Source organism: Miniopterus natalensis, chromosome 6, assembly GCF_054644295.1.
Source record: "Miniopterus natalensis isolate mMinNat1 chromosome 6, mMinNat1.hap1, whole genome shotgun sequence".
Classification (NCBI taxonomy): Eukaryota; Metazoa; Chordata; class Mammalia; order Chiroptera; family Miniopteridae; genus Miniopterus; species Miniopterus natalensis.
Window position 1 is genome coordinate 51,101,824 of NC_142086.1, and position 72,089 is coordinate 51,173,912.

Below are 72,089 nucleotides of genomic sequence, written 5' to 3' on the forward strand. Positions count from 1 at the left end.
TCAGGGGAACCTCTTTCTCAAGCCTATTCCATGACCAAAGATGTGGGATGTATAAATAGTAATATAGTCAATAACACAATCTCTACATATTTCAAAAGTACATCCTGGGGAAAGACAAATGAGATTTTAATTCAGTGACATTATTAGTCAATTACTTGTGAAAGAAGAGGGGCTCAGAGAAGAACACATCAAGATAGAAACTTGTGTTTGAAGAAATTTGAGGGTGACAATGCATAGGGAAATCTACCCAGTACTTTCAGAAGGATGATGCATTGACTATGTTTATCAGATTTTTAGGAGACTTGTGTAAAATGAAATAATTTAATCTGTGACATCTACAAATATATACCTTGAGAGTTAGAGAAAAGAAGTTTCTGCTCTTAGAATATTATAACTTGTATTTCTTTTTCTTTAAAATTTTCAGTGCATTCTGTAGTGAAAATAACTCTTAATAGGAGAATCAGTGGAGCTAGATTTAATGCTGGCTTATTAGGTAAACAACTTAACCTCATTAAAACTTTTATGTATTTCTTTATATTTCCAAAATAAGAACTTAAAATAGCACTCTCTAATATCCACTCCAACTTAATTTCCAGGGTTTTCTATCATCTAACCGACTTCCTTGTCAGGAAGAGGGAGCTCTCCTTTACTTTTGTCTTATATGGAAGAACCAAGATAGAATGTAATATTGTTTCTATGACTCTGGGTTGAGAAAAGTGGATCTAATTTCTTGCTTTTGGATCTAATTCAGCTTTACTAGACCATGTTGTCTCAAGTGTGGTTTTAAAAGTCAATGAAGATTAGAACAGTTCTTTTGGCAGCACAAGTAAAGTTGTATAAACCCTTGTTATTTATTTATAGGGATTTTCCCATTGAAAAACAAATTGTCTGGAAAACCTAAATACAAGGCTGGGAATCAATTATTTTAGATTTTACCGATGGCACTCATATTTTGTCTTGGACCAGTCAAAATCATTGCACTTGGTAAGCTTCCATTGTCCTTTCTGTAAAATAATGAGAATTTTTTTCAATGTTCTTAATACAATGTAAATATGTGAGGGAAAATGTGGACCTTCACTGAGGATTTTGCAAAATTGAGATGTCGGTTAATACTAACCTTAAATTCTGATTTCATGTGTATGGGAAATAAAGAAAAATCCAAATCTAAAGAATTTTGCTGGATTACAATGAACTAACACCTCTGACCCCAGAATGCCATACATCACTGGCAGCATATTGGAAAGGTTTCTGTCTGGGACCCTCTTTGATCTCAGTTTTATTATATGTAAATAAGCAAGATTGAATTATTAGTAAGGTTATTTTCTGATCTAAATTTTGCAAGACTAGGGTGAACCTCTTTCCATGTACACTTTATTATTTCAAAGCAACCAAATGTTTGACTTATTTTAGTCTTTTAACACATTTTAAAAAATATAAATTTGTCTATTGATACTAACACATGCAAGAAAAATGTGCAAACTGCCAGCTTTTATTTGGCTGGGACATAGAAACACATGCCTCAATGAATAACCTTGAAAATGGGCAAACTGCCTACCACAAAATGTGGAAGAGCAAATATCATGACTAACATTACTATGGAAATTTTGTTCTGTGGTATATTGTTGTTTGGGGGTTTCCAGGTTTCTTTCTTGCAAAATTTTTTATCTATATCCAGTAATAAGCTTCACATTTGAATGAAGCTTTACATCAGTATTTTTTGTGTATTTGCAAAAGAAGTCATTCTTTGCCATCCTTTGTTCTAAAGGTGCATCTAACTCAGGTATTTTTTATTAAAATATTTCCTTTATCTATATTAACTTTCAGTTCAAAGATAGAAACATATTAAAAGTACATGTGGTCTTTGCTTTCAAAGCTGTATCTGTTTTAAAACTATCTCAGAGGGGAGGAATGTGGGGGTGACATGAAGAGATTAACTAAAGAACATATATGTACATATGCGTAGCCCATGGATACAAACAATAGAGTGGAGAAGGCCTGGGGTGGGGCGGGGGCTGGTGGAGAGGGCCAAAGAGGGGAAAGATGGGGACATCTGTAATACTGTCAACAATTAAAAAACTGAAAATGTAAACAAGAATTTTAAAAAAATATTTTTTATTATTTTTCTTAGCCAACATCTTACTTTAGAAACATACTTAAGTTACAACCATATTTATATTGATTTATAATAAAAATCTCCAATATACTGTGAATGTTTTCATTTAAGTGAAATATACTATTTATAAATACTAAAACAGTTTGAAAAATTACTTTAAATTAATAAATCTAATGTTTGGTGAAAGGATCAACCAATAAACACTGACATTTTGAAATAAAAAAATCAAACATAAAAGTTTTTCTTTAAATCCCTTGAAAAATCTTTTCTCCAGAGATCCTAATAAAAAATGCTTGTCTTAAAAAGTAGTGACAAGAATTTTTGAGGACTGTGATGTAGGCATAACATCATTAGAAACAAAACTGTAAAGAAAGGCAAGTATATTCATTTGCTTTTATGAAAAATGTTCCACTTAAATATGCAGAGAAGTGAACTGTGAATTAAGTAAATAAAAGCTTCAAATCTATACTTTCTTAATTACCCTCTTTCTAGTCTTACAAATTAAATTTAGGGCAATAAATCTGTTTCTCTTATAGAGGTTCTCTTTCTAAAACAAATACTCATTGTCATCTGGCTAGAAAATGTATTTTTTCAATGAAAGTACTTTAAATATTATAATTTTACACTTTAATATACAACTGTAATAAAAGTACGCTATTGCATAGTCATATCTTTCTCTAAAATGAACTGAAAGTCTTTGTAGAATTGATTTTATGTAAAAGTTTCATTGATATTCTATTAACTTTATAATTACTCAACAGAGAAAAATACCCAGAATTTCACAGATAATTTCTATGTCTGTGAAATAATGGAAATTTAAGAACTGAGCAACAATTAGAAAAATCCTGTCACCTGCCCCAAGACACTCATTTTCTTCTTCAGCAATGCTTTTATTTTACTTTAATTAGCCAGTTAATTAAGTTCATTAACTGACATTTTGTAGACAAGGAGAAATGATTTAAAGGAAGACTCTAGGAAAGTTATGAACCATTTCTCTAGCTGTAACCACAATATTCTCATTCCGAAGTATCAGCTCATCTAGCTTCTGCCCCTACTCTACAGCTGGTACAGGGCGCAAGGAGGGTGAAGGATTATATAAAAGTATTTGATAAAGGTTTGATTCTTCTCAGCCCACCTCACAAAAGTTCATTTTGTTTGTAATAAACTAATTATTATTTCAATTGCATTATTTGTTAATAGATATCTTACTGAATCTTCATGTTTTCAAGCTTGAATAAAGTCTATTGCCCTGGTCTCCACTCCAGAATAAAAATGTTTAGGAAAATTTGGGTAATATTTCTGTTTTTAGAATACTGAGAGAGCTTGTTATCTGATGAATGAATGGGTTGTGAAGTAGACCAAGACGGAAAGATGTCAATATGAAAAAAGTAGACATGTCACCTCTTCCACAAGGTTTCCTTGCATGGTTTAAAAGCCATCCCCAGAACACAAAATGGCTCATATTTGGATGTGTATGTCAAATAAAATCTCAAAATCAAATGTCGTTTATACTTTTCTTTTAAAAATAATTTTCAGTTTATATTTTTGATGTTAAATATAATAGTAGAGAATTTCAAAAGCACAGATGAAAAAGAAGAAAGTAAAATTTACCTGCAATTTTACTATCCAGAAATGATCACAGGTAAACGTCTAGGTATAACCTTCCAGGCATCATATTCTCTAGCCCGCACCTCTCTCTCTTTCCCTGGCAGTCTCTTTTTGATTGTTTATGTACATTCAATGATCTTTAAAACAGCACATTTCTTTGTATTACACATCTCTCTCTCTACACCCCTTTTACTGGTGAGTATCCAGCTTGATAGTTACCTTAGAAACACTTTCAGTGACACAGATTAAAAATGGAAGTTTCATTACATGAAGTTGATCATTACAGGAAATGACTTATTTCTAGATAAATAAGATATGAATCACGGGGAACTATTGTTGACTCTACTGAATAAAATTTTTGATTTTTAAAGACTGTCCAGCATTGGCAAGCTAAGAATAAAGTACAGCATTTTTAAATTAAAAAATAATAGAATCTATTTTAGCTTCTGAGATACTCTTTTCTAAATGTTAACTTATATTAAGATAATAACCACTCCCTTTATGCTGTATTGAAAGCTTATATGTTTTTCTTGTTTTATATTCATGCTAAAAGAAATATACTATTAAAAATACTAATATCCTATTTTGTTCAGTTAGAAGGTCCTAATGGGATCAGTAACCATCAAATTACAAAATAGTTATCTTTACTCATTTTCTTCTCATATATAAAACTCCCCATTGAGTGCAGTTAATATCTATTAGTTTGTTTGTTTGTTTACTAAATGCTTCAAGAGTGTTACTAAATGCCTCAAATCTGTTCATAGATTTCCACTAAAAAGATCGCAAATATTAACTGCAGTTTTTTGACAGCTAAATTAGCACCCTTTTTAATCAATATTTTTCAGTTTGAGAAATGATTGGGTTAGAGACCATAGAAAAATGAAGGCTACGCCAACTGAGGTATTCTTTCTTTGAGGAACAGAATCCAATTATAATTATGCACCAGACTGCTCTCCAAGAACAGGCAGATAGTGTCAGAAACAGCAGGTTTAGTCTAAGAGAAAATGTGGGAATATGACAATGTGGTATCCTTTCAGGGAACATCTGAAGTATTCTGAAATAATGTCTATTCATGGGACAATGTACTGGTCAAAATAATACCTTAATAAACACTTTAAAAAATACAGGGCTTTAAAACTTAAAGTAAGATACCCCCATTGAAGAAAATGAATGAAACTATAAAAAAGAAAAATTCATACTCAAATTGTAAAATGCAAAGGAGTTCCTATTAATATTTTTGGAAATGTCCTTCTCAATTAAATTATATCAATAAGAGCTGTGGCCTGCTTTTTTCTTTTTTCAAATGAATTTATTGGGGTGACATTGGTTAATAAAATTATATAGGTTTCAGGACAATTCTATACTACATTATCTTTATGCTGCATTGTGTTCACCACTCCAAGCCAAGATTCCTTCCACCACCATTTATTTATTTTTTACCTTCTCCTACTTCTTCCCACCCCCCTTTCCCTTCCATGTAAGATCCTTACTGTGTGTTCTGAAGTGAATTAAATATTACTTGCAATTTACATTTTCACATGACAAATGTGTCTTGCAGATATAGAACTGGCTAACAAATTGGAAGAACTTGTCCAGGTGAGAATGTGAAATTCTTAAGTATTCAATTTTGGTAATAATTATAAGGCAATTGCTTTTACAATGTTGTTGTTTTTTAAAAAAAATTATTAATACTATTATGTAAAACTTATAGCAGAAGTGATCATGGGACAAAATGCCTAGAAATCTGGATTCTAGTCCTAGCTCTCATTTGTAAAGTAGGAGGCTAAAGCTAGATTGGTGGTTTTCAAATGTTATTATTTTAAAAATTGGAAATATTTTTTCCCCAAACAAAATTTTATGTGGTCCAGTAAATGAAACATTTAAAAGTGAAGCTGTTTTGCCAAGCCAGAGTGGCTCAGTGGCTGAGCATCGACCTATAATCCAGGAGATCATGGTTGGATTCCCCATCAGGGCACGTGCTCGGGTTTCGGGCTCAATCTCCTGTAGGGGCCGTGCACCAGGCAGCTGATCAATGACTCATCATTGATGTTTCTCTCTCTTTCTCTCTTTCCGTCCCTTCCTTTCTCTTAAATCAATAAAGACATATTTTTTAAAAAAAGTGAAGCTGTTTTGCTTGAAGCAGCTGGTTCTGGGGACTGAATTGCTGTCTTCTTGACCTGCATTTGGCATCCTGACAGGCATCCCCTTAACAACCCTGTTCCCTCACTCGATAATGCTAAGGAGAAAATTTGAAAATCATTGGATCAGGTTAGTTCTAAACTCTTTCAAATGCAACTGCATGCAAATCCATCAACCTAGAAAACTGTGTGGCTGTTTGGGAGAAAGAATTACAGCCCATCACTCTTCTGAGCAGCTAGAGCAAGGACACATACAGTAGCCCCGACTGAACTCACCTTTGGTGGTTCAGTCTTCAGGCCTTAGGCAATCAGAGAGCTTACCAAAAATTAACATGGATTGCATTCCGGGCAGAAACCCTAGGGCCTGAACATACGTCTCTCTTCCTGTTAGAAAGGACAAATATTTGATATCCAAGTGTTTGGTTTTTTAAAATATATCTTTATTGATTTCAGAGAGAGGAAGGGAGAGGGAGAGAGAGACAGAAACACCAATGATGAGAGTCATTGATCGCTGCCCCCTGCACACTCCCTACTGGGGATCGAGCCCCAAACCAGGGAATCGAACCTCGATCTCCTGGATCGTATAGGTCGATGCTCACCGGCTGAGCCATGCCCACTGGGTGAAATTCAAATATTCGCATAATTCTTTGGAGCTCCTTGAAAAGGACTGCTCATTATAGGGGACGTAAAATCAAGTCCAGCTACACGATCTGCGTTTACAGGCTCCCCACTAATTAACAGCCGGAGTGGACTCTTTCATCCTTGCCCTGTTTCTTCTGATTTCCTGTTGAGTCACATAACTTTCCCAGCCAGTCTCTCAATACGTTTCCTTTTCTTTCTAGTTAGATCTTTTTGCTTAGTTTCTTTTATTCTTTTTCTTTCCTTTTCCGTTCTTCTTTTTTCTCCTTCCTTTCATCTTTTCTTCTCTTTTTCCTTTCTTGCTTTATCTTTCCTTTCCTTGTATAGAAAACAGCATGGTTGCTATCAAAGACTAACAACGATCATATTTGATTTTTAACTGCTGGAAAAGCTAAAAGAGCAACTCATGGAGGCAAAGATGCTGAGATGGCCTGTGCTATATCGGGTCTCGCCTCTTCCCACCCTAACAAACAAGGTAAGTTTTCATTTCAAAGTTTCAACTTGACTTCTACAAGATGGCTTTTGCAATTATTTCTGAGAGGGAAGAAATTAAGTTGACATTTCTCAATCCTGATAAAGATCAAGGCCCCTATTTTTAAAAAAGATTCCAATAAAAGTGTCCCCCTATGAATGTATCTGAGCTTTGTCATGTTGACAACAGTGAGCAACAAGGTCACACATTTCAGGTTAGGGTGCAATAGGCCTTTATTGTTTAAAATTGTGGCCTACTCTTTCTAGTTTGGCTTAAACACTGAAACTGGGAAGATCACAAACAGAAATCATACAGTTTTAAGTCAACTCAAAATTGTAGAGCATTTTATATAAATAGGTAGGACCCTCATTGTTTAACACTTGGTCCAAGGTTTGATTCATAACATTTAATTTTAGAAAGGCTCATCTGTTGGATACCTCCAACTTTTCACAACATTTCCTGGGAAATTCTTTCTTCTTGCTGAATTAGTTCTTATATTTGAAAAAATTTATGATTGTTTCTCTACTCATGTAATGAAGTGAGATTCCCTAAGGCATGTTTTATTTTTACTTTTTCTCTCCTCCCAGGTTTCACTTCTGTAAAAACTTAGTTTTACAGGGCTACTAAGAGGAAAGAGGTCGAGCTAATATTATTTAAACACTTAGCATATACCAGCCATGTTCTATTTTAATATCTCAAGTTGTTATGGTAAAGCATGCAGGTTCCTGAGCTAGACTGCCTGGGTTCAAATCTTAATCACTTTGACATGTCCTATCTATGTGACCTTGGTCACATATTCCAATTATATACCTTCCTGTGCTTCTTCTTTTTTTTTTTTTCTCCCAAATTCAAATGATAGTAATGTTTATGAGAGTGCTGGGAGAATTTTATGAGTTAATACATGAAAGACATTTAGACTAATACCAGGCATATAGTAAGTAGTACGTAAGCTAAATCTTTTATCATTTTACTCATTATTACTATAATTATTATTTTATTCCCTCCTTAAACACCATAAGATAGCTCTTATTAGGCCTATTTTATAGGTGAGAAAATGACATCTTAGAGGGTTTAAATTACATACTGAAAATAACCCAACTGCTAAGTGACTTAGCTAGTGCCTGAAGGAGATTGGTAGAAGATGAACTGGAAGGTAGAAGGGAGGGAACCTTCAGGATTTTTAAGGCCTTTAACTTTTACTGAGTATCACAGGGGAATTCATTAGAAAGTTATGAGCAAGTGAATAGTACAAAATAAGTTTTAATAGACTTATTCTTGATGCTTTGTGTCGAATATACTGCAAAAGAGGGCCAAAGATGGAAGTAGAAAAATCTTTAATGAGGCTGCTATAGTAATCCAGATGGTAAATGGTGGCAGTATGGATGAGAGTGGCCGTAGTGAACTGGTAAGTAGGGGTCTGATTCTGGATATGTTTTTGAACAAAATGCTCTTTAGCATTACATAGAGTGTAAAAAAAATGTCAGATTTCAAAAATGACTCCAAGGTGTTTGTTCTGAGAAACTAGGAAAAAAGAACAATTTCTATTTATTGAGCCAGGTATAGCTGGAGGAGGAGGCAGTTTGGTGTTAGAGAGGGTTGGAATAAAGACTTGTTGGACCTTTCCATGGTCAGCTGAGCCAATCTCAGAGGCCTAACACAGGCAAGTCCAAACATAAAGTCCAATGCATGTAGCACAAGCCTCTTCTATTTTGGCTGTATCGTCTGGAATGTTGCTCTATCTTGCTTGCCTCCAAGATTTCCAGGACAGAGGAGAGGGATAGAGGACACACCCCAGTTCTCAGCTGCCTCAGTTCACAAGTGATAGGCATCACTTCTACTGAAGCCCATTGGCCGGAATTAGTCACTCAGGCTGCCACCAAAATAATGGCAAGACAGGCCGGATGTCTTAATGTTAGGAAATGCGTACAATACTTGGGGATCGCCCCCTCTACCACAGTCAATCCTTTAATCTCTTCTTATACTCATAGACTCTACTCAACCCTCTCCCATTAGAAACAAAGCTAAATCCCCTTTACCGACTTCACCCACAACAGAACAAGCTCTAAGCTCTCTAAGAGATCCTGACTAGTCTGTATCAGATACAGTGTGACTCCTCTTCATTCACAAATCTGTTAGTTTAAAGGACAAGTTATTCATCCTACACAAATCCAATAATTGGCAGAGGAACAGGGACAAACCACAAACAATAGTCCCATTCATAAATGAAAAGAACCAGAGGCACACAATTTCTAGAATGCTGACCTCCAGCAGCTCTGAAATCCCCCAGTGGGTAGATACCGTAAAGATTTCCCAGCCCGGGGATGGAGAAAGGTTTCCTGATTAGGGCTGCTAGTGTCTAGGAGGACTCCTCTGCCCATTGTATTGTTTCTGCTGGCTCCACTCTTTCCGAGTGTTTTGCTTTTTCATTACTATTCCTGGACTCAGCTTATGTCCAACTTGGGTGATATTTCCTTCTTGAGGATTGCACCGTTTTCTCAGGTTGCACCCGACTCTTGCAAAGTTGGAGACTTAAAGTTTATTTTGTCTCAGAGTGTCATAGGCATTTTTCATCTAGAGTTTCTTTGGCAGTGATGTAATTTCAAAAATTTAGAAAGCTTCTCAACTATTTGCCATACTCAAAGATTTAAAAAAAAAATTTTTTTAAGTATTTTGCATCCCCACCCCCAACTTAGTAGCAGTTGCCTTGACAGTATCTGGAAAATACCTTGAAGACTACACATTTAATCTGATTTTTGCTCTGTGTTCTCTATTCCAACTGATACTATGAGCCTCTGTCACTTAGTCATTTTAAATTTCATTTTATTCTGTTAGCTCTTTCCACAGTTAAAGGCCTTCTATTTCTAAACTCTATTCCCTTTTTATTTGTTTGCATAGATACCATTTCCTTCCTACACTCATCAATTTCTTGTAATGCTTTGCTACATGTACCCAACATCAACTAAAAATACTGCCAATGTTCTATTTTCCAGCCTTTTCTTCCACACGTTTAAGAGAAACACAATCTGCATCTGAACTGTGACAGATGCCAGTTGTACCACATATTTTGCTACTTTGTAAAATGTCTCTTCATTTTTCCAGGGGATGACATCAGTTTCCTTGTCTGCCGCTAACCAGATGCTGGGCCTGTGCCACAATTTAGGTTCTTCTTAGAGCAGCACACTATTTCAAGTTATCAAATTGTATTTTGGCAAAAATTAGGCAAACTGCATTAACAAAATCTTAGTGATATGACTTGCTTTAAGATTTATTTTGTTTACATGAAGCCTTATTTACATTAGCCATTTTCCTTCTCTTTGTGCCTGCACCGTGTGTCCCTGGAACAGAGTTAGAGAAATGGAGATAAGCACACTCCTAAATGCCAAAATTAGGCACATGATCTCAACCTAACTTAACAGTGTCAACGAAATACCTGGGATTACTTGGAGAAGCACAAGGATTACTTGGAGAGCCCTATTCCTACCACAGACATTTTGGGCTTGTTATGCCATGTGTAATAAAATCTTCCCAATAGTGAACTGAATAGACCATTAAATATACAAGTTTGGAGTTTAGGGAAACAGCACAGATTGGAAATATAAATTTGACAGTTATCAGCATATCAGTATTGCTTGGTCTTATGAGACCATTTAGGGGATGACTGTAGGTATAAAAGAGAAGACATCCAAGGCTGAAGCCCAGGTCAGTCCAAGGTTAGAGATTGGGCGGATAAGAATCAGCAAAGGAGACTGAGTAGGAACAGCTCCCAAGGAAGGAGGCAACGAAGAAAGGAATGCCCCAGAAGTCAAATAAAAAAACTTTCCAGGAAGAAAGAGTTCAACTGTATCTGAGCTATGGTTGGTCCAGTGAGAGGAGAACTGAGGCTTTCTGTCTGAACAGCAATGAAAAGGTTATTAATGGCTTTGACAAGGATTGTTTGATGAACTTTTGTTTAAAGAGAACATTGTAAAACAACAGGAACCACTGACAATAGTCAGCTATTTTGAGGAATTTTGTTCTAAAGGCTAAAAAAATATTGGGATATTAGCTAGAGGAGTTTGAAGGGCTAAAGGAAGCTTTTTGTTTGTTTTTAAGCAAGGAAATTTTAAAACATGTATGTGCGTAATAGGAACAAAGTAAATATTTGTGGTGATAAACATATGAATTCAACGCCAAGATAAGGTCATTAAAAGAGCCCATGTTATATATGAAGTGTGGCTCTATTGGCATAACTGGAAACTTTCTATCATAAATAACAATATATAAAGATTAAATGGATCCAGAGATTGAGTTTAAGGCAATAGTAACTTATACATACTGTGAGATACTGTAATTTGCTTTATTTAATATATAGTTGATAAACGCTTGTTAAATTCTTCCATTCATTAAAATATACCTAACACTGCCCTGGCTGGTTTACTCAGTGGTTGGAACCATCCCTGGCCCTGGTTGGAGGCAAAAAATGATGTGTCTCTCTCATATCAATGTTTCTCTCTTTCTCTTTCTCTTTCTCTTTCTGTCCCTCCCCTCCACTCTCTAAAAAAATCAATGGAAAAAATATTCTCTGGTGAGAATTAAAAATATATGTATATATATACCTAACACTTAGTGTTATGCTAAAAACAGGGAATAGAAGTGAACCAGACAGACATGAAGTGACACCAGAATGCTGGCCAGGCTTTTCTTCACATGAGTGAAAGTGATAGGTAGGCCCTGAGGAGCTGGCTCTAATAATGGTGACACCTTTCATGACAGCTCCCTTCAACCAGGTTTAAGATTTTTTCCAAACCTTGTTTTGTTGCATGCTTAATTGAGCTGCTTATGTCATCTAGGTCTTGGATGTGATGAGTAGATCTACATTTTTATGCTAGACTGAAATATTGAAAGATACTCAAAGGGACAGAAAGGGCGGTGCTAACTTTCCAAAGCGCCCAATAAAAAAGATTAGATTAGAGAGGCCAAGCTCCTCAGTTTAATGTTAAAAATAAACTTCTCCTTTTATAGAATTCAAATATGGTTTTGTTTAAAGGAAACTGCACCTCTTGTAGGAATGAAAAGTAGATTCTGAGTGCTGTCATAACACTGTGAGTGTAATGGTTGTGAGCACGAGGGTGACAGTCTGCAGGGGAGGTGGAGTTAGGAAGGGGACCCTGGGAGACGGATATTTTATCGTTTATTTCAGTGTCTTAACTGTACTATGAGCTTTTTTTCAACTCTTTTATTGTACATCCCATTAATCAATAGTGAATCAAAGACCCATCTCCCTGAGGTCTTAATTTCACAAACCATTTAAATTGAAGGAAATTTTAAAAATTTATAATTTGTTAAATCAAGCTACTTATGTCAGGCAACTGATTGGAAACAACCCACAGAAGATTTAAAATGACTTATTCAATGCATTTGAAGATTAAAACACAGAATTGGTTTGATTTTTCTGAAACATCATTTTATGATTGGAATGTGAAGACTCACTGTGACAGTCACATTACTTAAATATGGCCCTAGCCGGTGTGGCTCAGTTGGTTGGAGCGTTGTTCCATCAACCAAAAGGGGGCGGGTGTGATTCCAGATCAGGGCACGTACCCAGGTTGCAGGTTCCATCCCTGGTTGGGACATCTCCTGGAGGCAACAGATCAATGTTTCTCTCTCACATCGATGTTTCTCTCTTCCTTTCTCTAAATTTAATTTTAAAAAGTGCAAAATTTTAAAAAAAGTTACTTAAATATTATTTGGTCATTTGAAAGAGAACCTTAACTCTCTTCTTTCTTCTTTCCCTAGTAACTAGAAGCACATATATCACTGTTTACTTATGTGACTTCCCTTTGGGATTTCAGTTACCCCTCACTATAAAATAAAGGGATGCATATAATAGGGCAACCTATAGTATTCTCTGAACTGTATTACATGCATTAAATGCATACTACACAATTAGAATATAACAGCGCTGTCCAATAGAACTGCACGTGATAATAAGCCCATTCTTTCATTTGCATTGCCCCTGGTGGTAGTCACTAGCTACGAGTCACTAGTGAGCACCTGAAATGTGGCAAGTGTGATGGAGAAGCTGAATTTCCAAATTTTATTTAATTCTAATTAGTTGAAAGGCCCACATGAGGCTAATAAGTACCATATTGAACATTACTTTTTCATATTCAGGCACACATAAAACTATCTTATTCACGTCTGATGTTTTATCAAACACCCTCCTAAGAAAGAATGTGTTTTCTTTTGTAGCTTGCTTTTGGAAATACTGCGTCTAAACTTTTTTCTCTGAATGCAAAAACATTAAGAACACTAGAAAAAGACATATATCTCCTCACTCTAGTGCTTAAAGATTGTGCCTATTTCAAGTATAAAGAAACTGTGGCATTTATTTTGCATATTGTTTGCTTAAGACTTACTTTGTGACTGGTGACAAATCAGTTGTGCCTTGAATGGCATGGGACTATCAAAATGGCTTTGTAGAGCTGAAGTTGAGAGTGCTGTATCTACGGTATGTTTTCCGTAGATTCATTGTCCACATAGAATTTTATCTGGTGATGACTATACTGTTAAACTATATATTAAAATATTTTTAAAAGTGTCTTGGAAAATTAAAATAAATTATATTTTCTCAATTTATGTGTAAAATATACATTGGTGTCCTTTCTCTTTTCCATGATTGTGCTGGCTGTTATCTGTGGATTTGAATAGTTATCACTGAGACCACTACAGCTAAATGAATAACATTACTAAGGAACAGAAATATATCGTTTATTGGACTTTGAACAAGGTAGCGTTTGATGTCTCAGAGAGAGCTATTAAGAAAACTTTCTTACAGAACAATGCACGTTTTGGGTTCTTGTTTCTCATCTCTGCCTCCTCCACAACATCAGAAACTACTTGAGACTCTCGACATGTCTGTAAGAGACCAGACTTGTTGTGCTAAAAACCAACAAACAAAACAAAATCTCATCGGCTTTCCCATGACTGTTCTCCTCCCAACCTCAACATTTATACATTAAACTGCTCTTTCTTACGTCTGAACAAGCTAATTTCATCAGTACATGACTGGGAATTCAACTGTAATTTTGTCTGCTCCCTGTGCTGGCACAGAAACGTTGTCAAAGTGACTTTATGATTAAAGAATATTAATGCCTACACTAGCTGGCCAGATGAGCCTCCACACATTCCCTTTCTTCATAATGTGGAAGAAATGCTGTTTATTTTCATAATATTAAATGTGGTGCTTAAGGATCAAATTATCCCATTCATAAGACAAAATGAACATGTTGCTTAAAGTGAAAAAATTTAAAAAATGCATAAAGCAGACCAAGATGAGTAATATGCTTGTGGTGCTATAGATACACGTGCTAGGAGCCACTCAAGTGCACAGGAGTTGCTCAGTAATGCCCGAAATGTTCCCATTTGCTTACATCAGCTGTGAACACAGACGTATTACCATAAAGAAAGACAAAACCACCTGCTTTCATCACCTCATGTTTATTCACTTTGGAGCAGTTGGACAGTATTTAAGCATTTTGAACCTTTGGGGGTAACATCATTCAAAAAGCATCAGACACCTGTAATATTTTGAACAACAGCAACAACAACGAAAGCATTAGATGAGTCTTCCTTTTAGAGGAGTCCAAGTTATCTTTTAATAATTGACTTTAAGGAATTTAATTCCCTAAAGCTATCTGGAGATTGCAGATAGAATTTGCTAAACTTTTTGTAGTGTCAGTGAATGTTAAGACAATGTAGCCAGGAATCAACATCCTGTCATTAAAATATTGATCATGTAATTGATAACGGAACCCAGAAACCTATATTTACAATTTGCTCTATGAAGCTTCACATAGGAACAAAGAGAGTAAAAAAGGTAACATGTTTCTTTGAAACTAAATGAAAAGTTCCTTCTAGTGATGTCTCAGTGAAATATAGCTGGATTTAGTCATACACAATACATTGGACAAATAAATGAGATGACTCGTCATATTCTCAACAGAAATTGTCTTAATTTTCTGCTATGTTAAAAAAAAAAAAAGCCCTATTTTAAACTACTATACTGCTGACTTATTTTCTGCTCTGTATAAAATAGTGGTAAAAATTAAAATATGAAATAAAATAGATACAAGTGGAGAAAACATTTTTCTTTTTTCTTTGTGGAAGCCTTGTGCATATATTATATTATGAGACAAGTGTATTACACACTAGAATAGAGTGTAAATCAATATACTGTGACCTCTTACCTTAATTAAATTGGATGCCATAAGCATAATTTTGGATTAAAAAAATAAAAAGGTAGGAAATCAATTCAACTTAAATCTTCACCATGAGAAATGTTTAGGCTAAGTTAGGTTTGAATACCTTTTGTTAAAGGGGGAAGCAGGAGCACCCAGTTGGGTTAGAAGCTTACAAATACTCAAATGGGAGAAAAGGAAAGAAAGTGCTTCCAAGGAACAGGACACATTTCTATAATTCTTCAGAAGGTTAGGGAAAGGTGGCAGGAGAAATTATAACTTCTCAAACAATTCTTTCAGACAGTGATTCCTGCAGCGCACTTGCCAATGTAGCCCTGCTAACTTTCTAATGCAATTTTAAGAAAAAAAGAATTGGGGAGCTTTCTCAAAATTCACCTTCCTTTGTTACAGTCCTTCTATCACAATTAACAGAATCATTCATTTACTGTTTTTTCCCTAAACTTAAATTTAAAGATTCTCATCAGTTGGAAAGTTTTCTCCAAAACTAAGAAGGTATATACAAAACCATTCTGTATTCTAAGTGAATGTGTTCATTTCTATTTCTCTGAGTTTATTTTATTCCTTGGATTGTATTCATTTTTAGTTAAGATTAACAACTACCCATTTCTCTCCTCTTCTTTCAATATGAATATACCTTCTCATAACACTCCATTTTATGCTAAAAATAAAACTCTGTTCTCCTGGCCAGACTTTTTTCCTTCCCCATATCAGGTCTGTTTGGCGGTGATCACCAGGATTCAAAGAAGTGTTTTCCAGAGAATTTATAAACTTCTAACTTATGCTAAGTCTCTGGTCCATGAATAAGTTATCTTTGTGTTTTGAAAGCATATCCAATGCGCAATGCTTAAATTACAGTAACATCACAGCTATTGCTGAGAATCAGGCTTTCCAGAGTGTCAAACTTTATGCTTTGATAGATCGATTAGAAACAATTTGGACCACTTTAAAGAAATCACTCTCAAACACATCATACTCTTCAATGCCTTACTAAACACAGTATATGAAACGGATTAAACAGTTTGTTAGATGAGCCAGAGACATCAAAAATCACTATTGCCCAGCGAAGTGGCCCAGTGGTTGACCGTCAACCCAGGAACCAAAGGGCTACAGTTCGATTCCTGGTCAGGGCACATGCCTTGGTTGTGGGCTCGATCCCCAGCAGGGGGGAGGTGTGCAGGAGGCAGCCGATCAATGATGTTTCTCTCTCATTGATGTTTCTCTCTCTCTATTCCTCTCCTTTCCTCTCTCTCTAAAAATCAGTAAAAACATATTTTAAAAAACAGCGATCACTTACTGTGCTAAAATTCTGTGTATTTATCCAGCCCCAGACTGTTCCTGTAGTGTACTAAATATTCTTTGACTTTCCCATACTTACATCTGCTACTTCTGTGTGTAATTCTCCTTATAATCAGCCACTGCTGCTCTTAATTAACTATCAGTTGTAACTGAGAGAAATGGAAGTTATTAGGGGACACAAGATATCCAAGCTTGGCAAATGAGTAATCTCCTTTACTGCCTAACTCCAAGTCAATATGCTCTCACCTGCAGTACTTTGGGAGACTTAACTTTATGGGCTTATTTACTGCTATTTTTTCTTTGCTCAGAGAATTTTTTTTCACTTATTTCTAGAACTGGAGCTGAGTTTTATTTGATTGAAAATAACTAAAATTTGAATATAATATGAGAAGTCTAATTTCATAATTATTACCCAAGAGGCCCACAGACCAAAGATAAGAAAGAAGTGAAAGCATTTGAGAAAAAACACACAGCATTTTTATGTTCCCCAATAATGAACAGATTGCACCTAAACTTTACAGAAACAAATTAGTCTTCAGTTATTCTTTAACTGCATAAATGCAAATGGTAAATGTATATAGATAGTATTTCACTGTATTGTGTTTTTTGATGGTTTCTTAGATAAGTCAGGTTTGGGGCCAAGTAACCATTCCTGCAAAACTAAAATGCATATTTAAAAAATATCCATGCATTGAAATGATCTGCATAATTTACTTGAAGCTGTAACAATACTGCGATGTGATGGACCTAAGTTCAAGCTTTGGAAAGAGTTTGCAGAAGGCCAGTTCCTTAAAAGTTTAATCATTAAGGAGTGTGAAGAACTTCTGAAGCATCTTCTATGTTTCTGTGACATTTCACCCAAGGAAGTCACATCTGCAAAAATGAAAGTTGAAATGGTTAAAGTTCTGTAGATAAGGGGAAATCCACCAACTGCAGTTGAGAAAAGCTAAAACTCTAATTACTTGATGTTTCATTATGGTTTTTATGTGGCATATTTTTGTTGCAAAAACAACATGCAAAATGATAATTTCTGATTAAATGAATTCAAAAGAGCGTTTTTAATGTATATACTAGGTACTTGTGCTCAAGCCACACTTCCTTTGTTTGTGTAACTGCTCTAATCTATTCTGAGATTTTAATATTTGTTCAAAGGATGTTGCCAGGACACATAAAAGAAAAATAAGAAAATCTGACTACTACTTTCTGTTTGTTGTTATGAGAAGAACACTTTGATATTTGTTGTACATTTGCTCTGTTTAAAGGATCCAATCATATCGTAGCATTTAAATGTGATATTTCTGTTAGAGTTATGTTAATTTATTCAAATGATGTCATGTCAATATTGTTCTAAAATAAAAATTGCCAGTATAACACAGTACCATGTGCCTCCCATTATTAAAAGTCTTAATACATGTGGCAGCAAAGGGGAGCACCATTAATGGTCATATTTCTACTAGATTTCATCAAGTAGGCATCCTGATTTCAATGACAGAGACCTAGAACTTGCTACTTGCATCTACAGAATCTACAAAATCTAGACAAAATGTCTCTCTGAATTTGAGTTGCTTAGAACTGAGGCCTATTAAAAATTCAAATATTTCATCCAATAGATTAATGATTTGAGGAGAATATTGTGTAAATATCAGATTATTATTGCCCTTTCCAAAACACATATCAGGGAAGAGATTAGCATTTTTTCTTTCTGAAAACTAGATAACACACATCAGCTGTTTCTAGACTTGACCTTAAACCAAGCAAAACTTCCATGATTAGCACTAGTTTCACTTTCAGTGTGAATACTTATAGTGAAATGCAGGTGAAAACCCACAAATAAACCTGCTCTAAAAGGGTATACAACTTCTCCCACGGAAGTGAAGAGAATGTTTTTATAAAGTCTGAGATACTGTTTCTGTTTGTTTTAGAAACATATAATCAGTGATGTTAGCATAGCAATGACAATTTAGTATCTACAAGACCTTATCGGTCATAAGGAGATTGGCCTGGAAGACCAGAGACTGGTTCTGGATCTTGCTCTCTCAGGGAGTCTGTAAAATTTCAGACAAATCAATTTTGTCTCACAGTCCCTGTGTTCTTATTTGTTAAAAAAAAAAAAAAGAAAAGGAAAAGAAAAGAAAAGGAAAAAAAGATTGGATTAAATGAGACTTTATGTTCTTGAATTTCTAATGACTTAACTTCATGACTAAGTCATAGAAATAATTGTAATGACTCCTAAGTTATCTATTAATATTACATCTTCTATTTAATCCAAAGCACCATTATGACAAAAAAAAGTAATATACCAAAACATAATTTTGAAAAGTTGAATGGAAATTAGAAATATATATGTTATGTCTTTTATTATTCATGAACTATAAAGCACGAAACTTCACATGAGGAAGTCACTCTTGGTGAGAGTGGCAGGAAACAGAGAATAGAAACATAATGGTTGAGCAGGTGAACCCACAAGGATTCTGACAAAGGGGTAAGAGAAAATGTGTAATGTTCAACTCTTTTCTAAACTTATTTTTTCATGATATTATTATCTGAAGATTTTAATAATAAGGACAGTGGTTGTCAAGACACTCAACAAAGTCTGTTAAGTGAAGGACGTAATATACTAATTTGAATTTTACTCAACAGTGATTCTGTAAATATATTAATTCAAGTACCTTTTTATAGTGTGGTAGCTATCTGGAGTTTTTATGGTCTAAAACGTCATATGAAAATTTATGTAAAAAATTAGTTTTCCTGTATGACTTTTTCTTATCATAACTTGTTTTGGTTGAATTCAGAAATACTAAAATGGGTAATGGTCAAGGGAGGCTAAGGGGATAGGGTACCTGTGGAAATCCATCAAATTTAATTATTTTAATCTTAGTGTCATAACATTCTCAGTACACCAAGAAACTGAAGGATTATGACTCTGATTTCAAGGAGTTACTTGATTTTTAATAGCAGTTAGTTCCTACTCAAATATAATGTGATGATTTTTTAATAACCCTTTGTATCTAGCAAATTACCATGCTTGCTATATTGTTAGATACAAAATTCAATATGATCGTAGCTATTGAAAATTGTGCTATGAATGTAGGGGTGCATAAATTCTTTCTGATTGGTGTTTCAGGTTTCTTAGGATATATTCCTAGAAGTGGGATCGCTGGGTCAGATGGCAGTTCTATATTCAATATGAAATTTGAAGATGGTGCTGCCCCAAAGGCAGTGTTTCTGGCAGTATCCAGTTAGTCCTCTTGTATTTATAAAAACACACAATAACTTTATAATTTCATTGATCAATGACCCCACGGAGAAAAATAAATTTTTTAACTAAGTCATTCTGAAAATAAGAAAGTTGAGGTAAAATACTGACTTAATTGTGATTTAGAGCATTTGATAAGGACGGAAAATTGCATGATTTAAATTAGGAGAGTGCCAGCATTAATGTGATGCTTCTTGGGCCTCTGCATCATAGACCTGAGGATTATCTTAAGAAAAGCAAAAAGCAGAGTTTTCTCTTCTGTGTCTCGAAGCTATCAGAGTAGTTCTAGGTTGTCTTATCTGTTTGGGAGGAAAGATACACCCTCTCTAAGCTCTAGTGGGAGAAAATACATAGCCAAGATTTTATATTTAACAAACAGTTAGTATTTAAAATATATACTACGTATGATTAAATATATTAAGATAAAGCTCAGGATTTAAGCTTTCTGGATTTGAATCTACTTGCATCACTTACTAGCTGTGTTGCTTTCCACTTATTAGTATGATAATAATAACTAATGATTATTGAGTACTTAATACATGTCAAGCACTATTCTAAGTGGTTAATGTATATCAATTCGTTTAGTCATCAGGACAATGCAATGTAGAAGAAATTATTATAATTCTCATTTTATGGAGGAGGATTGCAGAATTTAAACAAGGTCTCACAGCTAACCAATGACCTGGGACTTAGGTGAGCTGGGATTTGACCTACAAAGCCTGACTTCCCTTGCAGGCACTTTTACCCCTTTTTCTCTACTACTTCTCAAGATCTTGGAGATAGTAATAGGTCCTACTTATGGAACAGGATGCTTAAATGAAGCAATGCATGTTTTACACTAAGTATAGGGCCCAGCAGAGTAAATTTTCAGAACTGTGTTCTAAGCTGTTATCACATGCATGTATTGTGTGTCCAATACCTTCTAACATCTCATTTAATTTTCATAGCACCACTGTGTTATTATCTAAATCTACAAGCTATAGAGAAATAAAGTATCTCAATGGAAATAAGTTAATAAATGATAGAACCAGGATTTGGATTATCTGCTCTGATTCCATGGCTAATACTCTTTCTGCTATACCATTCTCTTTCCTGGGTTCCATGTTATCATAATTCTTCTAATGCTATTTGCAATAAAATGGTCTATGTCACTGGAATGTGTCTTTTTCATAACAGAGGGCTTACTACATATTATGTATATTTGTGAAGGTAATTTATTATGCTAATTAGAACCTGAACCTTTGTTTGCATGTTAATATTCAGTAATTACACAGGAGCCTGTGACAACACCTAAACCATTTTTTAGGGTGAAGTAGATGTAGGACACACTTTGATCTTTAATGTCATTTAAATTATTTAGCATCAATATACTAATTGAGTACAGAAATGTTTGAAAATGTGAATTTATAAGCTAAGAAAGCAAAAGGGGGATTTATAATCTAAGATGGATCAATTAGCCTATTGTGAAATATTTATCAAAAGCTTACATGTATTGCTACGTATTCAAATTGTACTCACAAATGGAATCAATTAGCCTCTGGAATTTGAAAGCCGGTTTCCACCAATCCGATCCATAGGGATACCAAATCGCCTTTTTGGATGATCTACTACTTTCCTGAAAGAAACCAAGGAAAACATTTTAAGCTAAAGTCCAAGTTACCAATAGTTACTTTTGCTTTTTTATTTTATGCAGATCTGGGGACTTTCTTTGAGAACTGGAATAACGATGATAGTTACCAATCATCAACACCCACTCTGTGCCAGGCATTATCTCTTATCCTTTCTACATCTGTGGAAGATGGTATAACCCCCTCCTTTTTACATCGGAAGAAACTGAGGCTTAGAGAAATTAAATAAGTTATTCAAAATCAAAAGGCCCAGATGAAAAGCTAGGTTTTATCAGCATACCGATTTGTTAAGTGTTTAATTTGGGTAGACACTTTCCCTTTCCAGATTTTGGTGTATTTTCTGTTAATAGAGGAAGGTTGCACTAGGTCACTGGTTTTCCCCAACCTCTGCCTCAGAATGGTTCTTCTGGGAAAGGATGGTGGTAGGAGCAGAAAGGCTGTTGATGCCAAGACTGAATGAGGAATATGTGTGTCTCTCATGTCTTTACTCAGATTTTACCTAGAGAAGCTTTATATGTGATGGTCTGTGTTTGTCATATATTCTCTGTGTCAAACATTGTACAGGGAAAAACACTTTATCATTAAAAATGAAGTTTCAAAACTCCTACAGGAGGCCTTACAGTTTGTTCTATAAATTTTTTCATTAAAAAGAAGAAACATTTTAGGTTGATTTGTCATTGCCATCACTTAGTGCTATCGAATCAATTTTTACAGGAAAGGTCTTAGAACTTTGAGTGAATAATGTTCACTGGCTTGGAGTTCAGAGTTGTTTTGTATTTACTTAATGAAGATAGAGAGAGGTATAAGAAGCTAAGAAGCCTTTGTACATAAGTCTCACAGTTAAAGGTAATTGCCATAGATTTGTTAGATATTTTTATTGACATAATGGACATGTCAAAAAGATGACATGTTATAAGTGAACGATATTAGACATATGCAGATGAGTGCCCAGATCAAGAAACAGAACATTGCCAGCAGCCAAAAACTTTTGGAATGGGAAGGAGTCTTAAAATTGATTCTCCCACCAAATGTCAGAATTCTGCTTCAATTTTTTTGACCTATATCAAACTTGAAAAATATTGGTGATATGTGGCTAATTACCTCACAAGACAACTTAATCCATTTTCAATAGCTTAAAGAGTTAAACAAGATTTGTTTCAGAACATGTTCAACAGCTTCTTTAGTTCTAATTACTGGCATTATATTGTCAAGATACACCATGCAACTTAAACATTAAAATGAATGAAAACCACAATACCTGTGATATTTTCTCCATTATCATTTACTGTATACCTATGTAAAGGGCTCTTTGTGGTGGCTGTCTTAGGATCAATAAGTCAGAAATAAGTCTTTACTTTAAAAAACATATTAATGAAGTACTGTCAGACTGGTAATGATTTAATGCAAATAGTAGAGGAAAAAGTCATTTTTTTTTTTTTTATGCCAAGTGTTTACTAACTACCAAGTCTTATCAATGTTCCACATATCACTATTAGGTGAATAATTTATTTACAAAGCTCTGAAAATTATAGAGAACAATGAAAAAATGAGGGATTTTATGACTGTATTTTGCACATAGAAAATTCTATAAATATTGCTTACTTCCAATTAAAACAATTAATTTGAAGGTAATTGATATTTACTTAATACTTTCTATATGTTAGGCATTGTGCTTAGTGCTGTGTATACAACAGTGATAAAAATAGGCCTGAACACTATATGGACTTTACCTTCAAATGTATTATTACAGGAATAGGGCATTGTTATGTGGGGGATTTATCTGTTTGTTTTTAACTTCATTCAGCCTTCTTTTCTGCTGCTTCACATGCCTCTTCCGTTTTAAGTTGGACTTTAGCTTTGCTAGTCAATTCAGATAACATTGTATGTATGATCTTATATAACTGTCTGCTATAGTTTGATTGGCCTGGGGGTGGGGCAGTGAGGTGGGGGTTAGGGGAGAATCTAGGAAAAAAATTAGTGCTTAGCCATGCCTCTGCCTCCATTTTTCAGATTTCTGAAAGACACATCCTCTTAAATGGTGCCTATTTATTACACTTCTGTATTTCTTGACATTAAATTAACTATTTACTTTTCAATAAATGAAAATAGCATAGTTTAATGGGAAACATTTTATCTGTAAATTAGCATACAATTAATGGTCAAGAGTTACAAGAGGATATGCGTTTCAGTTGTACTTCAGGTATTCTGATGTAATTATAAATGATTACTAAGAAAAAGAAAAATGTCCTTATATTTTTCTTATTTTTACTTAAGTAAGTAAATTTATAGACTCTTAATCATTTACTTTCTTTGTGGCTGTCAGAATAATGCCCGCCTCAAGGGATGTTCACATCGTAATCTGAAGACTCTTTAAATATGTCAGTTTTCACAGCAAAAGGGACATTGTAGGTAGGATTAATAACGACCTCGAGATAAAAAGATTATCCTGGATTATGCGGGTGGGCCCAATCTATTCACGCGAGTCCTTAAAAGTGGAAAATTACTGAAAAAGAGTGGGAGAGAACTGTAATCCGAGGACTTAGCCCACCATTGCTGCGCTGGAAGATAGAGGACAGACCCAGGGATCTAGGAACGCTGTGGCCTCTACAAGTTCTTGCAAGAAAACAGGGACTTCAGGCCTGTAACTAAAATGCATTGAATTCTGCCCATGACCTGAATGATTAGGAAATAAATTCCTCTGCGTGTCCAAGAAGGAGCACAGCCTGCTGTGACCTCTGGGCGTCCTCTGCATGCTGCTGGCGGCCATGCAGACGGGGAAGCAGAGCTGCACGCAGGGACTCCAGGGGCCAAATCTCGGCGCTGCGCCTCATTGAAAAGAAGGCTCAAAACATTTTCCTAGAATGATATACAGTGACTGGTGAGGATATACTGGACTTCAGATCTACACAATTGTAAGATGATAAATTTGTGCCACTTTAAGTCCAGAGTTTTGTGGCAATTTAATACCACATCAATAAAAAACGAATACCTATGTCTGTATGATTTAGGGTTGGTGCTAAGTGTAATGTGATTAATATATAAAAATAAGTAAATAAATAAACTGATGTGATTTTTATTCCTTTAACCCTTAAATTTCTTCACCGACTATCACCATCATAACTCCAGGAGAGGCTAAGAGGGAAGCGGTCTCGTGATGGGGGGAGTGCTGAGCGGAAGCCCAGACAGAAAGAAGAAGTGAGAAACCAGCCCCTTGCAGATGGTCGCTGGTCTGCGGAGAAGGCGATGGCACCTGGAAGGAAGAGCCTCCCACACTCCTGTACAATGAGTGGTGCCATGAAAAATACTCTTTTTACTTTTTTAAAGAGAAATATGATGGTCTCCTGATCATAACTTTGAACATAACACTTATTGGTCCATACTACCAATGTGTTTTTTCAAAATGAAGGTAAAACAAATGAAAATAGCATTTTTCTTTCTTGACTACAGTTGATCTTTCCCTGCTTAAGTAAATGAGAGGCGGTTGTGGTATGGTGGAAAGAAAATGAACTCTTTTTTTCCTTCCTTCTTCCTTTGCTCCCTTTTCTTTCCTTCCCTTCTTTTCCCAGATTTGACCCAAAAAGTATTAGGAGCCAGGAGATGGTAGATTAGGATCCTATATGATTCTTCTACTTACTGAGGGTGTTTGTAAGTGTTTTATCATTCTGACCTTCTCTTTCCTTTTTGATAAAATTCCGATAATGCCTGCCTGCTCTGCCTGTCTTCTGGAGCTGTTTTATTCCTTTAACACATTTGTTTATTATTTTAATTGTTTTATGCAGAATCACACGTTATTTGCCCTCTGCCCTGGAGACACAGTGGTGAAGAAGCCAACTATTAGCTATTAGAGCTCACATTTTACTTGAGACAAGCTAATGAAGTAACACATCTGAAAACATTTTATACATTTCAATTGATTTTACAATTCTTTCCTGTCTAGTTTAGTGGTTTTCAAACTATTTGTAGCTTACTATTTCTATGAATAAAATCTTTACAAAAGAGAGCAATATCTAAAAAGTTAAGTGAAGAATTATCTCAGTAAAAGGGTACCCCACCTTCCCAAATATGTGGCCCCTGAAAGAGTTTCCAGGAACATTTAAGGATCCTTATAGCAGAGTTTGAAAACCCCTGGCCCAGTGGATAGAGACCTAGCTCAAGAATGCTTTTGTTTTAGCAACAGATCTATAATTACTTTGATTCATTTTATCAAATTTGGATTGGTTGCAAATGCTCACAGGTATCTTAAAATCAAATAAGAAAAATAAAACAAATAGATATGAAAAATCCATTCAGTACTTAAAGTGTTTAGCACTAATAGAAAAATGAAAATTATTATTACCATAAAGCAGATAAACCAAAATAAAATAAAATGACCATAGCTCAGTAAGTTAAATCCTGTATAGTCTCCTCTCCATTCAGAATTAAAAGGGCAAACTAGTATTTATCTTAAAATTTTGCTGATATAAAATATATATAGCAGCACTACACCTTATAACATATACACTGACAAAAATACACAGTGTGTAAAATGTAAATGTTAAGATAGAGGAATATTCTTGACCAAAAGAGAAAATTGTACTTTCTGACTATGTAGTCCCTCTTGTGACAAAATAATGGTATGACACGGCTTATATATATATCCATTTAACCTAATCCACCTTTTCCATTCTAAAATATTCTGAAAGTAGTTTAAGGATAAAGAATATCTACCAAACTAATAATAAAGAGAATGGACTGCTTATTTTAAACTTCACACTAAAATATAGACTTCCTATTCCAAATAGGATTTTTTAAACATTTATATTCTATGATAACTCAATTTCTGAAAATGTTTTACATCCTGAAACAAGTTAGGAAAATTGTATTTAAACTCTTTTGAGAATCACTTCACACATACTAAAGAGTCTATAAATTTATCTATGTTGTTTAAAGAAAAATAAAATGAACATTTCCATTGGCAGTACCAAATTAAGGAACAGAATATAACCAGTGCTTTAGAAGTCTTCAATGTTCCCTCTCCCAAACTGCATCCTTCTCATGGCTCAGACCCAGAGGTAATCTGCAGACTGAATTTTGGTCTAATATTTCCTTTGATTTTCCTTATAATCCATACATATTCTTCAAAACTCTCTAGTTGAGATGGTTCTAGAATTTTATTTAAAAGGAATGTACTAGAAATATTTTGGACTTCTTTCAGCAAATATATGTTTTGGGATTTGTCTGTGTTGACTTGCAGAATTGTCACTTTAATTGTATAATATTTTATTGTATGAATATGCAACAGCTTATTTATACATTTTATGGTGGATGAAAATTTAAGGTATTTTTTGTTATTGTTGTGTGCTGCTTAGCTAAAAGTGTTGCTATATAAACTTGTAGTACACACATAAGGATTTCTTTATAGTATATATATGTATATATATTTTTTAAAGTATGTTTTTATTGATTTTTAGATAGGAAGGAAGAGGGAAAAAGAGAGATAGAAACGTTGATGAGAGAGAAACATGGATCTGCTGCCTCCAGCACAGCCCCTACAAGGGGGATCAGATAGAGCCCGAAACCCAGGCATGTGCCCTGACCAGGAATCTAACCAGCGACCTCTTGGTGCATGGGGCAACACTCAACCACTGAACCACACAGGCCAGGTATAGTATATTTTTTTAGTAGAATTGCTAGCTATGGCTATATGTAATTTTATTATATAGCACTAGATTGTTTTCCAAAGTTATACCAATTTACAAATCCAATAGTTGCAGATGAGCTTTCCTATTGTTTCAAATTTATGCCGATTCTTGTACTGTGGATTTTTAATGTTGCCAGTCTCATGCTTTTGTATCTTATCTCATTGTGGTTTTAATTTGCCTTCCGTGAATACTAAAGAAGTTGATCACTTTTTCATCTTTTTATTGACCTCACACATGAATTTTTTCACTTGCAAGTGCCTGTTCAAGTCTGTTGCCTGTTTCTCTATTGGTTTGTTTTTCTTTTAAATATTGATTTGTAGGAGGGTTTCATATACTGTGAATATTAGATTGTAAGTTATATGCAAATATCCTTTCCCATTTGTGATTAGTCCTGATTGTATCTTTTATGAAAATCTTTAATCATTTTATTATTTTATTTTATTTTATTTTATTTTATTTTATTTTATTTTATTTTATTTTATTTTATTTTATATCTATTAATTTTACTGGATTTATTGTGGTGACATTGGTTAATAAAATTATATAGGTTTTAGTTGTACAATTTTATTATACATCATCTGTATATTGTATTGTGTGTTCACCATCCAAAGTCAAGTCTCCGTCAGTTGCCATTAATCCTGCCCTTTACCACTCCTCTACCTCTCACCACCACCCTTCCCCTCTGGTAATCACCATATTGTTGTCTGTGTCTATGAGTTTATTTTTTAGTTTTTTTGCTTAATCATTCACTTTTCACCCAGCCACCAAACTTTATCAATATTTCTACATTTTTAAAATTAAATCATCTCTACTTCAATGTTGTGCAAATATTCTCCTATGTTATCTTGAAGTCTTTTTGTAGGTTTGCCTTTCACATTTATATTTTTAATCTTTTTGAAATTATATTTTATTAATGGGATGATATAGGTATCATGCTCTCTTTTTTCTATATTTATACCTAATTATTTATACATTTTAGATTCACTATGTCAAGTTTTATGGGAAATCCTTTTGGCAGTTTTATCTGGAATTTTATTGAATCTAAGGTATAAGTCAATTTGGAGAGAGCTAAAACCTTTATGAAATTGAATCTTACCATCCAAGATCTTTTATTTAGGTTATCTTTTGCCTTCTTATTAATTTTTATAATTTTCTCCCAAAAGACCTTCCATAGTTTATTGTATTAGTTGTTGTGATATCATTTACTAGTATGTTGTAAGTTTTTAAATGTGCCCCTTACTAGGTTAAAAAGAGTTCCCGTCTACTATTAGTTTACTGGTGATTTCGATCATTAGTAGATGCTTAATCCTGTTGAATATTTTCCCTGCATCTATTCAAATGATATGGCTTTATTTCTTCAATTTGTTAACTCTATTTATTGACTTTCTAAAGCAAGTCACTCTTACACTCTATTTTTGTGATAACCCCAACATGATGATGGTGTATAATCTTTTAGATGCATTACTGAAACTATTGTCCAGATAATGCTATTCTCTAAAAATTAGTTGAGGATCTTACCTCCTTTTGTGGTTATCCTTTTATTTAATTCATTACATCATGATCTGCGAACATGTTCTATATGATAACCAAACCTTTAAAAATTTTAAGGCTTATTTGTGGTTAGGCACTTTATTAATTTTTAGAAGTGTTTCATGTGAACTTAAACACTTTCCCCCCCATTATTGGATACATCACAACTTTTATTGATCCTGCTTATGGTTTTGAGTTTCAAGGAAAGAAACCTAGAAATTAGGGTGTGGAGAGCATTCCCTAAAACAAATAGTCTGTTTTGTTATTGCATCAAAAAGGGGCAATAAAATGCTTGGCCCTTATAAGAAAGGCATACAGCTTCACCAGCACTGAGTAATATGCAAAAAGGGAGAATATGGTAATGATAATGAAAGGTGTTCTTTTAAATAGTTTAGTAATTTAGATTAGTAAAAGTTGAAATTAAGTTGTTATTCTATAAAGCTTAAATAAGTGTCGTGGTCAAGCTCCAATAATTCTACCATAATGCAGTCTCCTTTCACATTAAACAGGGCCTAGCTCTGTAACCAACAGTAAATTGTGGAAATGAGGATGTGTGACTTCCAAGCCTAAGCAATAAAAAATATTACAGCTTCTACGTTGCTTTGTTGGATCACTCACTCTAGGGGAAATCAGCTGCCATTTCCTAAAAACACTTTCACAGTCCTGTAGAGAGGTTTATGTGGCAGTGAATGAAGGCCTCCTGCCAACAGCTAGTGAGGAACTGAGACTTCCTGCTGTCAGCCCTGCAAGTGAGCCATTTTTTAAATGGATTGACTCAGCCCAGGTACAGCCTGCAGATGACTGCAGCCCTGGACAACTTTTTCCCTGTAACCTTGGGAGAGCCCCTGAGCGAGAAGCACCCAGCAAGTTTTTATGGATTTCTGGTGCACAGAAACTGTGTGAGGACATAGATGCTTATTATGGTCTTATGCTGTTAAATTCGGGGCAACCCATTTGCATAGCAATAGATATTTAATACAAGGAGACTCAAAGTGCTCAGGAGAAGAGATTTCACCCAATTTGGGGATTCCAGGAAAATCTTACAGAGCATGTGAAAACAATCCTGCAATCTTGGTTATCATAACTTAAAATTAAATTATACAATTAAGAAATGACTACAGGGGGTGGGGCTGATGTGGTATGGAGGGGATTGTGGGGGGGTAGGGGATATCTGTAATACTTTCAACAATAAAGATAAAAAAAGAAAAAAAAAGGAAAAAAATGACTATATAGACAGAATATATAAGCTTGAAAGGACTGATGTGTGAGGACAGACTGAAAAGGACTCTGCAAGGCCCTGTGAAGAATGAAAAAGGAAATCATCAAAGTCCAGAGGCTCATGTTTAAATTCAAATTCCAGAATGTTGGGATGAAGGACCGCGTTAAGTCTGAGTGATGATGTAGTTTCTAGGGGCCAATATATGTTGTCTTTTGATCCCAAGTCCACATTGAGAAACAACAGAGAAATAAGATTTGAATGATCAATGCACAGAAATCAGAATGTCATTTGGATCAAGCTGAATGTAGATTATGGCTTCAATCTGCATTTAGAAGGACTTCCTTTCCATTCTGCCCTGGATTAGACAGATTTACATGAGTCCCGTAGTTATCCAATAAAAACAGGAAGAAAGGGGATGAGCTGGACAAGCTCAGCTCCTCTTCCTAAACTAGCCTAGGGGATGAATGAGCCCTTCTCCGGGAAGCCCTGCATAAGGAGGTGGGGCAGGGCCAGGCTCCCTAACGAGTTCCTCCACGTGGAGATATGAGGCTGGAAATACCAGATTTAATAAGTGGGGTACATTTAGAATGGTGAAAGAAAGTGCTGCTTCATAAGGAGAAAGGTGACATGACTTTGGGAATTCTATCTCAAAAGTGGTAATTCATTTTAAACAGATTCTATTAAACTTATGATAATCATGCTGGTTAGGCATGATGTCAAGTTCTAAAGTATTATTCCAAGGAGTGGGCCATATGACCGGGCTTTCAGAGGCAAACCATGAGCCCTGGAATCAAACAGTGAGACTTAAATGGTGTAGTGCAAAACAGCGCAGGCGTGGTTAATTTGGAAACTGCTTAAGAGCTGTAGGCCAGGGCAGAGGAAATCTTTGTTTGCTTGGCTCATAAACCTCTCTGAGGGCCTAATGAAACTTTTGAAACTTCCATCTAGCAAATAGATTTACACAAAAATGTCTTCTGGAATTTTTTTTTGGGGGGGGGAGGAGTGGGTAATGCAAATTTCAGAACCTATATACGGAATCTGTTATTATCCTTTTTGGGGGAAAGTTTTAAACCTTTATATATGAGTCAAGGTAGGGAGAAAACACAAAGGGACTTTCTCATTCTGAGATGCGCTGGGATGAGGAGAGGCAAGTAAGAGATGTTAGTGCAAAAAATGGCCCAGGAGCATTTTCCCCAAGCGCATTTCCTGCGGCAGAGTCAGGCTTGTCAGCTGGGGGAAGGAAGCATGGAAACAGGGCAGGAGACTCGGAATCCTTTTTCTGTGTTTCTCACTCTGAAATGGGGCCCATTTCGAGCTACTCCCTTTGGGCAATACCAAATAAGAGCTGGAAAGAAACAGCGAACATCATGAGATACCTTGGTCTGTGGCATTGCTTCACAATGAATCAGAAAGAAAAATGATGTTAGGGCTTTTATCTCTAATCTTTGGGGCTATCATCAAGAGGGGCAATCATAACTGACAAAGTAAAGCTACCACTGCTATTCTCAACTTTAGTGTGAACTTCACATCTTGCTTAGGATCCAAACCCATATATCATTGGTACAGTTTTCCCCAAAACTATTTATTCAATGCATACATTGCAATGAACCTCACTGTCCCTGAACCTGGACAAGCGTCTTATTCACACAGAACTTTAATTTCTTTATCAGAGCAGCTTATTTAAGCGTTAGTCATTGGCCTTGAGAGTTAAGCAACCTGACATTCCAGCTAAGGAAATAATTTTATCTCTCTGAAAATATGCCAATAAAATGAGATAAGATATTCTTAGGGCACTGTAAGAATTAAATAAAAACTACCCAGAATGCTAAAGTCAGATTCTTTCTACCTTAGTTTTGGTATCTCAGTTTTGGCTGTGGCCCAAAAAAAGCTGAGAAGAAAAAAAAAAAAGGAATGGTATTTCCTCTTGCATTCCAAACTAAAGTTCTAGACTTACACAGCATTTGAACAGGAGATTGCTACAAACCGGTTTTTCCAATTTTAACCATTAAAAGGATTGAGGTGAAGAAAGATAATTTCTCTGGAGCAAGTTATTGGAGAGCAGCAGCATTTTCTCTCTTTCATATACAGGAAGGGCTTCAAGGAAACCACTCAGAGAGCTTCCCATCTCCCAGATGGAGCAATGTAGACCTTATAGAACAGAGTCTATGAAATCTAAGGACAAGGAGCTGTGAGAATCGGGTGTCTGCCAGCATGAAGAGATGGTTACATAAAGAGCAGGTTCACTGTCAGTGACGGGAGTCAAGGATTGGCTTTTCTGCGAAGCAGATGTTCAGCGAGCATGTGGGTAGAGGAGGCCTAGGCTCATTATAAAAAGAACCTCCTCAAAGGGCTTTTGCCAGGGGTTATGTGAGGCAGCCTAAGCAGGATGCTGGTGGTGGTGACAAATGAAGTTAGATGGTGGGATTAGGTTAAGAAGCAAAACTGACCTGCTGAAAGAGTAGCACGGCTGGGGCAAGGACATACCAATGTTTCCATGACCCTACAGAACAGCCCATGACAAGGAGTCGGCTTTATGCACTTACTGAAGCCAGAGAGCACTAAAGCCAGGTCATGGTTGTATCAATTAAGTAAGACTTTCCTTCCCCTCTCTGCTCCCTGTCCCCAACACTGGAGGGGACAGAAGGCAGCCAGCTCACCGTGCTAGGGAGACTTGAGGATAAACGGACTGCAACTGGTCCCATTGCAGCTCTCCAGCCTGAAAAGGGGGAACTTTCATATTTGTGGTTTGGGCTAAGGCATCAGAATGACTATTTTAATTACTGAAATATAGTTGCTTTTCTAATAAAAGAGACCAAAGGGATATTTATCATTTCACTGTGACCAACCTCCCTGTTTGTATCCAAGAAATAGGAAACAACTCCTGCTGAATGGGTTCGAACGCATGTGGGTGGGTGATAAAATTGTTTGCTGATTATGTCCAATGGAGTCCCCCTCTCTCAATTTAGTGTTTGCAATAACAATGCTATGGATCAAAGTGTTTGTTGACCTGAATCTATAGAATGTGTGTGTTTGTGCTGGGTATCTTCTATCAGCTCTCCAGATCCACTTCCAGCCTTTTTTTCGCCCTACTCGCAGTTGGGAAAGCTAACCTCTCTGGATCACAGAAAAGTTCCTGTGCTTTCTGGCTTTGGTTTGGGGCAGGCAAATGGTGGCCTTGACAGGAAAGACTAAGAGGAAAGAGGAACTGAGGTCAGAATCAATTTCACATGGCTTCCTTTTTGAAAGATCACTTTCCTCTAACTGAAGGTCACCGCTCTGCTCAAGGCATCTGACTCCTCAGACCAGGGCCCCAGGATGTTGTGCCATTCATTATGATTTGCCTGTACCCATTTTTTGCAAATAGTCTTGCTGTGAATAAATAAACCCTTCTCAAATTTTTCTATTTCAAATGCACTGCCCGCTTCCTGAAAGAACCCTGACTGACACAACGACATTAACTGCTTTGTTGATCTCAAAATACTAACGGGAGAATTAAAGCAATAACAATTGTAAAATATTTATAGTAATTAAATTCAAATATAGAGTATTATTATTGTTATTGTTTTGTAAGGCATTTTCAGTACTGTTTGAAGAAATGAGGGAAACCATCCTAAAGAAAAATTTCAGGCAAATCATTGATATCTTCTAATATTAAATGGTCATTCAGATAATAGATACTGTTTTGTCAGAAATATCACCATAGCTGCTTCCTGTGATTTGCATAAATGGGATACCGTTCATTAACTGCAAGTTTTAAACAAGGAAACTGAATGAAGAAAATATTTTGGACTTTGAAGCATAGTGGAGTTAACTTTGCCCTGAGAATTAAAGTAATCTGCACATCCATTTGAAATGAAAGCTAGTGTCATACTCAGATGAAAAAAAATTAAAATAGAATATGCAATTAAAAACAATAAATGGTTTGTTGCTTCATCTTAATATGATCTGACATAGACTATGTATGCCCTGTTTAACATTTTATGTTTTTCATTTTTATTTTCCCACATCTGTTCTTTCATTCTTCTATATCATCTCTTATGGACCTTATCAAAAGCAGAGTTCAAAAATTTTTCTTTTCTGATTATTTCATAGTTATTTAAATAAAATATCACATTTCATATGTTTGATACTCAGAGTTTTAAAACCTGGAGTCACATACCATTGTAATTCAGGGATCCATAAATGTAGATAAGAAAATGTTACATCTTTAGTTTAATTATCCACTAATTGAAATATAACATTTGCTTCAATTATGAATGTAGAGAACAAATCACAATAGTATTAATAGTTCCTAGACCTTTGTCACCAATAGAAATCACAGGTACATTTAGATCACATTTTGGTCATTGCAGATATTTTGAAATTGTTTTCATGATTAGCACTACTTGAAAGTATAGTTACTTTTTAGACCCATCTTTTAAATCTTACTATTTTATGGGTTAATAAAGAAGCATATATGTTGTGATATTATAATCAATTTTAAAATATTTTAAGAATTCTGTTTTATACATTGGTAATCTTTGAACTCATATGAATTTTATCCATTTTAAAACAATGTTCTGAGGAGGAATCCACAGTTTTCACCAAGTGCCAAAATGGCCCATGACACCAAAAAAGCTTACAAATCTTTGGACTTAGTGATAGATGAGATCTTTAGAGTTACAGTATGGCAACTGGATCTCAGACCATAGCCTTCTCTTGGAGAGTATGGGAAGATAAGAAATGCATGTCTGAGGAGAAAAATTGATGGCATATTCACAGATGCTTATAAGCAACAAAGAAAGTGTTTGTGCACACTCATGCACGTTAAGGTAATAAGATAATTCCTGGCTTTGTTAAAAATTCAAAACTAAATAAGGAAGAAGTAAAGCTTTCTGGATTAAGGAACCATCTCATGTGATGTGATAATAGAGCAGCAAATAAACTTGGGTCCAGCTTTCCCAAGCAAAATTACCATAACTTTTATGGACCTCTTTTACAAAACAGTTGCAAAACTCTAAAACTGTACATTATTGATACTAAATATGTGATTTTTAAATTTTAGTTCTGTGACTTATATATATATATTTAAACAATGCTGAAATATCTTTGTAACAGATGATAGAAAAATGTAACCTTCAATCTTGTATGTTACCATTATACTTTCAAAGAAATCTAAAATAATTTTTCTATTAAAATTCAAGAATGTGTATAGGAATATTTTATGCAATAGCTATTACTTATCTCCTATTGTTTTCCAAAATACAAGCAAATTTAATATTGCTTTAAGACAAAGAACAGGAGTTCCTGCATAAAATATAAAACCTGAAGAAAAATTTCACAGAAAATGCCCTTGGAATTTCATTAGGAGTTAAACATCAACTATCAAAAACTTAAAAAGATATAAATAGATTGTATGTAAATAAGAAAATAATTTGTATACATGATTCTTAATCAATTCTAAATGAAACAATGCTGACATTGGGGGTCGCCTTTGTTGTTAAGTCCTGGAGTACAAAGGGGAAAGTGGAGTCTATTTTCTAATTGCTGTCATAAGGCAAGATAAGGAGCCTAGATTAGGGGAAACTACTCGAATTGTCAAGCTCATGGGTAAATTCCTGTGCAAATGCATTAGCTCTTCTTCACACTTCCAAACTTCTGGAATTAGTTGGAGGTGAAGGGAAAGATAGAGAAAAAGATGATAAGTTTTGTAATTTTATTTCACAAGTAGTGTGGGTTCTTCCATCAGGAGGCATCTGATGACTTGTTTTTCCTCTTGTGATCCCGGCCGTAATTGGTGATTGTTTTCTAGATTCATCATTTTCTTAAGGTTTGCAAAATAGAGATATTCTATCACCTGTCTTTATTTATTAGCTAAAGTAATTCTACCTCATCAACTAATTCTATCATTTCCTCATTGCTTTAGCTGTAACAATTCTATAAAGAGAAAATATCATCCAATCTACTATTAGTTATTTAGTGGTACAGTTCTCATAAGAAAAGTAGGCTTAATATTTTCTTTATTTACAAGTTTTCAAACCAATGAATTAATAACTAGCATTCTCCAAAGATAATCAATTAGTGTAAAGTATTTAAATTTCAGAGATTTAGGGATTTGATAAATTGTTGTTAATGTGTTTATTGCTGCTCAGATTGTTGTAGTTAGCCCGTGGGAACTTCTACTTGGCTTTTGAGTCCTTGTGACCTGACTTTAATTAAAGCATGTTTCACGTATGACAAGATATTCCAGCTCAGTTTGTACATTTTCTGCCTCATCTCTTTCTTGGAGGGGTTCTAGTTCCTTTAAGTGAGAGATGATATTGAAAGGTGTCAGTCAGGGCACTAAGTTTGTTCATTGCCCCTGGGTTGGTTCTTATTTTGCAGAATTTTCAATGAACAGACTGAATTATGAGGTTATGGTGACAGTAATTCAGAAACATGCATTTATACTAATATGAATGTTTTATGGATATTTTGAAATCATGAGACATTTAAGTACCAAAAGTTTTTTATCTTAACATGTCCAATTTACAGCTTTATCTCATTTTTATTACATGTTGTAAATATTAGATTTTATTAGTACCAGGAATGACAAAAATTAGAATATCAAATAAATACTTATTTGCCTTCCTCACAAAACACAATCAAGAATCTTAGAATAGCAAGACCTATAGTACCACTAACTGTAATTTTTCATAAATAATTTTAAGGTTTGTTTCTTTCAGGACTTTTTTTCCTCTCATATTTTTTACTAGGGATATACAGTCAAATTATTTTTATTTCACCACTTGCAATAAATCTTCATTGTTCAGTAATGCCATTAAATGGGAATATATATCTAAGTTATTTTCTTTCAGTTATTTTTTAATACTTAGGTATAAAATGTGAATATTTGTTGTTATATCATATGCAAAATATTTAAATGGTTTCAAAGACAATACAAAGTATATCCAAGTGAGTCTAGCTTTTACTTTTGATCCCTTTACCCCTTTTCTATCTTTCATTATAGAAAACCATTTAAAAATATTTTATATTTATCCTTTTATTTTTCTAATCTAAGCATTTTTTGTACTGGTATTGCCATTTTAAAATAGTGACATACTAAACTCACGTTTGTGCACTTTGCTGTTACTAATTAACAGTGTCATAAATCTCACTCAATGTAGAGGTAAGCCTCATTTTTTTATAGCTGATAGCAATACTCCATCGTGTGTCGTAGTTTATTCAACCGACCCCCTTTTGATTTGTGTATTTTGCTGTTACAAAGAGCTCCAAAAGGAGGCGTCTCAGACACGCCGTGTTTAGAGTTTTGCTGGTGAGGCGTTTAGGGAAGGAGCGCGGGCTAGAGGACAGGCGCCCATGCAGCCCTGCTGGGTACCGGTCCAGCATTCGCTGGGTGTTCACTCAGCCGCCCCCCGCGGGCTCCGTCCCGCATTCCAATCAGCAACAGCAGCAGCAGCTCTTCCTCACAGCCTCGCTCATTATATTGTTTATGGAGTTTTGCCATTTTAACACGTAAAAATCAGCATTATCAGTGAAGTTTTAACATGCTTTTTTTTTTTGTCTCATTATGAGAATGGTTGGCATCTTTTCATATGGTTGAGTCATGTGCATGTTTTCCCCCATGACTATTTTTTACTTGATTTTTAATAGCTTTGTTCTTTTTCTCCTCTATTTTTAAACGTTCTCTGTATATTAAAGATATTAACACTTGGTCTTTGATATGTGCTGCAAATATTTTCCCAATTTATTCTTTTTAAAAATTTCCTTTATGATATTATTTGCCACGAAAACTTCTAAAAAATATGAAAAATTCATTTATTTTTTTTTCCTTACCTTTTTTCCGAATTCTTCTGAAATTTGCCCCAGAATTTGGAAGACTTTACCTATTCCCTTTCTGTACAGAACTTCTCCAGTGTTTTCTTCTAGTACCTATATGGGCTCATCCGTTTTATTTTTTTCACTAAGTTTCTGACCCACTTGAATCTCTCATAGTGTATAGTTTGAGACTTGGTCATTTTACCCTTTTTCCATCCTAAGCTCACTTATTCAAAATCTATCCTTTTACTCATTAATGTGAGATGCTCCTTTTTCATATCTTAAAGTTACATATATGATTGGGCTTATTTATTGCATTTCTTTTCTGTTTTGTTTTAGTTTATCCATGAGCTGATAATATGCTATTGTAAAGAAAGGAAAAGAAAATGTTTTAAAATTTTTGATAGAGCTTTTTTTTTAAGGGTTTTCCTGCCTATGCTAGTTCTCAGTTCTTTCAGATGATTTTTATAATTTCTTTAGCTCCCCCTCCCCCCAAAAAAAGTGATGGTGCATTTATTGGAATCATGTTGTTTGTAATTTAACTTAGGAAGGGCTTTTGAGTCTGATCCAAAATCATAGCATGTGTCTCCATCTGTTCAAGGCTACTTTTTGTGTCTTAGAATTATTTTTATAGTTTTTTATATGTTCTTTGGATATTCTTTGTTAGTTTTATGTATAGGTATTTTCCTATATTTATGCTATTATAAATGAGATCTTCTGTCTTCTATCTGATTTCTGCTTGTATATAGAAGGGCTATTAGCATTATATGTTTATGCACTTCTTTATATTTGTAGCTGAAGAGTTTTGTCCTTGTGATTTCCATTAATTATGTTGGTTTTCCAAAGTGTCATTTGTAAATAAATACAGCTTTAATTCTTACTTTTATAATTCTTATGTTTTTTTGTTGTTGTTGTTGTCTAAATTGCAGTGAAAATAATGGGCATTTCTCTTTGTTTCTCATTTTTGGTAAAGCTTCCAGTATGTTTCACCATTGAGTAAAATGCTGACTTTTGGGCTGAGGTACACACACACACACACACACACACACACACACACACGCACGCGCACACACACACACACACACACACACACACACACACACACACACACCCATGTTAAAGTATCTGTCGTTTCTTATTTTGTTCACTTTTAAAAAAAATATGAGTAAATATTAGACTTCATCAAATACTTTTTCTAACATCTACAGATATTATCACTTGCTTTTTCTCGGTTACTCTATTAATAGCATGGATTACATGAAAGGAATTCCTAATATTGAATCACATTTACTTTCCTGGAAGAAAACCCACTGGTTAAGACATGTTATATCTTTAAAGTGCTGTGATATTCTGTTTGCTAACATCTTAGCTATGACTTCATGCATTGATATTAATATATGAGATAAGTCTAAAATTTCCTTTTAAAAATGTAATAGTTTTGATATGGGGGGGTCAATATTATATTTCTTTCAAAAATAAAGTTGGAAAGTTTATTTTTTATTATGCTCTAAAATTTAAAATAATATTGAGATTACCTGATAATTAAGATTTAGTAAAATTCCCCCGTGAAAATGTCTAGATGTGGGGCATTCTGTAGACAAAAAAAACCCCCAAATCCTCCATGGTAAATAAACTGTTTTTCTCTTTTTTGGGGGGGGGGGTCAATGCTTATAAATTGTGTTTTTCTAAAATTTATCCATTATTTTCTAAGTCTCCAGCTGAGCAAAGTTGTTTCCTATTCTTTTAAGTTCTTCTGTTTTGATGGTGTATTATAGTTATTTTCATTTTGTCATTACTAATTTTGTGAATTTACATTCTAATTTTTCTTAATTAGGTTAGCTAGTGACTTGTCTTTTTCTTATTTGTTCTTTTGTTATTTTAGGAAAAATAGCTTTGCATTTACTGTTTATATTCTGTGTTTTGCTTTACAAACTTATTGATTTCAGCTCTTATCATTGTTAATTCCCACCTTTGCTGTTCTTTCTAGATATTTGCTGTGTAGTGTTAAATTTATTTTTATTACTATAATGGTACATTTGATCTGATATTTGTTTTATCCGCCCATAATATTACACTATCATTATTACTATTTTTAATAAAATATGTAAATTGATTTGTGTTCCTCTTTGACCCAACACCTTATTTAATGACATGGTTTATACTTCTAGGTACAAGTGCCTTCTTGCTTTCTGGTTTATTATTAAGTTCTATTTTCATTGCATTTCAGTTAGTGAATACTTTTGTGATACATCTGTTCTTTAGAATTTCTTCAGGATGTTTATCATGTCAGATGTGATATATTTTGTGAATATTCCATATGCCCTTGAGAAAGAAATTATATTTTCTGTTATTGAATTTCAGAGTTCAAAACAGATTTATAAGTTCTGTTTTATGAATTATGCTGTATATGTCTCCTATAAATTTTCAAAGGATAATGTGTCTTGAATTTTTAAAATGAACCAAAGTAACCTATTATTAATATGTCTCTTTGCATTTCCTAGCATTCCCTGTGGTTTCTCTTTGAAATATGTTTTGCATTCTTTTTATTTTTCATTCTTTTTTCTTGTATAATTTGTCCATTCTTTTATTGTCAACTTTTCTAAATCTCTTTATTTTCAGATGTGTCTCTTATACACATAAATGTGTTAAATTTTTCTTTGTCAGCCAATTTGAAAATACCTGTATCTTAACAGGTAAGTTATATCCATTTACACTTATTGATGTGATCAATATTTTTGGACTTACTATATTTTAAAAGTAATATTTATATATGTGAGTCTTTTATATTAAGTTTTTCACTGTATTCTATTTTATTGTGCTTTCATTTTTATAGAGGAGTTTTAAGCTTTATTCTTATGGTTATTTTTATAGTAATATTTTTATATAAAGACCTTGGTTATCTCTCTTTTTAGTTTTTGTCTTTTATTTTTTGGTAAAAGATTCATTAAAATTAGTTGGTAATCTTTTCTTTTCCTTCCTCTCCATGTCCTCAAGCAACTATTTGTTGTAATATCCTTTTATTCCTGGTTAATAGCCATAAAGAAATCAAAAACTCATTTTAAATTTTATATATTCTTGCTATTGTCCCTGAATTGTTTGATACTTTCTTGTATCTATGTGGTCAAATTGCTTATAAAACATGACACTCTTTCTTGTAACCATCATTTCATTTTAATTCTAAAGTTATGCTCACACCAATTCTTATAATGATATTTCTCCAGTCATTTTGGTTGCCTGAAGAAACTCATCTAGTAGCTTCCTCATAATGTGTTCATGAGAACAGTATTCCCTGATTTTTATAATAGTTTATTTTTAGCCTTTATATGTAAAAACCTGTTCAAATGGACATTAAATTCTGCTTATTTCCCTTTGTCTCTTGCAAGCAGAGCTATGTTAGGTAGATAGAGTATATCTCCTAATTTAGTAGCTATTTATGACACTGCTTAAAGAAATTATTATGCTGAAACCTCAATATAGATTATATATATGTATGATATGTGTATCATAATTATAATATTTATGCAATATATATTTTGTATATATGCATTATGCTATTATAAATTCATACATAAAGATTTATATATAACATTTATGTATTGATTTTCAAAATATTTAGTAGGAGCAAAATCCAGGATTCAAGAAATAGTATTTATTAGTAGGCACAATATTTTCTCCTCTTATCCTTTGAAATTCCATTACCTTCTTTATAAATTGCTCTTTAAACATATCTCTTATTGCTTCGTGTTACAATTTATTATAAGTATTTCTATGCTTCTTATTAGCATGTGGTTTCTTTGAGGACAGAGACTATATTTTACTCCTTTTTTTCCACCATAGCCCAACACAGTGCCTAGAACATAGTGGAAATCATTTGTATTTGTTTAATTAAAATTGAGTCTGAATTTCAAAATACAAGTGTGAGATTATTTTTTAAGTATAAGTAGGATAAATAATAGTCCAAAAGTGATGATTTTATTTCTTGCTTTGAGAATTTTTCAGAACAGAGTCTAGCAAATTTTATCCTGTCTTCTAACTATCATTGAACATACAAAGTCATGGAACCATGAACAAGCATGACAAGTCCTGGAACTCCAGGTAGCCAGGCAACACTGGAACAAAAGATATGGGGATGAATGTACAACGATATTAGTGCCAGATTATGAAGCCCTATAAAGGATTTCATTAAGAAGTTTGCTTTTATCTTGTAAGCAATGGGAACATTTTACAAATAACTTTTGTGTTAGATGATTCCCCTGTAGAAGAATAACAGATACGTTGGTGATAAAAAGGTGGTGATAATGCTGAATGTGAAGATGAGGAAAGGCTAGAGAAATTAAAAATCTGAAAAAGATAATTTAGGCCAGAATTAAGAAAGCCTTAATGGGAAAAGATATTCTGGAACTATATAACATAAAAACAAATATGATTCAGGTCATTTAGTGAAAAATTGAATGTTTAGGGTGAGCAAAAGGAATTCTAGTAAACTCCCCATATTCTAGACTTTGATAACCGAGTGTTTTCCATACTGTTATGATTAGCAAGTTATTAATAATAGGAGAGGGGAAGGCCAGACACTATAGGCATGTCATTTGGGCAGCTTCACCAGGAAGCTGCAACTTTGCATTTCCTAGGGAACCACCAGACCATTCCCTGCAGATCACACTGGGACGGGGTTCAACAAAGGGGAGAAAGATGCATGCCCAGTGAAGCTGGTGTGACATAAGGAAGGTGCTTGACTGTTAGTCAAACCAGGGAACAGAGATCATCAGCAAGAATAAGCAGGGACATTGGAAGCCCATGAAAATTTAGGGATACATAATCCCCCAAACAAAGGAATTCTCTCTCTTGGCTCTTGGCTCATGGGTCTCCCTTGTTCCTGCTTCCTTGCATTTGCCCATGTTTCCTGCTTAGCCATGTGGATCCATGAACTTCACATGCAACGGACCAATGGACTGCAGTGGGGAACACAAGCTAAGCTAGCCTGATGCTGGATTGGATACTGCTCCAATGTGGAATGGAAACTCTGGACAATGACCCTGATTCTAGCCCTACTGAAGCCACAGCTACACTTCTTCCTTGGAGGGACAAGGGGAAATGGGGCCTTGGAAACTCAGAGATGTAATTCCACAGAGATAAAAATCACTTGTTCTCCCTGAGTCTCAGAAAATTCTTTTTCTCGGGATATCGCAAACAATCCACTCCCATGAGCAACAGGTGAGGACCTCTCACCACTGATAACAGCTTCTTGTGCCATTACTAATATGAAATTTAGAGCATAAGGAAGAGATATTCAGGGGGTAGAAATGAAGTGTTTGGGATGACTTTTAAAGTACTGACAGTTATCAGTGATTAAAGGGAGATTTAATTACTCTAATTCTGTTACAATAATTAACAGCTTAAAGAGCACTCATTTGATTTTTATGAAGGTAAGTAATTATCCCCATTTTACAGATAAATAAACTGAGGGTCACAGAGGATAAGATTCTTATACAAGTTACATGGCTAGAAATGATCAGACATTTTAATTAAATACAACCGTTATGACTCCAAGTCCTAAGAAACCATTACCTCTTTGTGTAGAAGAGCTGACTTATTCACATAATTTGGAAAGCTTTGTATTACCAGTAAAAGGAAAAATGGTATTCTGGTTATCTCCAATAAATAGAAAATTCAATTGGCCAGAACTGTTATAGCTCACTTTTCAAATGCTGTGATATCTTAAGTATTTTAATCTGCAAGCAACATAATTTTCCTCAGGAAACATTTGACAAAAGTGTGAATGCATGCGCACTGTAACAACCAATTTTGCTCCTTAAACAGTTATATTCAAAGTCATACTATTAAACTCACAAGTTAGCTAACACACTGTGAAACCTGTTGTCCTACAAGGTTTTCACTGTGTTTTTCCTGAGGAGTTCTGTGTTTCTGAATCCAGAGCAGAAGAATTAGAAAATGAAAATGTTCCTTCTCCAAGTGTTCACTCACCTCTGTTTACCTTTGTGATCCACAGAGCCAGCAGAGAGTCTGTCTAGGGGAGACCCAAAACCAGAGAAGCTCCTTTTCTTCTTTGTTTCAATCACATCATTCTCCAGAGACACAAGTTCATCAAGAAGCATGAGTTTTGCTGCCAGATCAGCTGCTGATTTATCTTCCCTGGCTGTGGGTGGTGACTGCACATCTCTGATTCCAGCGTCAAAAGCCTGTTGAGCAAGAAAGGTGATTCCATTCACCTCAAATATGTGCAATCATGTGCATTTGGCTTTTGCTATCTTTAGCTGACATGCCTGTAATGGAACGTGATTTTCTGTGGAGTTATGATTCAGAGACACTTTTGGGGACAAAAACATCTAGAAGTGAGGTATACCCAACAGAATTTGAAGTAAAACAAAATACACACACACATAACCCAAAAAAACCCTCCATCCCTGCCTCTTAGATTCAGTATATTAACTTATCCTTCTTTTGGCTTCTTTCTCAGTAACAACTTCATCCTTCATTGTTGTTCCCATAGCATTTTAGCTATACTTCTTTGACCCTTGCATTCATTACATTTTCCTCTGTATTGGACTGATTATAATATATTTGGATTATATCAGAATGTGAGTAACTTGAGGACAATGATTATGTCTAATTACTCTTTTATTTGCTCTGTTCAATGACTATCCCAGTATTTTGTTCATAGTTAGTACTCAATAAATTTCTGATAAACATTTATTGAATTAATTCTGAAAAACACTAAGCTTCATGCTATTTTTTTAACCACTCATTCATTTCTTATTGATTCAAGCCACTAAGCATTCGCTATGTACCATGTTCTGCATTAGACCTAAGGGATATAAAAATGAACCAAATCTAGTAATCTGCTCTCAGGGGACTTACCATTTCCATCCATGGGATTTATTAACAAATATTAATGAGTGTCTGCATTGATATCCCAATGACTTTATTGTCCCATGTAAAATTCCCTGTTTGTTTATTTGTCTGTTGCACATATGGCAACAGACAAATAAACAAATTTGTAGTTCATCCAAATTAACTTGTCTTTCTGAGATGTCCTCACATTTTTTTCCTTTGTACTTTATTAGCAAGAAGAAAATATTTGTACAGTAATGAGAAGTTTGGCCCAAACTACTCAAATTTTGACAGGTAAACAACTTCAAATTTCACATAAAAGCACTTCGAATTCATGTAATTGATTTAATTATATATATGGCTGAAATGATAATAAATTTTCTATCATGATTTTTGTTCAAGGAATAAAAATCTTAGTTATTCCATTTTTTGTTGTTGTTTTTTTAACATTTAAATACCTGGCTTTCTCTGAATCCACAGTGAGCACGAGACATAGAAAAAAATGCCAATTTCTTGATTTTGTGTTATGAAGGCCTCTCCCTATTTGTCAACAGCACCTGCTCTGAAATTAGTAGAAATGGCTTATGTTCATAGAAAATATATCTGGTCCCTTAAGCTAGTTCCCATTACCTCTGTTGCTACATCCACTGAGAGCACTTTTCCTGAGCTCCACAGCATCAATGTCACAGCCAGGATAAAATGTGCATTTGCCAACCTCCAGTCCAGCATCTAAGGGTCACATATATCAGGGTTAACATTATTAGTTTGGCATATAATGATAATAAACAAAACTCCTATAAAGCTTCTTATATACAGGTGATAAACCAAATTATTTAACTTCAATATGCTGGAGAACACCTTTACCAAACTTAAATTATAGTTAATAAAAGCTGTCAGTGTCCCAGAATGAATTCTATCAAGGCTTCATTTCCATGGAAATGCAGATTGGAGTTGTACAGCTATAATAATAATTTAATTCAAAGTACCCAAGTCTAAGAAATCTAGTTTGACTGTCTAATCTATTGTTTGACTGTCTAACCCAGGGATTACAGCCTCATGTACCTAAGGGGATATGTGTAAAATTGGTCAGGTATGAGAGAATGTCTGGTGAGGTCTGTGGTGAACCAGAGAGAATGTGCTTTTTTGAAAAGCATTTAAATTCAGAATGTCTTAGTCACTACAGATCCAATAGGAGAATATCTTAATGTCCTTGTGATATATAAAGATTTCTTACGCAAGATTCATAAGGTGTATCCCTTATAGAAAATACTGTCAAATTTTATTATATCAAAATTGAAAAACTCTGTATGATAAGATACAATAAACAAAATAAAAACAAGTTTAAAAGTGGTATATATTTACAATACATATAAATAAAAGCAGCACTTGGAAAATTTAAATAACTCAGGTGAATAAAATTCTAAAACTAGATACACAATTAAGTAAAAATGGCCCCAAGTTTATACAAAAATATGTATCTGAAAGTTCTTAGCCTCACTGTTTAGAAGAGTAAAAAATTAGAATCAACCCAACTAACCTGCTCAAGAAGAAATGGATTCATCAATTAAGCTATGTTCATACCATGGACTTAAACAAATGACTTAAACGTATATGTATCTACTGTTAAAACAAATGACCTAAATGTTATATGTATTTATATGCATGGATTTCAAAAACAGTTTTGGGGAAAATTAGATTTTCTAGAACATTACATATAGCATACTACCATCTACCTAAATTGAAAATACACAAAGCAGTTCCATATAGTTAGAAATCTATGCATATAATTAAAGTAGAAACTGATGGAACTTAATTCATGACCATGATTGCCTTTGGGGAGAGTGAGAAACAAATAAGGATTATGGGGGAAATGTGAGAGACTCAGCATATGCAGGGTGTCCTCTAAAATGTACACACACTTTAACAGCTGAAAGCTGAATTTTGAAAATGAAATGTATTTTCATAAACACTGCCTATATAATTATTCAAAGGGTGTGTATGTCCCCCCAAAATGTATACATACACTTTGAATAATTATTAATTCCAATGGGTTAAATATGAAAAGAAACAAACATCAATTGAGCTTTCAGAAAAAAGTGTGTATACATTTTTGGGGACACTTTTTTATATCAAAATATTACATTTGTTAATTCTGAGTGGTAAGTACAAAGATGTGTCACTTATGATTTTTTTACATTAAAAATCATTCTATATCCAATTAAAGCTTATCTATGGTCCATATGAGGCCTGTTGGCTGCCAGTTTGGTCGCTGATAAAGGGGGAGGGAACGTCAGGGACTGTGAGTTACAACAGAACGGGCTTGAATTTGCCACCTAGTGTAGCACTGGAAAGTCCCCCAGTCCACCTTTTATGAAAGAGAAGTCTCAGTAATCTTTTACTTCCCTTAAAAAAAAACATTTGGAAACCTGCTGGGAGCAAAAAGAAAGGGGATCTAGGATAGATCAGAAGAACTGGATTTGTGTCTTGTTTTTGCTTCAGCGTTGGTGTGACCTTGAGTGTGTACCATTGAACCTACTTGAGCTTTATTTTCCATATTTGTGAAGTGAGGAGCAATTCTTGCCGCAAAAGAGCTTTGAGAGGGTTGGGTTCATTCATGTATAACCTCTTTATCTCATATAGCGTTTATAATTTGTAAGTAAAAGAACATATATATTACTAAATATTTTTTCAGTAACTACATTCTCTTTGGTGTAACCCAAGATTTTCTTTGTGATGCTTCCTTAAAATCTTGTTACTATGAAACCTTGGTGTAGATTTTAGTAATAGATGCTATCTTCTAGAAAATAGACAAATACGTGTTTTATGTAGACAGAGCAACATCTGTATTAACCATGTGTATTAAGACTTAAAATGAAGATAAAATACTTCAGCATTGGCCTTCCCATTTATTTGTCAAATATAATCTTAATTTTCTTGTAATGTAGTCTAAACTAGTTCTTCATTATATCTCCATTTGATCTATTTTGGAACCTTGTCACATAATGTTAGTCACAACTGCTTCTCTGTATTCTGCCCTTTCTGGAAAGGGGCTATAAATTCTGTTCTCTTCCTGACAAATTGATATTTGAACTGAATTTTATGGTAAGTATAAAAACAATAAATCGTGATTATATCTCTATATTGAGACAGTAGAAAAATAACAAGAGAGAATGCAACACTATCTGGTAAAAGTAACAATAAAAAACTGCATTACCTATTCCTTTAAAAAATCAGCTCCTGATTCATATTTTTTCCTTCTGATTTTGTTGTCTCTTTGATTTTCCTCAATAAAATGGAGATATATTAAAAACATGACTATTTTAAAAATTTGTTCATATTTCTGGCATCTCTCTTTTTAAAATAGTTCTCTCATTCAATCAAAGATAAACCACAATTGTGATGTTTTCCTTCCTCGTTTTTTTATCATGTTAAAAACAGGTTACAAAGTATAAAATTGCCCAATTTTATAAGCCTTTCCATGTGGATTTCCTTTAACTATTTTTATGCACATTTTCCTAACCAGGTTTCTCCATCTCTGCGATCTTATAAATGGCACAGGATGACGGGTGTTTACAATATTGATGATTATGTCTGAAGCATATATTTTTGTGCTTGGGTGTATATAGGAAAAAAGTCATAATGTATCATCTTACAGATAACCACATCCTGATTATTTGGATAGGGAGATGTAAAAATAAATGCAGAGTTTAAATACACACATTTAATGGTTTAAAGCCATGCTTGTAGCCAGTTAACCAAAAGGCCAAGTTCCTAAATATGGCATTTGGTACACTAATGAAAACAAACACCCTGGCACCTGCCACACAAAAGACATTTGATTAACTCGTTGAAACTTGATTGCTACAAAATTAGAAACAGAGGAAATTATAGGGAGGGAAGGAAAAGACTAGGTTCAGCTCCATTTCCCTATTTTGTTGATAGTGGATAAATATAGCCCATGATTTAAAAATCTGCTCAGCCCCATGTATACTCTAGATCATAGAAAAAACATTCAAAGGATGTTCATTGTGTGAATACCCCAAAGTGGAGGTGTTTGCAATGTTTTCAGAACACCAATAATTTTTGAGTAATACTTGAATAGTATTCCTTTGGGTAGTGAGGAGCTTCAAGAGACAGTGGGCATGAGACCTGCCTTAAGATTTGGTGTGGACTTCATTTTTTCTTTTAGCTAGTTGGTCTATTATGTGTATGCATTTTCACTTTTTAGATAATGCTGCTGAAAAAACAAACATCTTACACTGTGTAACAACTTAACCTTTGTGCCAAAGACTTTCTACATTTAAGAACTCATTGTATCCCCTATGGGACCTTCCAATCTGTGACTGGAGTGGTGGTGGAGGGAGCGAGGGGGTGAGGCGTGAAGTTTGATCATTTAAGTTTGGGAAACAACTAAATGTTTCTATTTAGAATATTGATGGTGCATTGATTGACATAAAAACCCTGAAAGTTCAGTAGTAAAGCAACTGACTTAATTATATTTAAAGCAGCATTACATGAGAAGTCTTAAAATGAAGAAAGATACTTGCACCCTTGAGAATCAGTGCTGCAATGAGTCATTGTTACAGTAAAAAATCTGTTAAATGGGTTGTGGCAGCAAAAGAAAAGGTTGAGAATCACTGATCTAAAAACAAAAGAACAACCTGGGATGATGGGAGGTGTTAGAGCAAGAGAGCATTAAGCTACAAAGAAGAAGCAATATTAACCAATATCTGATTGAATGCACTTTTTAACTAAAAACTTTTTTTTAATTCTCACCCAAGGACATGCTTTTTATTGATTTTAGAGAGAGAGGAAGGGAAAGGGAGAGAGAGGAAGAGAGAAACATCGATGGGCTGCCTCTGCACAGGGATCGAACCCAGACCTGGGCCTGGGCCCTGACCCGGGACAGAACCAATGCACTTTCAGTATAAGGGGCGACACTCCAGCCAACTGAGCCACACCAGCCAGGGCTTAACTAAAACCTTTAAACTACCTGTCCCTGAGGGCCGGTGTTGAAGAAAAACTCTATTCAGGTGATTAAGGAAACTTCTCTTCAACAGTATCTGACATAGATAGCAGATCTAAGCATCAGACCTCATAAGAAGACTGAATTTGGGGGGTTAATCTTGAAAACCCTTGGAATTATTTTCCCTAACTTCTTGATTGGAAGTTCTCAAAATAGACTCCACTCACCCCTATTTTCAACAAAAATTAAAAATAAAGGGCTTACCAATAAAGGACTTAAAAAGTAATTAAAATTTTTTTATCTTTTCTTCCCATTTTGACAGAGCATAGACATTTAAGTGAGATAGAATAGGACATGTTATTAATGGTCCCAAGTTCAGACACTAGGAAATGACCATGTATGCCTGTCCACAACACTGCCCACAATCTTCCTTCTCGGAAAATCGTGGTGGTCTTCTAGACAGGAGGCAAGTCAGCTTGGCCCCTCAGTAAATCTGTAAATAGAGTACGCTCTTTAGTACTCCCTTTACCTTGCCCCATAAGTTATAGCCACCCAGGCCTTTTTGATAATAGAGAAACTGTCCAAATTGTCTTTAAAACTCACTTTATGAATTCACAAAATTTAAATGAATTAATTATAGTTCCTTTAAACTATGCAATTAATTTACAAATAGCATAAATTATTATGGTTTTGGCTTAGGTTTTCCAAATAAGAGCAAAAAAAATATTGAATGTATATTTATAAATATAGTTACTGAAATATATACAGATATACGTCATCTGTATAAAAACACTGCATCATTTTTCCTCTTATTTTATCATAGGTAAAAATTTTTCAGTGGGAACTCTAAATTGTGCATGAAAACATTTTGTAAACTCTAAGGTAATGTGGAAAGATGAATGACATGCTATAAAAGTCATTATTACTGAGCTGAAGGCAGGTCTTTGAAGCCAATTCCTTCCAGGGAACATAAAGCTTATACTTAACAACCATCTAGGGAATCGGGGGCCATTTATTGAGACAATCTGCAAAACGTATGTTAAACAACCAAGAGGATACGTTGCAATTTGACGTTACCCAGATAGTCTTGGCATTTCAATTAATGACATTTAAATAGTGTATGAAAAAAGTTGTTTCTGATTTTCTTTGATGAGGGAAGCAGCCAGGTGCTCGAGACACTTGCCTGTTGGGAACAGAGGCTAGGGTTTCACAGTCTCCTCTTTACTGGCGCTGGGATTACCCAGCTTTAGTGAAATCGGCTCCACCACCTTGAGAGCTGAGTGTGGCTGTGGCGCTCAAAGCTTTACAAGGGGGGGATTAGTTTCAGGCCCTTATAAACTCAAGTAAGACATTGAAAATCGCTGAGGATTTCATCCAAGAGCAACTGAATGACAACTTGTAGCCTCTGTCACATATACATCACCCAAATCATCCCCGTGAAAATACATCTGAGAAATACTCAGTGGGCTTAGCCATTTATTTAAAAGCCTCTTTGTGAAATTTGTTGTTTTCTGTAAATTGTGGGGTGGTCACCTTGCTTTGTGTTTTGAGGATGATTCCAAAAGGAAAGTGCAAATTGACACTGACAGATGTAACGTTTTTCGTTTTTATTTTTAATTAAAATATCAGGAATGTGTTCTTTCCCATTTCTCACTGCTCTTCAATCAGCAGTAGTAAATTTTCCAAAGTTACAGTGATTTAGGAGAAGAGCCAGAACAACAACTTACGTTCTCAGACACTCAGTTTCATGCTCCTTGAAGGATAGCCTATTTGTGGAAGTATAAAGCATTTTTCCATCTCCAAAAAAAATTGCTTATTTAGTAAAATGTTTATGGATGAGGTGTTCCTAATGTGGAAGACACCTGTATTTTAAAATGCCTTTCCCTGAATGCTACAAATCAGGAAAAATGATAATTTACTATCATACATGTGTTAACTAATTTTATTCTTTTTGGCAGCATTTTCATTCTTTTTTAGACACTCCTGCCTTCCAAAATTGTAAAATTTTTTCTATTTGGAATTTTCAATAACATTACTAGTTGCAAAAAAATTAAGGTGCTAGAAACCAACAATGACACTTTAAAGCAGATCCCATTATTAAAAAGCCCAGGTATGTATGTTTAACAAAGTATTTAGTTGTCAGTGTCAACTCTCTGAGGGTAGGAATTATGTCATGTTCACCAGTGTGCCTCAGCACCCAACAGAATGCTTGGTATAGAGTTGACATTATGTGTTGAATAAGTGCATGGAGTAGCCTTATGTGGTGGTAAATAGGAATGCAGGACAGATGTTAACAATCCTATTTTATTGATATGGAAACTAAAGTTTAGAGAATGTGAGAGATTTGCCCCAATTTTATGCCTATAGCAATATGTGAGAAAGTTCATGGCCAGATCCCAGTATGTCCATTAACATTTCACATTACAGATTCTCATTCTAATGAAAGGGACTTGCATCAATATTCTCCAATAATTACCCCAGTACAGTATACAATTTCTTCTTCACAAACATTAGTTTATGTTGAGATCCCTGAATTAGCATTGTCACCTAGAAGTAGAAAAGAATGTTGTGTATGGTTGTATACAAATCAGGTAAAGGCATTTCTTGTTTAATTCTAATGCTTAATAAAGGGAAAAAACATGAATCTTTAAAACTGTGGACAGAAAAAGCTGTTGGAGCTGCACATGACACGCTGCTTGGCTATTTGATACACAGGCAATTTTCATGTGGTGCCAAATGGCTTTCAAAGGGTTAAGTTGGATAAATGCAGTTAAATAAGTCATAATAAGGCTCAGGATAATGTGGAATATCATCACCTCCTTCATCCTTTATCCTAGTTTGTACTTATATGTAATATTTAATTAAATATTGGCTTACATTTTCATCACACCAAACTATCCAATATAATCAATGAAAAATACTCTCTAAAATGTAAATGAAAGGACAAAAAAATAAATTATATAATAACAACAGGATATGTATTAGATATACACTGCATATCAGATACCAGGGGTGTAAAAGTGAGTAAGACACTCTCCATGTTGCTCACAGCCTGGTTGGCAAGGAAGCCCCCCAACCATTGCCCAGCCGGGGATTTCCTTCCCCAACAGCACACTCTTCCTGGAATGCTTCTGTTTCCTTCAAGCGCAATTTTCGTATATAACCTTTTCTTTAAAAACCATTTGCAACTACTTTATTATTCTGAAATTCATCTATCTCCTTTCATCCTCATAACAGTCATGTTAGACCTATATGGAAAATAGTATAATTCTATTATTTTAATAGATGAATGGACACAACCTGGGTTACTTTAAAACTCTGGTCTCCTAACTTCTGGTAATGTGTGGGACTTGCCAACACAACCAAGCCAATTAGTAGGAAGGGGTTGATTGGCCCTTAAGTTACCTGGGTATGATTCTTGACTGGGCATGTTACTTAGCTTCTCTGGTTTAATATCTTTATTGGGAAAATGGGGCAAGGACTTACTTTGTAGGTTTATTGTAAGGATTAGAAATAATATAGGTAACGTGACTGGCACAAAGTAGTTTTTCAATAAATAATAGCAGTCATCCTGATAGTGCCTTCTGAATATGGCAACTTTTCAAAATATGTATATTTTTAAGGGAGAAGGAGGCAGAGGGAGAGATAGAAACATCAGTGATGAAAGTCATTGGTCAGCTGCCTCCTGCACGCCCCCCACTGGGGATTGAGCTCCCAACCTGGGCATGTGCCTTGACTGGGAATCGAACCATGATCTCCTGGATCCTATGTAGATGCTCAACCACTGAGCAATGCCTGGCCAGGCTCAAAATAATTGTTATTATTTTTATGAAAAAAACAACAACACACCCTTGTTATTCTTGTTCATTTTAAGGAACAAAGTTAGTCTTTGGAATCTAGAATTATAGCAGAGTGATAGAAAATTAGATTTAATAAAGAAAGTAATATTGAGTAGGGGAAGAAAATTTCACTAAAGAGACTTACAAGTGGCAATCACTCTAACATTTGATATTACAGAATATTACACATTGTTGCTAATTTCAGCCATATTATTTCTATCAAAATATTAGCATATAACTATAGAGGATGTCGTAATGGAAAGAAAACAAAGGGAAGAAATCTCAGTTACACTCAAAACAATTTCTCTTCAAGCTCTAATTAACAAAAATGAATATTTAGTTGAATTGTAAAATAATTTTATATGAAATATATTTTTTGCTTTATAGTTCATAAGATCTTTATTGACCCCATTTTTTTTAAAGTCATGAATTATGTTGTGAGAATCATGATTTCACATAGTTTCTGTGAAACTGACAGTACAGCATAGTGAGATCTGTGTCATGGAAGTAGAGCCACCATGGCTGTTATAGGAATTAAGGACCTTGTGACAGGAAATACACTTTACACAAGCATGGGAGCATCTGGGAAGGGGTGGGTTTTGAAGGAGATCAAGGAAGAGAGGACATGACTTTCTAATCTTCTTAGAGCCCTGACATGGATGCACAAGTCAGAGCTTGCAGGGAAATGCCACCTCCACCACGGGGCCCCAGGGAAGTCCATGGACAGGTCCACAGGGAGCCACAGCCATGACTTGGTGGGTCAGCAGCACGGTGCCGGTGGTGAGCCGGATGATATTTTAAAAGTGCATTTTTTTTCACATGTTTAAAGACTTATATGTCACAGGAATATATAATTTTAGAATGGAAGGGGGTGCTCATCAGAAATTGTCAAATTTAAGCAATCCATAGGTGAAGAGTGAGGCTCAGGGACCATTTCTTTGCCTGGGGGAGAGGAGATGAAGGGGAGATGTAAAACAGATGGAGAGGAGGGAGCGGGGCGCAGGTGCATGGTGCTGAGGCCTCAGCTGATGGGGCATCCACAAGGGGCAGGGCGCAGGGCCAACCAAGGAACCAGCAGTCACGGGCGGGTGCTGCTAACCACTGCTGCAGAGAGGCACCCTGAGAATTATTTGGAGAAAGGAGAGGAGGGCTCAGGCAAAAAAATACCTTTAATTAGAGGGATCTTTGGGCAAATGGCAGCTGGCCTCGGTAGAGGTGTGTGCAGGGCTGGGAGAGAACTTTTGAGGGAGAAGGAATCCCTAGGAGGTGGCGTGAAAGCTGCTGAAGTTAGAAGTGAGATTAGAAGTCTGGTTTCCTGACCAAAGCTTGTGTTCTTCCGATGGTGCCACTGAATCTAAGCAAAGGTTGTCCGGTGGGTAGGGATCACAGAAGATGAAACATTGGCAAGGAGGTTAAGTTAGATGATGTCTAGAGATCAGTCCCAACGTTCTCTTATACTGGGTGCTCATTCTCTAATACGGGGAAAACTGCTCATATGGCACCTTCCCCAGGTCATTCATACGCTCAGTCTCCCTGGCCTTCTGGTTCTTTTTTCCTCTTTGAGTAATAACAGAATATTATTGAGCCCACTGTATGCTTAAGGCTTGCCTGAACTTGCACAACTGCATAGTGACAGAGTTGGGTTCATATTTTGGGACTGCTTCCTTGGAGTTGTATTCCTTTAAGAGAAGCTCAATTAATCTAATTTTATTATACAAATGTTCAAATCACTGAAAGTGTTTGAACAAGAAGTTGAAATTTTAGCCCTGATGTCCCAAACTATTAAACATATCTGCTTCTCTTCTTTCTATAATTTGTTAAAGAAGAATCAGTTCAAAACTCTGAGAAACAAGGAGAATACAAATGTCAACCTTAAATGCCTTAAATAACTTATTGAATGAAACCATAGTGCAATTCACTTACAAAGAGGAGACTTAAATTCATATCCACAGGAGGCTCTCCTTAGAAAAGTACTATGATTGCTGAAGGGTATCAAAGTAAAGAGGAGACACAAAATCTGCCTGATATTTTTATGAAGATAATTAAATATAACCCTATCAAATCTATAGCCTATATAGGCATTAAAATCATCATAAATCATTGTTAAAATGATTTAATTTCTAGAAAAATAACTCATAAATAATCACATTTCTAAATCTATAGACTCTATTATTGTGATTTGAAGGAGCAGTAGATTGCATTGCTAAACTGGATTTATCAAGTGTACACTGTTTCCACAGAACAAAACCTGGAACAAAATTCTAAATTTGTTTTTAACATAACTCAAATGTATGTTTCAGATTAACTTTCAATTCAATCATTTAATAGCAAAAGCACTTCATCAAATACTGAAGAATAAACATGATCTGTCTACTCTAAACTGTTATTAATACCATACTTGCATATTTGAGTTTCATAAGAAGAAAAACAGAGAATAATTTAGATTTAAAGAATGTAGAATTTGATTAATTTAGGAATGTTTCTTTGGCTCCAGTTAAGAAAGGAATAAAGATAAGAGAAAAATTTTCCTTTTTACCTAGGTTTTTAGAAAGGGTCTCTTTTGTACATTAAAAAACTCCCTACATTGAACATCTTTGATGGAAGCAAACTAATACTATTAGAACACATATAGGATTATCATCTTCAGTTCCCTTTATCTTTGTTTTGAAATGGAATACAAAAACTAAAAAACAATGTAATAAATATGGAATGTCTGAGGAAACAGCTTCACCCGAAGTTTGCATTACAACACTATCTTCTTAGATTTTTCTACTCATTTTAGAGATGAAAATATGACCCCCACAAAACATTTCTAACTTTAAGAAAATCAAAATACAACCAAAACATTTAGAAAGTATGTAAAAAATTTTAAATAGTTAAAAGGAAAAACCCCACAAATTTTTATCAGCTTTTATATTTAACTTACCTTGTGAAAAATCAGGAGGTTCTAACTTTAGAGTCCTGTCTGTACAGTTTCTCCCAATCTCAGCCCTGATGGTGAGTTTTCTCTCTGAGTTTTTATAGTCTCAGTTATACACCCCTTACTCCAATCCCTGCCTTTGCTTTCTCTTACATCATTTCTACAGATTTTCCACTGAACATTTCCCCAAGCCTCTCTTCAACCTCTCTCTCTTTCCTTCTCCTATTCTTTCTCTTCATATTTATTATATCTATTGCTTTGATCATGACATTTTAGTAAAAGTGGGAGTTTGGGCTCTGGAAAATTTAAGTATACATATAATATTGTGTTTCAGCCTTAGACCCATCACCTCTTCCTGAGGTTTTTAGTCCAGCTCAGATAATTACAAATCGTATTTGGGAAATAAATTGCACTAAGATTTGTTTTAAAAAAATCACTAGGGCATTTCAAAGTAAGATTTTAGGAGATTATAATCAGAAACCCAAATTGATTAATTGTTGTATATTTTGGCCCCTTGAATTAAATGATCGTCTATGGAAATGGAGTGTAGTTTCAGGCTCGGTCAGGTGAACAGGCTGTGTCAGTGGAACTGACAGCTACTTCGTAATTAACATTGCTATACTGGGAAGGCTGTCCCAACAAACCTATAAATACTGAACTGTGACATGTGGGCTATAAATGCAGACGTTGTAACCATTCTTATCTTGCTCTTGTTCTCTAGTACTTTAATTTCCTTTTAACCAAAACATTCCCTGCCTCTGTCTGAAAGTTTTCTGCATTCTCCTTTCCTACTAAACCGTATTTGCAACTTTACATACACAAATTGTAAAATGGAGTTATTAAGTCCTAAAGGTAGTACGCTAATTTGTTAGATCACTCTTAGCTCATTTGATACACCACTAGATCCCCATTTGTCAGATAAAGAAACTGAGGCTAGATAAATTGAGTTTACGAGATCACACAGCTAGAAGTAGTAGCAGAGCCAGATTTCAAATACAGATCTTCTTAATTCCACACCCAGTTCTTTCCCCACAACTTCATTCTGTCTATTTCGAAAGCTAGAAAAGAGAATCCAAACCATATTATGTTTTTGCACAAATAGAAATAAATTTGTTCTTTTTGGTTTTGCTTAAAAAGCCATTTAAAACACTGCTCACTAGTATAGGAACTATTACATGGTTAATTTGGATCTAGATGGGGAACTGACCAGAGCACACTTGAATTGGTGGGACAGTAAAATGCTTCATTTTTATGAAGGGTTTCCAGGGATAACATATGTCTCAACAAGCTTGAAATCTGAGTAGTTGGCAGCGATAGTTCACAAGTCAAGATAAAAATACAGCCTAATTGTGGACTCTTGTTTAGACATTACTGCCATAAAACGATTATGTTAGCTTGAATCCACATGATGGAAAACTCTCAATATAGATTTAACGGATGCATCATAATGCTACCAGAAGCCAATATTCTTGACGTACCTTCTCCCCTTATTTGAAACGCCTCCCTCAGCATGCTGACAAGTGATATCTGTGGCTGATTTATTCCAGATCTGTCCCTGCTTAGACAGTCCAAAGATTCCACCCTATTTGTGGATTATGTTGACCTAATTCAAAAGTTTGACTTAACTGTTCTGCAGCAGTAGAAATAGCAACAGTTTATTCCAGGAACATAACCATGGTACATTTAAGCCATTTATACAGGGTTCTGCACATTATATACCCCTATGTAAATTACTGATGCATTTGTACATAATGGAAACATTCTGTTGTCTTAAAAAAGAAAGTAGAAATGGAACCATGTGAAGAAATAGAAAGAGAAACAGCAGTGATGGATGGGAAAGTGAGACAAGAAAGGGAGAAAATATTAATGAAAATTTTTCAGTTACTATAGCATAATTTCATTCCCATAACAATCTTGTAAAGGAGGTAGTATTACTCATATATAACAGATGAGAAAACTAAAGCTCAAATATGTGAAATGGAGAGCCTAGGTGCTCACAGCTTAAAAAACGATGGGACCAGGAGCTGAATGCTGCTCCGTCAGTCGGGATTCTGGTAGGAAAGAAATGGCACATTCAAATTGAGTAATTGGGGGAGAATTTCTGAGTGAACATTTTGAGCAGATAAAAATAAATTTATTATTATATATTGATCTTGTATTCTGTGATCTTGGTAAACTCATTAATTAGTTCTAGTCAGTTTTTGTAGGTTACATAGTATTTTCTACATATAAAAATCCTCTTATTTGGGGATAAAAATGTTTTGTATCTTCTGTTTCAATTTGTATGTCTCATTACTTTGTAATTGCCTACTTCCATCTGTAGGTCCTCCAGTGCAATACTGAATAGAAGTAGAAAGTGAACATCCTTGCCTGTTCTTTGTTTTTTTTTCTCACCTGAGAATATGTTTTTTATTGATTTTAAAGAAAGGAAGGGAGAGAGAGAGAGAGAACCATCTATGCAAGAGAGAAACATCCATCTGTTGCCTCATGTAGGCGCCCCACCAGGGATTGAACCTGCAAACTAAGTATGTGCCCTAATTGGAATAGGACCCACCTCCTATAAGTATATGAGACGACTGGGCAACACCAGCCAGGGCCATCTTCGCCTGTTCTCGATCTTGGGGTGGGCATTCATTTTTTCACCATTACGCTCTTGCCTTCTAAGATAAAATCCACTTGATCATGATATAGTATCCTTTTCTATATTGTTATAAAATGCTAATACTTTTTAAGGATCTTTATTTAAGTGGAATATAGGCCTTTTATTTGTTTAAAAAATATTTTTCAGGTTTTGGTATCAGGGTTATGCTGATCTCATATAACGACTGGGAAGAATTAGACCCTTGTCTTAGACCATTCAGGCTGTTATAACAAAAATACTGTTTAAGTGGCTTAAACAACAAACATTTACAGTAGTTCTCATGTTCTGGGGCCTGGAAAGTCCAAGGTCAGAGTGCCTGAAGATTTGGTGACTGATTGGGGCCTACTTACTGGTTCAGGGATGGTGGCTTTCTCATTGCATCCTCACATGACAGGAAAAGTGAGAGAGCTATTGGGGCCTATTTTATAAGGGCAGGAATCCCACTCATGAGACCTCCACCTTCATGACCCAGTCAATTCCCAAAGACCCACCTCCTAACCCCATCCCATTGGGGGGTCAGATTTCAACATATTAATTTGGGGGGAGCACATTCAATTAGCCCCATATATTTTCTCAAAGAGTTTGTGTGGAATTTGTATTATTTTCTCCTAAAATGTTTGGTAGATTTACCAGTGAAGTCACCTGTGCCTGTGGAAAGGTTTTTAACAAAAACTTCAAACTCTTTTATAGATACAAGGTTAATCATTTTAGCTAATTTTCCAAGTGAATTCTCATAGCTTGCATCTTTCTAGTAATATTTCATTAAATTATTGAATTAAAATTATTGTACTACTCTCTCTTTTCCTTTTAATATTTGTATGATCTGTGGAGATGTTCCCTGTTTCATTAACAATTTTGGTATTCTTTTTCATTGATCAGTTTCTAGGATTTTGTCAATTTTATTTATCTATTCAAAGAATTTGCATTTGGTTGCATTGATTTTTCTCTACTATTTTCATCATTTTATTTTACTGATTTCTTCTTTCTATTGTTTCATTTTTTTTCTGATTTGGATTTAATTTGCTCACCTTTTTCAACATTATTTTAACAAAGATGTTTAGATTTTTGATTATAGATATTTCTTTCCTTTTAATATAGGCATTTATTGCTATATGTTTTCCTCTAAGCACTGTTCTAGTTATATTCTATGCATTTTGATATGCTCTGTTTTCATGTTTTATATAATTTGGAATATTTTCTAATTTTCTTAAAAATTTTTGACTACAGGTTATTTGGAAATATCTCATTTAATTTTCAAAGTTTTGGTAATTTTCTATGTATTTTTCTGTTATTTATTTCTGATTCAATTGTTTTATAGTTAAGAAACATACTTTGTATTATTTCAGTTACTTTAAATCTGTCAAGATTTGTTTTAAAACCAACAATATAGTTGTCTACTTTGGTGAAGTTTCATTTGGGCTTTAAAAATAATATACATTCTATTCTTATTAGGTGTAGTGCTCCATAAATCTTAATGAAGTTAAATTACTGATAATGTTCATATCTATATTTTTAATGATTCTTGTCTACTTCCTCTCCCAGTTACTGAGGAACAATTGCTGATGTCCAGAACAATTGATAATTTCTATATTTCTGCTTTCAGCTCTATTAGCATTTGCATTTAAATGTTTAAGCTCTTTATACAGCCCTTTATTATTGTGTAATTTATCTTTTTATCCAGAATAAAATTCTTTGAAGTTTACTTTTTCTGATATTAATATGTTTATTATAGCTTTCTTTTGATTATTCTTGGCATGGTATATTTCCCCCCCCACATCCTTTTACTTATAATAAATTTATGCCATTATATTTAAAAAATGGGTTCCTATAGAGAGCATAGAATTGGTTCTTACTCCTCCTGTCCAATCTGTTAACCTTAAATTTCAATTGGTGTATTTTGACCATTTGCATTTAATGCAATTATTGATACATTTAAAACTACCATCTGAAAATTTTTCTTTTTGTTTTATGTGTTCTCTGTTCCATTTCTTCTCTTTTGCCTTGTTTTGGATTATTATTTTTTAGATGTTGCTACAGGTTTACAATATGTATTGTTATACTGCCAGTCTTCCTTCAAATCATATTGTCCCACTTCACATATAAAGCAACAATGTTTCAACAATACATTTTTATTTTATCCCTCTAATCTTTTACATTTATACTATTATTATCATACATTTAAATTTTACCTGTTATAAACCTCACATCTTTTTCTAATTTTGATTTACACTGTTATTTTTAATGATATAATTTTTTTAAAATGTATAGTTACGTATATTTACCATTGCTGATGGCACTCTTTGTATGTGTGCTTAGATGTACTTTTCCATGTAGTATCACCTTCCTTTTGCATAAAAAACTTCCCTTAACATTTCTTTTAGTGTTTTGTATAAACAATGTTTAATTTACCTTTATTTTTGAATGCTTTTTTGATTGCTCATGATGGAATTCTGAGATGCCAGCTTTTCTTCTTTCAGCTTTTAGAGTTAATGTTCTATTTTCTTTTGGATTGCATAGTGTCTGGTAGGAAGTCAGCCATATCTGTTTTTCTATGATGTCCTTAGTTGTAGTTTTTTTATACTTCTCCTGAGGGTCTCTGAATTTCTTGGTTTTTTTCTTTCATCAATTTTAGGGGGGAAATCTTTTCAATTTTTTTTGTTCCTTTGTCTCCCTTTTTTCTTCCTGTTACCTCAATTACATGTATGTTAGATCATTTGATATTATCCCCCACCTCTTGGGAGGTTTGATTTTCTTTACACTCTTTATCCTGTCTGCATTTCAGTTAGAATAGTTTCTACTGAGCTAGCTTTAAATTAACTTATTGTTTTCTATTCTGAATCCAACCACTGATATTGTGTGTGTTTTTTAATTTTAATTTTTAGCATATTCTAGGCCTGGCTAATGAATGTGGATTTCACTTATGCCTGGGGCTTCCAGAAATTATAAACTCCCATGCAGCCTATGCATTTACTTTAAAATTTTGTTAAAATTTTTACTTTTTCTTTTCTCAATTACTTTTATGGTAGCCTTCTCTTCCTTAAATGTTCTACCAAAGATGAAACAGTTTGTGTGCCCTCTCTCCACTAAGATAAGCTGTAACCATTTGGATTTACTATCCCTTGTTGTCTACTGACCTCAACTCCCTGATGGGCTCAAAAAAGTTATGGTTTTGGACGCCTTTGTGAGGGTGACATTGCCTTGCAACTGATATTCTAGGTGAAAGCACAGATCTCCTCTTATATTTTTATGCTTGCTTTATAGTACAAAAATATTTCAATAATCCCTTTCCATTTATTTTTTCTGAAAACATTGCTTTTATTATAATTCCTATTTTATAGATGTGAAAATAGATCTGAAAACACTTATATTGTAGAAATAAGATGTAAAGTGTGTCTCTTAGCTAAGTTTTACTTTTCCATCTCATTTTTCATCGGTATAAATTATTCCTTTAATAATGGAATTTAGAGGTGTGAGAACTGCATTCATAAACCTTCTCATATTTTCCCTTGTATTTATACTGAAGTGAACTCCAGAAAGCTATACTTTCATTTCATCCTGACCTCCCAGGTCAGAAAACTGATTTCTCCCTCTGGACTCTGCAAAACTCCTCATGTTGCTCTGGCTTTGCATTGATTTTTGATGTATTTAATGTTTAAGACACATTGAACCTCTGTAGTTGCTGAGGAAGGGAGACTTCAGAGCATCTGGAGGTTTGTTGATCATGTTTGAATAAAAGCACATTAGCTTTCATTTTTACTTTATAGGGCTAAAGCCTCAATTAATCTCATTGGCCTTATTTCAAAAACTGTTTTCACAGTCGCAACATGTGCTAACCCTGACATTTGATTCCTCCACCCTTTTTAACCCTTCCCCCATTAAGATCACCCACACTGGTTACATTAATTACAGAATTCTATCTGCTAAATTCTAACAGTTTAAATCATTGACTTTATCAGTTTAAGAACATGGAAATGCTGGTGACACCAGAAGCCACACTAGAAGAACAACTGCCATATAGATCCTCAGTTCTCTCTCTCTCTACACACACACACACACACACACACACACCCTCCCTCCAGGAAATATCACTTGCCTACAATGAGGTACTAATATAATAATAACCTATCAACATATAGCACTTCAAAATGTACAAATCTCTTTATAATTTATAGTACTTCAACCGTAACTCTTCTCTTGATACAATACTCATAGATAGATAATAAAGCAACTATTAATAACACCATTATACAGAAGAAAAACTGATGTTTAAACAGTTATATTACCTGTACCATTTGATGTACAAGGAATTTAGTGGGTCTCTGGGAGTTGTGGCCCTGCTTTCTAGGAGCTTATATTCTAATAGAAAAGGCAAAATTGAAATGCAAATGGCTCTAGGGTGGTCTCCATATTATTCTGTGAGGAATTCAACCCTTTTTTTTGCTCTTATTTTCATCATTTTTATAGGATCTCTTTCCCTAAAGGATCACTCAGACTCTGAAAAGTTTCCGCCAATTATCATATTAAGTATGTTTTCTCTCCTGTTGAGTCAGGAACAATTTGTTTTAAGTCAAAGTTATAGGACATTATAGGGGTGGACACTGGGTAATAAGAATACGATTTATTGATTCTCTTCTATGAGGCAGGTATTATATATGTTTCCCAACATTCATAATAATCAATATAATTCACTGAGAAATTACAATGTGACATTACTAGTAAATCTTCACTTCTATACAGTGAAGGATAAATGATAATTACTATCCTTATTTTACAGAAGAAGCCAAAGCTTAGCTAGTCAACAAACTAGTGAGTGGTAAAGCCAAGATTTCAATCAAGTTTTCCTGGACTTAAAGCTTATGTGTGTGTTTTTAACCCTTATCAGAGGATATGTTTTTGTTGCATTTTAGACAGAGAAAAAGGGTGCGAGAGAAAAACATGAATTGTTTGCCTCCAGTATGTGCTTTGACCTGGGATTGAACCTGCAACCTGAATATGTGCCCTGACCAGGAATCGAACCTGGAACCTTCTGGTGACAGGATGATGCTCCAACCAACTGAGCTGCACCAGCCAGGGCAAAATTTATGTTTTTAACAACAACACTATCATCTCTCTATCTAATCCTAGACACATTTTACAAGGTAGGTCTTATCCAAAATTAAATAATGGGGAAATTAGGTTTGGAATATGTTCAAAGTCATGCAGGTATAAATGGGAGAGCTGGGATTTGTGTGCATGAAAGACTACCCCAAACTTTTTTTTAAACTTTGTCATCGCTGCTTTCCACTGTTCTACACCAATGACACCGAGAAGTCACCCTGACAACTCTGGGTATCCCTGACATCCCTGGTATGCATCCATTTAGACCATCCACTTCCATCACTGAGGAGAAGCAGTGCCTGAATTATGCATCCCTTAAATTCATCTCTATGAATTTACACTGGGAAGGATCTTCAGGCTTAACAAAATAAATAAAAATAAATAAACATGCCATTATAAATAAGGTAAGTAAACTAGAACACCTCAAGAAAGTAGGAAATACCACTAACAAGATTATTAAATACTTTAGGCATCTAGTGAAACAGGGCTTTACCTTAAGTAAACATACCCATTAACTATGATATAAATGCCTAAAAATATTGACAAAACATTTAAACACAGACATGATATCCAAAGGGTGAAGCTAATAGTCTTACTCTATGCTGGTCAGATAATTTCACATTTTAAGAGAGATACAGACAAACTAGAGTGTCCCAAAATGGGAGTCCAGCATAGGGTGGGGTTTGGAAAGCAATTAAGCTAAGATTATTTAGAGGTATAGGCATGTTTAATTGAAAGAAAAATGTCTATTGAAAGTCCTAATAATTATCTTGGGTTATAAAATACAGGAAGGGATATTTGAATTCTATTGGAACAAAAGACATTTTATTAATAACATTTTTATTAAAGGCATTTTGATAATAGAATTCTTTCTTTCAAAGAACAGATAAGCCGCATGTCAAAAGGTATTTATGAAACAGTGGATCTGTCAGGGGTGGTGAAGAAAGGGATTTCACATCAAGAGGGAGGGTAGATTAGGGAATTAGTAAGGTCTTACTAAGCTTTGTGATTCCATAAACAAAAATGAAAAGTAGATACACACTTATATTCAAATAGAGTGGTTTACAGTGGTTCCTTGGTTTTCTAATGTAACCTGTTCAAGTTCTGAAATGCTGGAAAACTGAGGGATCAGCAGGTGACAGCTAGGCCTCAGGATCTTGCCCTCAGCGGAAGCTGTGTGGCATGTTCGACTTCTGAGGCGTGTTTGAAAACCAAAGCATTTACCTCCATTCATAAACTGAAATGTTTGTCAATGGAGATGTTCGAAAACCGAGGCACCACTGTATTTAGATAATCTTCCATATATTGATCAAAGTTTTATCATAGGAAAGTTTTAAAATATAAAACACATAGCCTAGTGTAATTGCTAAACATATTGAGCAAATCAAAATAAGCTTTCATTTGATAATATTCATCTTGGCCATATAGTCAATTTATAACCTGTTACCTAACTAAACGGACACACTGGTTGAATAAAATATACACATAATATACAATATTATCATTAATCCTTCTTGCTTCAGATTTAGTTTTCTTATTACACTATACTTGCTCAAAAAGTTATAAATATTTTTCTTCCAAATAGCAGTTTCCAGGAATGTAAGTCCTGGTCAGTAATATTCCTTTTAGATTTCACTCATCTCTCTAATTTTTATCCCATATATTAAATAATAGTAATTAACCTGAACCACAGGCAAATGGTTCTAGAGTTATAAGCTTTTTGCTTTATAATTCATTGTTTCCTCAAGGAAAAAAAAAAAAGGGTTTAAATTTAATTTTCTCTGTTTTAATAATGAATTCAAATTGGGAAAGGAAAGAGGGGATGACATGAGATTTGTAAGGTCTTAAAACTCTGAATTTTCTTTCAAATTTCAGGTTAGGAGGCATATTGAAGGATTCATAACAATATTTAAGAAGTGAAATAAATTGTTAAATAAATATTTAACAATTATTGAGCATTCACTTTGAAAGACATACTGCTTTAAGGTATTTTACATGTACCAGTTTTTTAATTACCAAAATAATCTTATGAGGTGAGTTCTTTTATTGTATTCACTTTAAAAATAGGAAAATTGAGGTATGCAGAGGTTAGTCAACAGACTCAGTTTAAATCAGAGGCCAAATGCCTGACCATTACTCTTTATCGACTGAGAAGGTGCCTTGTTCAAAGGCAGTGACAAATGTCAATTTTAGCTGGAATAACAATAGATTTTAGTCACAAAAAATAGTCAGGAAATAGTAAAGGTAATGTTTTTCTTTTTAATTTTTTAAAAAGTCAATGTTTATGTCTAAATGTTATTCATTTATTTTTATATTTTTATATAATTAATACAGTTTCTTTGGGAATATTTCCTTATTCAAAGCTTGTTCTCTCTCTCTCTCTCTCTCTCTCTCTCACACACACACACACACACACAGACACACACATACATAGGAGCACCTCAACACACACACACTAGCATTTTTAATATTTTTATGACTGCGCTAGAGGTGAATAGATATTTAGTAGAGGCAAGCAGTTTGCCTTTATGAAGAATTGTCACATCTCACGGCCTTCTGCAAAACTGGACTTTTGGCTGCCAGACATTATTTCATTTAGAAATATCCCACAGTTTTTCACTTTGCAGATGAGAAGTAAGATACTCATTGGAACAGCGACTGCCAGGTATCATCTGATCTTCCATGGACTGGAATATTGGGATCCAGAAGAGAGATTGGATCTCCCCTGTCCTGCCATGGTCCTGAACAAGCCTTACATTTTCTAGGCTTCCGGTTCCTCATCTGTGAAGTCAGGAGCTTACACAAGTGATTCCTAAGGCCATTCCCAGTTTTCAAGTTTCTTTGGCCTACTAATTTGTGTAACTGCATATTTGAGAATGTGCTACATCAACTACACTATTGTGTGTTTCATTTCCTTGGATTTTTTTTTATACCTGGTCCTGAGAAAATTAAGATAAGGGATAAAGAGTTTGTAAGGGACAGCTGCCCGTATCCTCAAGTAACTTAAGGTCTTACAGAGGAGTAAGTTAATTTGAAACAGAATGACATTTTAGTGTGATTAGTGCTATGCAAATGACATGAAAAAAAGTTTTATGGAAGCATATTTTAAATATGATTTGAAAGATTTACCTTCTGTCGCAGTGTTTTATTTGCCAGGGTGCTTGAGGAGTCGCTGACAGATCTCACCCTAACAGTAAGTATGTGCACACATGTTTTTTGAATAAAGATGTATCTTACCATGCGTAGGCCAAGACAAGAAGAGGCCTTTAAGGTCCCCACTATTAAAATCATAAATGAACACAAGTAGCAATTTTTTTACATATCTGAGATTCACATCCTCTTTCAGCTTTTATGAATGCAAAGAAACCAAAAAAATTGAATCTATAAATCAAAGTCCAGTCTTAAAATTATCTTACCTACAATTACCACCATGAACTATTTCCTTGGGTAGAAATCACACATGCTTAGCCTTCTTCCCCTATATTTCTTAAAATATGAAATACTGTTTCTTATGCTTCACACTGCGCCTTTGTTTTAGCATTTGTACTGATCTTGCTCATTACAAAAATAAACTCCCACTCACTTGTCTGCCCAGTTACTTGAATTCACTGCCCTGCTAAAGTCACTCAAAACTATATACATCTCATTAACATGTATATGTTAGTTTTAAAACTATAGTTCTAAATGTGGACATGGCAATATGAAGTTGAATGTAAAGTTAGAGTTTAACTGGGTGCAGAACTGGCAAATGAAACCACGTGGGTGTGTCAGCAGAGCCATCCCCTTCCCAGCCTCTCCCACACTTGCCAGATTCACCCAGTCCAGTCTGAGCAGCACTGCAGCACCAGTTATCTTTTTATTTTTTACTCATGCTTGAAGTCTGTCACAAAGTAAAAATCACTCACAATGATAAACACTGAAGTTTATGCTTAAATTTAAGAGCATTAAACATGAGTTTAAAGACAAAATCAGCATGATTTTTTATCACCCCATCTGATTTAGACTGCCTTAAAAAATTAGCTTCTACTTTCTCAAAAGGCTTGTTTTCTCTTCTCTATCAACCTTTATTGGGTCACAGAGAAAACTTAGATTCTTCAATTGTTTGTATCTCCTACAAGAGATTTGCTTCTGGGAACCCTGTGGACAGACCAGGTAGATGTAAGCTAATACATGAAAACGGAAAATAAAAAATGTGGCTTCTTTTCTGGTATATACTGCTCAGAGCTTCTGGTATAAAGGGCTGGGTGTGCTTTCTTCCCTTCTCAGACTCTGCAGACACTCCCGACTCACAAAACTCTTACCTGACTTGGGTCTGGCTGCTGGGACCATGCTTACTCCATTTGGGGAGCATTTCAAGATGACTTCCTTTTGGTCCATTCCCCTACTTTCTACCCGTAGTTTTTCTGGCTTCTCAAATCACTGGTTGGTTGCCTCGCTATCTGGTCTATTTGACTTTTTAATTGCCATTGGATTTTAATCTCTGTGCATGGTTTCTGGCATCTGCTGTCAAGGTGAAAGGTTCTCACTTCCGCGCTCTAGTTCAACCTATGGAATACATACTAACTGGAATTGCTTTTCGCTCATAGTACTCCAACTGCAAGGGCATAAAAATTATTTTCCTTTACCAAGATGGAGTAAGATATGTGGAGAAAGTATAGGGAGGTGGTTGGAAAGTGAAGTAACCATATATTTGGTGTCAGAAACTTAATTTATTTACTAAATATTAAATTTGAATGATGAACTTAGTAATTAAAATTATGAAATTTGATTTAATTCTATTATTAACTTATATTCAAAGACACAATTCTTATTTCCTATTGCATAGATCTCACTAAAAGAGAAACTAGATATGGTTGTTTTGCATTCCAAGTTTGGTTGCATTTCAGGAACAAACTCGAAACTTGAGCTAAATTTGTGTCTTTAGAGATTTCACTGCTGTCCAGGGATATACCTTTTAGATAAATGGTGAGAGAGTATTTTATCTTACGGTTTAAATTCTGATGACTAATATGTTTTGGTCACATTATAACGATAACTTAAATTTGTCTAGAATTTAGATTCAGGTTTATGACACACATTAACTAGAATACAGCATCTCAATATTTTCCCAAATAGACTAGAACCTCAAGGTGATATTTAAAAATAGTAAATGATAACCTTATGTTTAATATCCCCTATTCACCAGCTATCAACTATTACTCAGAATTTATTTTTGTGGTTAAAGACCACATAAATATTATTTTTTCTGTAAATCATTTCCTAGTCTTTCCAGTTAGATTTGTTCTTTCTTTCTCTGGCATTTCACAACACAAGCCCTTTTTTTCTTGTCACTCTTAGCTTAAAACTTCTGCATCTCTAATTCTCCCATTAGATTATAAAATCCTTCACAATAACAGCAGCATCTAACCACTTTTGTTTCCATCATCACAGTCTAGCTTGTTACCTGACTTGTGTTAGGCAATGGTAATTTCTCCCTTTTAAGTTGACAATCTGTTTTAGCTTTGCCAGGATTATATGGCCTCTTCTGAGGTTTTCTCACATGAGCCCTTTTTGGTTATATGCTAAAATATTATTGAAAAGTGCAGAGAAATTAATTAATGGTTGATCTTTCTCAGAAGCATTTGAAAGTTAAAATAGGACTGAGCTGTGATGTTTTTGAAGATGTTTTGATGGTAGAGGCTCTGGCAGACAAGGCAGTTCTCAGGAGTCCCTTAAAATACAACAGAGAACAGGTCTACTATAGTGTATATCTATGAACATCTCCTGTCTCAGCCAAGAGATGGGCCATGCACACTGATACAACTCTTTGAAAAAAACTATTATAACAAAAAATGTGAAAAGTTTAATGCGGAAAATATTTCCCTGTCTCTGAAGTATAATAAAATGCATATATGTATGGTACAGGTGAAGTATTTTGGAAGATAAGATCCAGAAGGCAGATTGGCTCACTTAAATTAGTATTTTTCTCAATTATGTTCCAGAACTAGGCTGAACAATAGAGGCATAAACGAGAAGACATGCCATTACTGTGCTTGAGAAACTCATTCTGGGAGAAAGGAGAGAAAAACAGCCATGTTTTTAAAACAAGTGCAATGGCCACTATAAGATCAGTGGGAGCATGAAGGAAGTTGCCTAACTGCCTCTGCCTGGGGGAGTAAGGTTTCATAAAGCAGGAGATGTCTGAGTTAAGATCTGCAAAGTGTAAAAGTACTAAGTGATGAGGAAACACTACGTGCAAAAGCATTCCTAAATTGAAGTGCATTATTCTAGGAGAGGCGAGTATTATATGTGCACCAAAATATACAATAATTGGGAACATAATCTCTTAATCTTGGAAATGGAAAGTTAAAAAAACAAACACAAGATGGGTGCCTTATATTTAAGATAAATTTAATGCAGCTTTCCTACCAAATTCAGATTTAACTCACCTCGTGACTATTATTGGAACATTTTATCATAGATTTGAGTTTTTAAACCAATATATAAATTAGTTAATAATCACAATTCACTTATTTTCATTGAGCTATTAAATACACTCCATTCTGAAGTAAGGAGATTAGAGAAGTATGAGCTATATATAGTGAGAAAGACTAAAACCTCAGTAACTAGAACAGACATTTGCTTATTGGCATAGGTACACTGAAGGATGTCCTCTCCTCACATTGCCAACATGTCAGTATTTTTAACAGATGTTATTAAGACACCACAGTAATGCAGAGATGCATGTAAGCTGAGAGCATAATCACTATGAGGATTGAAGGCTGATGATTTGACTGTGTTGAAATTACTCCGGTGTCCCTCTAATTTGTCACATGACTTAATGTTTAACTCTGTTATATGGTTTTAAAATCTGGGTTCTTGATGATTTCTTTTTCTTTTTCTTTTTCTTTTCATGAAGTGGATGATGATTTGTAAACTGACTCTTCATGTTCCTAAACCACTGAGCATTTTAAAAATTAGTTTCCATGAAATAGACGTGGTTTCAAAGGAAGTCTGGCTCAAATAGCTTCTGTTTGGGGACTTTGACTGCCAGGATATCCATTCGAAGAAAGATGGTGATTTCTAAATTATTCTATTTTTACTTTGATATACTCCCTGTAACTCTACAGTTTTCTCCATGCTGCTTCCCAGGATCTCCCTCTTGTTTGTCTTCAAGATTTGTTACCATTAGCAACTGCTATTACAGCCTTCCTTGTTCCATCAACTACCAAATCTTAGTGTAAAAGTGGAAAAACCTTGCAAATATCATTGTTTAAGGAAATATTTTCTTAAATATTTTGTATTATTTTTTAACACATTGACACATGAAAAGCAGGTAAGAACTTAAAAATTATCTTGATTATTTAGTGTAAACTAAGTCAAAATGATTAACTTTAATAATATGGACAAAACATTGGATTTTCCTGTTGCTCTTTTGACTTGTTAATTCTTTCATGCAAACTTGAACAACAAATATTAACTGAATACTTGTTTGTACTAGGCATTATGTGCTTAGGAAATGATTAGGAAAATCAGAACAACAACTCTACTCTTGAGAGATATATATATATATATATATATTATGATATATGATATATATATATTATGATATATATATATTATGATATATGATATATATTATGATATATGATATATTATATATATATATATAATTTTTACAAGGCAACTAGAAGAATTCACATAATGCAATATTAAATCTCTATTTTGGGGTAGAAAACAAACTATTTTTATATATTAGGGACCCACAGATTTCAGCAGAAAATATCACTAGAGGATTTAGGTATGTTTAGTTAAACAGAAGGGACTCATCTGGAATTTCTTTGCATAAGAAACCAGAGTTTTACAGGAAAGAATTCTGAATAGCAGAGCGGGTTGAGATGCATTAAAAATTGGTTTATATCTCATTGGAAGAGAATATTTTTCCTCATCCTTTCTCTTGTGGACATGCTCTTAAGTCCTAATGAGAGGAGCGAAGAAAAAAGAAAGATCTGAGTCTGTAACTTTCTGTTAAAGATATATCTTGGTGTACAGCATATGTGTAAGTCATGGTGGTGGTGAACATTGTAGTCCAAGTGGGTAACACTCTCCAGCAAATGGGCCAGAATAAATGTAGGGAAAGATGACATGCTTTGGCGTGTGTTGGCATCTCTGACAACA

At 34.6% G+C, this 72,089-nt stretch overlaps 1 protein-coding gene across 2 annotated transcripts; it reads right to left on the reverse strand.

Annotated features, from left to right (window-relative positions):
- Positions 1-14,430: 14,430 nt before the first annotated feature.
- OSTN (osteocrin) lies at positions 14,431-56,269 on the reverse strand. Of its 2 annotated transcripts, XM_016200052.2 has the most exons (6): positions 56,201-56,254; positions 47,684-47,752; positions 45,100-45,198; positions 43,603-43,817; positions 21,281-21,377; positions 14,431-17,379 (listed from the first exon to the last, which is right to left on the reverse strand). In XM_016200052.2, exons 3-5 carry the CDS (start codon positions 45,196-45,198, stop codon positions 21,293-21,295), a joined length of 399 nt encoding a protein of 132 aa, XP_016055538.2. In that variant the 5' UTR covers positions 47,684-47,752; positions 56,201-56,254; the 3' UTR covers positions 14,431-17,379; positions 21,281-21,292. The 2 variants fall into 2 exon arrangements, with proteins under 2 accessions (XP_016055538.2, XP_016055537.2); XM_016200051.2 differs by lacking the exon at positions 47,684-47,752 and having other exon boundaries at positions 56,201-56,269.
- Positions 56,270-72,089: the final 15,820 nt, after the last annotated feature.

Coding starts and splice junctions, on each gene's coding strand:
- OSTN (XM_016200051.2), bottom strand. CDS start 45,198: ATGCTGGACTGGAGGTTGGCAAATGCACATTTTATCCTGGCTGTGACA. Junction 43,818..45,099: donor CAGTGGATGTAGCAACAGAG/GTAATGGGAACT, acceptor CTTGCTCAACAG/GCTTTTGACGCTGGAATCAG. Junction 21,378..43,602: donor GATCACAAAGGTAAACAGAG/GTGAGTGAACAC, acceptor GGTTTCTTTCAG/GAAAGTAGTAGATCATCCAA.